Source organism: Lathyrus oleraceus, chromosome 5, assembly GCF_024323335.1.
Source record: "Lathyrus oleraceus cultivar Zhongwan6 chromosome 5, CAAS_Psat_ZW6_1.0, whole genome shotgun sequence".
NCBI classification, from domain to species: Eukaryota; Viridiplantae; Streptophyta; class Magnoliopsida; order Fabales; family Fabaceae; genus Lathyrus; species Lathyrus oleraceus.
This window is the reverse complement of record NC_066583.1, coordinates 140,007,737-140,079,825: the sequence shown is the minus strand read 5'-3', so window position 1 is coordinate 140,079,825 and position 72,089 is coordinate 140,007,737. Positions and strand designations below refer to the sequence as shown.

General features: G+C 37.6%; 2 protein-coding genes and 1 pseudogene across 5 annotated transcripts; 1 reads left to right on the top strand and 2 right to left on the bottom strand.

Moving 5' to 3' along the window:
- Positions 1-44,278: 44,278 nt before the first annotated feature.
- Positions 44,279-47,235, bottom strand: LOC127078531 (cation/H(+) antiporter 4). The gene is made up of 3 exons (XM_051018981.1): positions 46,681-47,235; positions 45,574-46,569; positions 44,279-45,481 (listed from the first exon to the last, which is right to left on the bottom strand). Exons 1-3 carry the CDS (start codon positions 46,975-46,977, stop codon positions 44,381-44,383), a joined length of 2,394 nt encoding a protein of 797 aa, XP_050874938.1. The 5' UTR covers positions 46,978-47,235; the 3' UTR covers positions 44,279-44,380.
- A 363-nt stretch (positions 47,236-47,598) lies between these two features.
- On the top strand, positions 47,599-55,665 carry LOC127078526 (chaperone protein ClpC, chloroplastic). 4 transcript variants are annotated; one of them, NM_001426860.1, is made up of 11 exons: positions 47,599-47,813; positions 48,767-49,336; positions 49,892-50,007; positions 50,112-50,234; positions 50,325-50,510; positions 51,323-51,538; positions 52,068-52,285; positions 52,954-53,029; positions 53,107-53,196; positions 53,517-54,699; positions 54,823-55,665. In NM_001426860.1, exons 2-10 carry the CDS (start codon positions 48,772-48,774, stop codon positions 54,693-54,695), a joined length of 2,769 nt encoding a protein of 922 aa, NP_001413789.1. In that variant the 5' UTR covers positions 47,599-47,813; positions 48,767-48,771; the 3' UTR covers positions 54,696-54,699; positions 54,823-55,665. The 4 variants fall into 4 exon arrangements, with proteins under 4 accessions (NP_001413789.1, NP_001413788.1, NP_001413787.1 ...); NM_001426859.1 differs by having other exon boundaries at positions 54,820-55,665; NM_001426858.1 differs by having other exon boundaries at positions 54,798-55,665.
- A 5,507-nt stretch (positions 55,666-61,172) lies between these two features.
- On the bottom strand, positions 61,173-66,130 carry LOC127078528 (dual specificity protein phosphatase PHS1-like; annotated as a pseudogene).
- Positions 66,131-72,089: the final 5,959 nt, after the last annotated feature.

Here is a 72,089-nt window from a genome sequence, read left to right as displayed (position 1 = left end):
GAATGGTGTCAGAGCAGGTATGATCAATTCAATCTGATTGAAGAAAAGAGGATGACAACTTTATGCCATGAACAGTTGTATCAACAAAGAATGAAGAAATATTTTGACAAAAAGGTACAACCTCGCGTATTCAGAGAAGGGGACCTCGTGCTTAAGAAGATCCAATATTTCATTTCTAATTCTAGGGGCAAGTGGACTCCTAATTATAATGGCTCATATGTTGTCAAGAAAGCCTTTTCTGGTGGTGCATTAATTCTTGCGACTATGGATGGTGAGGAGCTCCCTCGTCCTATAAATGTTGATGCAGTCAAGAAATACTTCGCCTAACAAAAAAAAGAACAACTCACTAAGTTGAAAACCTGAAAGGGTGGCTTAGGTAAAAAAATATGAGCGTCTTAGTGGGCTGAAAATCCGAAACGGCGGTCCAGACAAAAATTAGAGACATAAACAGAAATAATCATCCCGGTAGATTGAAAACCTGAAAGGGAAATCTAGGAAAAAGTTTGGGATAATGGCAAGTAATTGCATCAAACCAGATTGGATCATCTAAGGTGACCTCATCCATTAAGAGTTCCCAATCAAATGGCTCTGAGTCGGAAGCTCAAGAATTTTTGGAATTCAAAAGTTGTTAGAGAGAATAATGGTCGTCGTATTTTAATGTAGCTTTTTCCCTTTAATTACCACTTTCTAAATTTTGTAAATGATCTATGGAATCACTCCATTTGATGATTACCATTCCTTCAAAAAAAATTGAGACTTTATCCATTTATTTGCAATTCTTATTTTGTTCTATCTTGCAGGATATCATTTTCACTTTTTATAGCAAGTCTTGAAACAAAAGCTTTTGTTTTTAATAGAAATGTGTGTGCTTTCTTTGATTTATTAATATAAGAAGGAATATCGACAGTTTCTCCAAGAACTGATAAACCTTAAAATGTAGAACTACGTGTTTTTGTGATCTGCCTTGCAAGTATCCCCGAATGATGGATATTTACTTCAAATTTGCTATGACATGTTGAGGTGTATGGCTCGATATCCCCTAGTTGATGTATTTGGGACTTAACGTTCCCTAGTGAAGTACTAAACCTAATTCCTCAACCAACCTTTGATTCAGGTTCCTCCAGCTAAGTATGGGTTTCTTCCCCAGCAGAATACAAAATTTACTTCATCCCCAGTTGAATCCAGAGCCTGGAACCCCCAACTGAAATGGAGTTCATGTGGTTGTCCTTTTTGATTATACAAAGATTGTTTGGATTTATCCTTGGTGTTGTTTATCTCCGGTGATGGCTAGCCGAATATTCAGTTATATTGTGATGTTTATTTCATCACCAGTTTAACTGTTGCGTCTGTTTTGTCAGCATAAATATAACACACATACATGCATACATAGATCATGCATAGATAAATTCATAGTCATATTCAGTTCTCATTTTCTTGATGTGATTACTTCACCTTTGTTGTGTTTGTTTCCAAGTGATACTTTTATTTTCTCTAATAGAGTTGTCAACCTTAAGCAGAAAGTGTATATCCAATCTATTTCCTCAAGCAAATAAAGCAAATCAAGAAAATCAAGAAAATCAAGAAAAAGTTCAAGAATGTCAAATCTAGGGTTTTCAAATTTTCTCTAAGTTATGAAATTGCATGTTCATGAAGCTCACTTTACAAGTTTGTAACTTCTTCCTCAAGCCATCATTTTTCATGCTCAAAGGATGTACTTATAGATGATGTTCCATACTTCAACTTTTTAGAAAGAATAAACCAAATATATCATAAGGATTAGAATACATGAAATGATGAAGATGAGATCTCAAAGTTGTAAAATTGTTCAACACTCGAATTTTTTTCCAAGTGTTTAGCAGTTAAGATTATCAAAGTTGATGGCCAATTATCTCTATGGTCCAAGTTGAACATCTTCAAATTTCAAACATTAAAATGTTGGGAAAATATTCCCAAAGATCCAATTGGAATGAATTTATCACATTTGAACTAGGAGTTTCGAAGAGGGAAAGTCACCATGTTAGGCCGAATTGAAAGTCACCATATCAGCATAATGAGTGTTTTACACAAACCATTGATGAATTACACAAGGGCTTGGACCATTATCCAAACAACATACCATTCATGGATCATTTTTCCATAAAGCTTCAATGCCATTTCCATAAAGATCACTTTTCTCAACCACTTTTGCTTGGACATTTGTAAATAGATCTTGCTTTAATCTTACTCTATCTAAAACCAAAAGCAAAATCACTTTTTGTACTTTTCACATTTTTTTTAGATTTGATCTAAAGTCCATCAAACAATACCAATAACCACTGCACCAAATCTGAATTCACTCACTATAAAAGGAGGCCTCGTTGCAATGCTCCAAGACACACAAAAAAAACATCCATTATCAAGCAAGAAAGAACATTGAATCATTCTTGCACTCTTTCCATATTTTCACTCAAGGAAGCTAGATCGATCATTATTTTTCATCTGAAAGTGTTTTGAAGGTGCAACGGACACACGCCGTTAGGTAAAAAAAGAGCTCATTTTGAACTCCCTCATAAAAGCATCACTTTCACTCATTCTTGTTACCATTATATTTGTTTTGAACATGAACTCCCTCATAAAAAGCTCATTTATTTTGTTACTTAGTTTTTAATTTTATATTAAAAAGTCCCAAAAAAACTTTATTATTTTCCTTTTATTTTTTCATTTAAGTATTCTTCGATTTAAATTTTCCCATGATTAATCTGCTCTCATTTTGATCCATATGTGTTGAACATCTTGAACCCTAATGACTTGAACCCTTAGAGGCATGAACCTTAATGACTTGAACCCTTGTATGAGGTGAACGTTTGTCATAAAATGATACTTTGATGTGCTTTGAACTTGCTCCTAAACATTGCTTTAGTCTTGATGCATGACATAATTGTTTAATATTTAACATAATTGTTTAATATTTAACATGTATTGTGATTGATATCATGATATATCTTGTTTGATGTTTTGACTTTATGAACTTTGCAAAATTATTCTTGAGGCATTTTTGCTTGTATGCTTGTATGATCAATGTGTTATGAACTATTCTCTATGCCATGCCTTTTGCTCTATTCTTTATGGATGTCCTTAATTGGTGTCTTAAGATGTTTAAGCCTGATACATGGTAGTGATTTTGTTCATGTGCTTGCTTAGTGCATATTGTTAATCCATGATATTTCTTGCACGATACTTGTGCTTATGTTTAAATCCAAGGGAAAGGGATTATAGTTAACTTATTGTCATGCGCATACTCATTGTGTGTGTTTGTAGCTTTTTTTACCCACCGTGTGCCCTTTATCCCCTTCTAAACCCTAGTCCAATCTTAGGATTTTTCAAACTTGAACTTATTTCATAAAAAACCTTGACTTTAGGTCATTGAATTTTCAAACTTTGTTTCTTCATAAATGCTTCAAAAACACTTTAAGCATATCAAACTCTTTCTATAAGACTAAAAAACACAATTTTTATTCAAAACTTTTGCCACTTGGCCTTTTCATTTTTAAACCCTTTCTCAAAAGAGACTAGACATGAATCATATTTACAATTGAGATATAAATCTCCTACCCCGTAGTAATGATTGAAATTAATGTTAATTCTTTTCCATGTGAAGGAGTTAGTGGCATACTCGTAGATGTTATATCCAAGTTGGAGCCCTTCCTTCACAATGATGCAAAGATCCATCTTCTCATTTGTGGTGATTTTGATGAGTATTCTCCTTAAGATGACAACTTCTCTCTTCTTCTAAAATCAACTAAACAAATCCTTTTGTTATTTGTACCTCGAACTATGGGATTTTGATCCTTCATTGGTACGTAGGCACAATACTTTATGTCTTTTCAAATAAAAAAAAGCAATGAAACACACTTTTGTTCTCATCTCCCCAATATTTAGCATACAACAATAACCAAACATAAATATCTCAAGAGGTTCATATAGGATACTATAGATGATTAGGATGCTAGTACCTTCTCTTTTATTCTCTTAATGTAACTTCTTTTCTCATCTCACTCCCTCGTATGTAAAATGAGTTTCTTTTATGTAATGTAATGTTATGAAGAAAGAGAAGAATACAATATCAAATGAGGACAACCTTGAAGATCTTGCTTGGAGAAGATTAGATCGTCATTAGGTTAGCTTAGGTTATCTCATTGACTTGGGAGAACAATTGCGCTAGGGGCCATAACTGTTTCATTATGTATGTTGATGCATGTGAATGTATGTTGATGCATGTGAGAGACGATTTATATGATAAATAAGTCGGTGAGATCAGAATAATTGCAAATTCCATCAAATTAAATATTAAGTTTATGCTTTCCAAGTTTTAGCACTCATCAAGACTAGTATCGAATAATGTAGGTTTCGCCTACGCGAGGTGCATATTCTATATTAGTAAGGTGCGATGGGATAATTGTAATATCCAATTGCTAAAACAATGGGTCAAACTTAACTAAACAAATTATAATAAGATTATATGTGTTTAGAAGCAAGAGTTGGAAATGATCCATGTGATGGATTGGAATAAAGAGTTATTCACCCAACTAAGATATTCGAGAGTTGTATTAGATACAATTGGAAGGAGTTCCTACCTAAATAACCTAGTTTTGTGTAATCCGCCTACGCGGACTCAAAACAAAGTGAAATGTGGATCTCGACCACTAGAAAATCTTCCAACGGGATTTTCCGAATCAAATGGTGAGGGTCATTTGTTTTGAGTAAAACAGTGGGAGCATATTTAATTAAAGGCCTAATTAAATATGTTATTGATACTTATAGTTTCATTATTTTCATGTAGATTACCATGATAACAAACACCTCTAACAACATTTTGCGATCAATCCTTGACAAGGAAAAATTGTCTAGGACAATTTTTCTGGATTGGCACCGAAGTTTGAGGATTGTCCTCAAACATGATAGAAAGTTATATGTCTTGGAGAGACATGTCCTGAAGAGGAACCTCCTAGTTCTACATCTAAGGCAGAAAGAGATGCTTATAAGAAGCATGTTGATGATGCCAATGAAACTGCTTGCCTCATGCTAGCTACCATGAACTCAGAGTTGGAAAAGCAACATGAGAATATGGCAGCGTTCGATATGATCGAACACCTGAAGATGCTCTATCAAGAGCAAGCAAGGCATGAAAGGTTTGAAGTTTTAAAAGCCCTTTTTCAAGGCAAGTTAGCTGAGGGAGCCCCTGTAGGTCCCCATGTGCTCAAGGTGATTGGTATGTGGAGAACCTTGAGAGGTTGGGTTTTCCCCTCAGAAAGGAACTTGCGACTGATTTGATCTTGCAATCGTTGCCAGATAGATTCAGTCAATTTGTCCTTAATTTCAATATGAATGATATGGAAAAATCTCTTCCTGAATAACTAACCATGTTAAGAACTGCTGAGCAGAATCTGAAGTCAAAAGGGAAGTCCATTCTGATGATCAGAAATGGAAAGAGACAGAACAAAAGACCCACCAAGCAGGGTGGTAAAGGGAAAGGCAAGGAAGTTTCCAAACCTAAACCCAATGCTCCTGCTTTGAAGCCTAGTGGAGGCATAACAAAGGAAGGCACCCGCTTCCATTGCGGTAAGATCGGACACTGAAAGAGAAACTGCCCAAAGTACCAGGAAGATAAGAAGAATGGAGTAGAGACTTCAACTTCAGGTATTTTTGTTATTGAAAATAATTTATCTACTTCTGCATCATGGGTATTAGATATTGGATGTGGTTCTCACATTTGTACCAATGTGCAGGGGCTAAAAAGGAGTAGAGATTTGGCAAAAGGTGAAGTTGACCTACGAGTTGGCAATGGAGCAAAGGTTTTTGCTTTATCCGTATTAACTTATGTATTAACTTTACCTAGTGGTTTAATAATTCAGTTAGAGAACTGTTATTATGTACCTGCAATTAGCAGGAATATTATTTCCATTTCTTGTTTAGACAAGTTTGGTTTTTTATTTATAATAAAGAACACTTGTTGCTCCATTTACTTGAATGATATATTCTATGCTACTGCACAAATGAACAATGGACTATATGTCCTTGATCTTGAAATGCCTATTTATAACATTAATACTAAAAGGATGAAACCTAATGAGTTAAATCCAACTTACCTTTGGCATTGTCGATTAGGCCACATAAATGAGAAACACATTTCCAAACTCCATAAAGATGGACTCTTGGACTCTTTTGATTATAAATCATATGAGACATGCAAATATTGTTTAATTGGAAAGATGACAAAGTCTCCATTCACAGGAAAAGGTGAAAGAGCTAATGATCTTTTGGCCCTCATACATACTGATGTATGTGGACCACTGAACATACCAGCCAGAGGAGGTTTTCAGTACTTCATCACATTTACTGATGATTTCAGTAGATATGGTTATGTGTATTTAATGAAACACAAATAAGATTCCTTTGAAAAGTTCAAGGAATTCAAGAATTAAGTACAAAACCAACTAGGTAAGAATATTAAAACTCTTCGATCAAATCGAGATGGTGAGTATTTAAGCCTAGAGTTTGATGACCATCTGAAAGAGTGTGGGATCCTATCCCAACTTACTCTTCCTGGAACACCCCAATGGAACAGTGTATCTGAGAGAAGAAATCGAACCTTGTTAGACATGGTCCGATCCATGATGAGTCACGCCGATCTTCTAAACTCCTTTTGGGGACATGCACTATTGACATCAGCTTACACACTTAACCGTGTTCCATCCAAAAAGGTTGAGAAGTCACCATATGAGATATGGAATGGTAAGAAACCACATATGTCTTACATGAAGATTTGGGGTTGCAAAGTTTATGTGAAACGACAAATTTCAACTAAGCTTGAGCCCAAATCTGACAGATGCTTATTTGTGGGATATCCTAAAGAAATAAGAGGGTATTACTTCTACAATCCTTCTGAGGGAAAAGTGTTTGTCGCTCGAACTTGAGTTTTCCTAGAAAAGGATTTTATTTCCAAAGGAATCAGTGGGAGGAAAGTAGAGATTGAAGAAATTCAAGAATCACAAAGCATTGATACACCTATGGAGGAATTAGAGCAGGAAACACAAGTAGTTATGGATGAGCAACCCGCTCAAGTAGAAAAGACCAACGTAGGTCAAGCAGGATACGTCACCTACCTGAGAGATATGGATATCTCATAACTGATCAAGGTTATGTATTACTCATGGATCAAGATGAGCCTGTGACCTACCAAGAGGCTATAATTGGTCCCGAGTCTGAGAAGTTGCTAGAAGCCATGAAATCTGAAATGGATTCCATGTACACAAACCAAGTTTGGACCTTGGTAGAGCCTCATGTAGGAGTTAACCCTATAGGATGCAAGTGGGTCTTCAAAAAGAAGATTGACATGGATGGTAAGGTACATACCTATAAGGCAAGACTGGTTGCAAAAGGATATAAACAAATTCATGGGGTTGACTATGACGAAACCTTTTCACCAGTTGCAATGCTTAAATTTGTTCGAATTTTACTTGCTATCGCTGCATATTATGATTATGAAATATGGCAGATGGATGTCAAAACTGCTTTCCTTAACGGGAATCTTCTTAAGGATGTGTACATGACACAACCTGAAGGATTTGACATACTAGAAGAAGCTCAAAAGATATGTAAGTTACAAAGATTAATCTATGGATTGAAGCAAGCTTCCAAAAGCTGGAATCTTCATTTTGATGAAACAGTAAAACAATATGGATTCATCAAGAATGAAGATGAGCCTTGTATCTACAAGAAGGTTAGTGGGAGCATGATCGTCTTCCTGGTATTATATGTAGATGACATATTACTCATTGGAAACAATGTCCCTACCCTACAACAAGTAAAGTCTTGCTTGGGGAAATGCTTTTCTATGAAGGACCTGGGTGAAGCAGCCTATATATTAGGAATCAGGATCTATAGAGATAGATCATAAAAACTGCTTGGCCTAAGTCAGAGTACATACATTGACAAAGTGATGAGGCGCTTTAATATGCATGATTCCAAGAAAGGATTCATACCTATGCAACATGGCTTGTGTCTATCAAAAACATAATTCCCTTCAACTAAGGAAGAAAGGGATCGCATGAATAAGATTCCATATGCATCTGCAATAGGATCTATCATGTATGTCATGTTATGTACTCAACTAGATGTCTTGTATGCTTTAAGTGCGTAAAGTAGGTACCAATCTGATCCCGATGATGCTCATTGGGTAGCTTCAAGAATATCCTTAAGTATTTGAGAAGGACTCAGGACTCATTCTTGATATATGGAGGTCAGGAAGAGATTGTTGTAATTGGATACACTGATGCTAGCTTCTAGGCAGATAAGGATGACTTTAGATCGCAATCTGGTTATGTGTTTTGCTTAAACGATGGTGCTGTGAGCTGGAAAAGTTCAAAGCAAGACACAGTTGCTGATTCTACAACCGAGGCCGAGTATATTGCTGCCTCAAGTGCAGCAAAGGAAGTTGTTTGGATCAAAAAGTTCATTAGTGAACTTGGTATTGTTCCTAGCATTGTGGATCCCATTGATCTCTATTGTGATAACAATGGTGCTATCGCACAAGCTAACGAGCCTAGATCTCACAAACGATCCGAACACATACTTATACGTTATCACCTCATTCGAGAGATAATAGATAGAGGAGATGTGAAAATATGCAGAGTACTTACACTTGACAATATTTCTGACCCACTGACAAAGCCTCTTGCGCAGCAGAAGCATGATGGCCATACTAGATCTATGGGCATTAGGGGTATGCCTGATTGGCTCTGGTGCTAGTGGGAGATTGTTGGTGTAAGCCCTATAGGCCAATACTTTTGGTACTTGTATCGAATTATTTTATAATAATAAAAGGATTTTTCTTTATTATGTTTGTTAATAAAGTCCCTAGAATAGCTAGTCCGTGTTGTAACACCCTTCTAAAATACCCCAAATATTAAATTAAAATAGTAATATATCAATCAGAGTAATTATGCAATTAAGGGTGTCACACAACCATTTCACACCATTCACCAAATAACTGTCATGCTCTTTTATTAATTCAAAACATAAAGCATTTGCACAATACGCAGCGGATAGAAATCAAATCAATCATGCAAAACATGTAACACATTACATGTAAAATTATTCAACAAGGTAAAACATCCCGTCCCGATGTTACATCTATCAGAGCATGACCCACTAAGGAGACTACACTAGACTCCAAGCACTAGCTTCTACTCAATCACTGCTCGTTACCTGAAAACATAGTTGTAAGGGTGAGTTCCTCAATCGATATAATAAGCATTATAAAATATCATGTAATGCTAAGTAAATAACACATTAATCACCCTAATCATATCACACATTCGGTAACGGCAACCTCCACTCAACATCATAATCATGCTCAACATAAACATCAAAACACACGTATAATATTGGAACACATCCATTCATATTATACACAAGACATACATTATGCAATGAGACTCCATGCATGCGGTACCGACTATTCGTGAACATATAGTTCACCTCACCGATCAAATCCAGATACGGCTACCAAGCCCACTAGTCCCACTCATTTGAGACCTAGTGACTCACTCACTAATTCCTCACCACGGGAATTAGCTACCACCAACTCACTAGTTCCTCACCACGGGAATTAGCTACCACTCCAAGGGCTATGCTATGCACGCTAATCACCTAGCATGCAAACATCAACAACAATCCACAATGATTTACTCACTAATTCCTCACCATGGGAATTAGCTACCACCATAAAGGCCACAATATGCATGCTAATTCACCTAGCAATGCAACATCAACAACAATCCACAATGGACATATGCTCACACTCTAGGCCATAAAACAGTCCATCCACAATTACATACATAATATATACATTCACAACATTATGCATATTTTCACACATCATCAGCATATTTATCACATAATCATATCATGTCATGCCAAATAATTTAATCACAGTATTAGCACACTCTACTAATACCTATCCTACTCAAAACAACGGGAAATAATCCCTACTATATCACACACCGATATAGGCCAATCACCAATTATGTTCACAACATTAAAATATCAATTTTTCCAATTTCCAACAGTGTTAACCGGTTAACGCCCTGGGTTAACCGGTTAACGCAACACAGAACACGCTTTCTGGCAAAACCCAACAGTGTTAACCGGTTAACGCCCTGGGTTAACCGTTAACGCAGACAGAACAACAATATTTTCACAACTCACAACAGTGTTAACCGGTTAACGCCCTGGGTTAACCGGTTAACGCAAGCAAAACAGCAATACCTCACAATTCCTAACAGTGTTAACCGGTTAACACCCTGGGTTAACCGGTTAACGCAAGACAGAAAGCTGTTCCTGCGCTAACACGAAGCAGAATGCAGAATTCTCCGCATTTTCCGCCGTTGGAGGACTTCCGGACCTCCGATTCCGATTCCGTAAAAAGCTATACGTTCGGGAAATCACAACTCACACAACTACAGATTCAATTACAGCTTTAACACAACTTATCCAACACAATTTTTCAGCATTCAACATCCCAATTAGGGTAAATTCAACGGTTTATCACTACCCATTACATGTTAACCCATAATACCCATTAAACGACGATAAACCCCCCTTACCTGAGTTAATCCGGCAATCTTTAAGCTCCAAGCTTTTCTCTTCTCCAACCTTCTTCCTCTTGCTCTGTCTCTTTGCCTTTTCCTCTTTTCAGCCGCTTCTCTGCTTTTCACGTAAAAACCCTTTTACCAAAATGGAACTCTTTTCCTTATTCCAACTTATATACTCCAATAGTAAAATCCAATAATATTATTCCAATAATAATAATAATCCAATAATATTCCAAATTATTTAATTAAATTAATAAATATAATATTAACTTAAATTAAATAATATCTTATTTTTATCGGGGTGTTACAACTCTCCCCCACTAAAAGAGTTTTCGTCCTCGAAAACATACCTCAAGCGAATAACTCCGGATAAGACTCCTTCATCTGACTCTCAAGTTCCCAAGTCACATTGCCACCTGCTGGTCCTCCCCAAGCTACTTTCACCAAAGCAATCTCTTTACCCCGCAACTGCTTCAACTCTCGATCCTCGATCCTCATAGGTGATGTTTCAACAGTCAGGTTATCTCTCACCTGTACATCATCTACTTGGACTACATGCGACGGATCAGGAATGTACCTCCTCAACTGAGACACATGAAAAACCTCATGCAAATTCGCAAGTGACGGCGGTAAAGCGATACGATAGGCTACCTCTCCTATCCTCTCCAAAATCTGATAAGGACCAATAAATCGAGGTGTCAACTTCTTCGACTTCAAAGCTCGACCAACCCCAGTTATCGGAGTAACACGAAGAAACACATGATCTCCCTCTTGGAACTCAAGTGCCTTCCTTCTCTTGTCGTGATAACTCTTCTGACGACTCTGAGCAATTCTCATCTTCTCCTGAATCATCTTAATCTTTTCCGTAGTCTGTTGGACAATCTCCGGTCCAACCACAGCACTCTCACCGGACTCATACCAACATAAAGGCGTCCGACATCTCCTACCATACAAAGCTTCAAACGGTGCCATACCAATGCTCGAATGAAAACTATTGTTGTAGGTAAACTCAATCAAAGGTAAGTAACAATCCCAAGCACCTCCCTTTTCCAAAACACAAGCCCTCAAAAGATCTTCCAATGACTGAATCGTCCTCTCAGTCTGACCATCAGTCTGCGGATGATATGCAGAACTCAATCTCAGCTTAGTTCCCAAAGCCCTCTGCAAACCTTCCCAGAACTTCGATGTAAATCTAGGATCTCTGTCCGAAACAATACTCGACGGAATACCATGCAAACTTACAATCTTCTCAATATACAACTCAGCTAATCTCTCTAATGGATAATCCATTCTGATCGGAATAAAATGAGCCGATTTTGTCAATCTGTCAACAATCACCCAATAGCTTCAAAATTCTTAATTGTCCTCGGTAAACCAGAAACAAAATCCATACTGATACTATCCCACTTCCACTCTGGAATAGCCAACGGTTGCATTAGCCCAGATGGCTTCTGATGCTCAACCTTTGACTTCTGACAAGTCAAACAAGAATAAACAAAACTCGCAATTTCTCTTTTCATTCCCGGCCACCAAAATAACTTTTTCAAATCATGATACATCTTCGTAGCCCCAAGATGAATACTCAGGCCACTACGATGTCCTTCCTCAAGAATACTCTTCTTAAGCTCGGTAACATCCGGAATACACACCCGATTACCAATTTTCAAAACACCATTCTCATCAACTCTGAATTCACCACCTTGACCTTGATTCACTAGAGTCAACTTATCAACCAAAAGCACATCGGATTTCTGACCCACTCTAATCTCATCCAGAATACCACTCGTTAACTTCAACATTCCCAATTTAACACTATTGTGAGTACTCTCTGTCGCATTACGCGAAAAACCGGCGGGAAAAGAAAGAACAACAGAGCCGCCACCGTGCGTTATTTATCCCAAAAGAGGGAAAGGAAACGCTCGAAGTAAACCTAGGAAAGAACATGGTCTCGCGACCAAAGAGGATGGGTTCGGGAGTCGGTTATGCGAAGGGAAGGTGTTAGGCACCCTACACATCCGTAGTACTCTACGGGATCCACGCACAAAAGGAAGGAATATTGGTTGCTAAACACTGCTCAAACACACACACACTGGCTGAAGGAGACAAAAGAAACTGACTGAAACCGACTCGGCAGGATATCGCATCCTGGGCCTACTTAGTCTATCAAGCATAGACATCAGAGTCGAAGTAGTTCGGACTGGGAAAACGACACATGCTCGCTAGGATATCGCATCCTATGCATACGTATCTTCTCGGACGAGAGAAGAATCAGAGCATTCGTAGCTCGGCTGACACGCACACAAACAAACAAGACACAGGCAAACGTGGAGCCTGAATGCCAATCGTTGGACTTACATCAGCATCCGAACCAGAAAACGCACACAGGAAACCAACTGCCAATCGCTGGACTTATGTCGGACTCCAACCAGAACACACACAAGGGTGGTTAAGACACAAAGGGTTGGAAAAGAAAAAGGGCGCCCGGAGAGATCAGCTCAATCTCCTGCCTACATACTTCATCTGGTATGAAGATCAGGGCGATGTAGTTCCCCTACGCAGGGACAAGGATCTAGCCTAACCAGATAACAAAGGGAGACACAACACTAGGGAGACTACGACTCGAGCCTAGATGTTGTCATGCAAAAGTCAACCCTAAGTTAAGGTTTCTAGCTAAATGGCACACGGGCCAACCTATCCTAGACAAGACTTGCACAGGAAGCAAGGGTCTCGATTGCAACTAGGGCAAGAGAAAGGGGAGGTCTCAATCACAGCAAGGGTGAGAGGAAAGAGAATCAGTGTTAGTGGTTAGTCAAACTCGGCAAGACATCGCGTCTCGTGCCTACGTATCTCATCTGAACATGAGAATCAGAGTTGCCGTAGTTCGGCCACGGAGGGAAAAAGGACTCGATTGCAACTAGGGCAAGAGCAAGGGAAAGTCTCGATCGCAACGAGGGCGAGAGAAAGGAAAAGGCTCGATCGCAACGAGGGCGAGAGAAAGGAAACGTCTCGATCGCAACGAGGGCGAGAGAAAGGATCAGGCTCGATCGCAACGAGGGCGAGAGAAAGGAAAAGGCTCGATCGCAACGAGGGCGAGAGAAAGGATCGCAACGAGGGCGAAAACAAGCACGGATTAGCTGTTAGTCGTTAGTCAAACTCGACAAGACATCGCATCTCGTGCCTACGTATCTCATCTGAATATGAGAATCAGAGTTGCCGTAGTTCGGCCACGGAGGGAGGAGGGCTCCATCGCAACGAGGGCGAGAGAAAGGAAAAGGCTCGATCGCAACGAGGGCGAGAGAAAGGAAAAGGCTCGATCGCAACGAGGGCGAGAGAAAGGAAAAGGCTCGATCGCAACGAGGGCGAGAGAAAGGAAAAGGCTCGATCGCAACGAGGGCGAGAGAAAGGATCGCAACGAAGGCGAAAGCAAACAAGGATTAGTTGTTAGTTGTTAGTCAAACTCGGCAAGACATCGCGTCTCGTGCCTACGTATCTCACCTGAACATGAGAATCAGAGTTGCCGTAGTTCGGCCAAACAACTCTAAGCATGGCTCACACAGGAAGCAAGCCACACAGACTTGACTTGCACAGGAAGCAAGTCAAGCACAACCTACCTTGCACAAGGGCAAGTCCAAACTACACCTAAAGAGGCAAAGCAAACAGGCAATCACAGGAAGCACACTCTATATGCATACAAGAGGCTCACACAAGGGTTAGGCACTAGGGCCAACTGGAATAGGGTAAGTGTGCTCTTAACCTTGCCATTGAGAGGCTAAGGTGAAGCAGATGAAATGATGAGGTGAGGATGAGACCTCACAGCTCTTATCCCTGGCCAGGGAGAGCTAATAGACAAATGAGCATGGGTCCAGAAAGTGGGAACCCTTCTATACTCGAAGACTCTGACATTGTACACTTTGTACAAGATCTTGGGTTTGTATCCCAATGCATCAACACACAGCAGTGTGAGCAGAGGGATGACACAACAAGAGTAGTGGGGGATAGATTGCATATCCCTACCTTCCACCAATTGCCTTACTTGAAGGACTTTTCCTGCTTGGGACAATTTTAAACACACACAAGCATGGCCTCTTAAGGAGGACTTCAGACAGTTTGCCCGGTCAAATAACAGACCGGGTCTCCAGACTACATGAAGTAAAAGAGATTATACCTCAAGCAAGTTGCTAAAAAGCAAAGCAAATCAAGTTCAGAGAACTTAGGCAACTAAAGTACCTACAAAACAAAGGTTAGCACATGGTGAACAATCAAGTTCAAACAAGTTTGAATGATCTTTGAGGCATTGGTGCTTAACCTGAAACAAAAACTCAATTGTGAGCTCAAAAAGACCACTAGGGCTAGCCTAGGGTCAAAGATGAAAGAAAAAGTCAAAACAGCAAAGAAAAGTCAACCAAAGTCAAGGTCAAACATTTAAGAAGCTATCTCAATTGGATTCACAATCACATCATGCATCATCATCAACTTATAAGCAAAACAAGGCAAGGCATGGCAAATGAAAGCACAAAAAAGTCAACAGAATGACTTGCATCAAAAGTCAACTCAAACAATTTCAAAAATCACCAAATAAATCACACTCAATCCTAACATCTAGCATGGCAAGCATGTCAAATTTCATGGCATTTGGATGAGAGGAAGGCAGTCAATTAAAATCATGAAGTCAACATAATTTCAAGTAAGCACAATGAAAGTCAATAAACATAGGTCAACTTCAAAAAATCATATCAATTTGAAAACAGATGAGAAATGAATGAAATTAACACCAATGCAAAGCTCAAGATGTCTAGTTATCACATATGAAATTTCATGATCATACAATATGGTATGAGAATTTCCCAAATGAAATAGCAATGTGTAGCACAAAAAGTCAACCATGGACTAGGCAGGGAAGAAAATTCACAATCAAATGGAAAACAGCACAATCGATTCCAAGAAAAATCACACATGAACTAGACATATAAAGGATGGATCATGCAAAATTTGGGGTCATTTGGATGCAAGGAAGCATGTTAACAAAAATTGGGAAAATGCACATCATTCATGTAACACCAAATGTAACACTTAACTTCAGAAAATCATATCTCTCAATCCACAAATGATAAATGCACAAACTTTATATGGAAATGAAGGGGAATGAGTCTAGTTTCATCACAAAAAATTTCAGGGGCAATGGATATGTCATGAGTATTTCACAAAAGGAATGGCACAATGTATCAATTTGGCATACATGTTAGGAAACCAATTATCATTTAAAAATCCAGCCAATGAAAAATTAATTAAAAATCACAATTAAATACTAGACACATTCATGAACATTATGGAAAAAATCTCATAATTTTTGGATGAAAATATTTTGGAAAAAAAATGATTGGTGGAAAATTGAGGATGATGGGATGCTGAGAGAGAAATTAATTTTGCAAGATGAGTGAATAATTGGATGAAACATGATCAAATAACATGAATAATGGGTCAAACAATGGTCAACGCATGGCATTTCTGTAATTAACCCATTCATTAATCCAAACGACACAGTTTAAGCAAAGGAAACGAAATGTTCCCATTGGTCCAATCCCAATGGAACAGTAGCACACAAAGCAACAACCAATCACCAAAATTTCTGGGCAAGGTTTCACGCAGCTAGGGTTTTAGGAAACAATGCAATATCAACTTCATCATTCATCATCACAGACAGCACAAGAAGCAGGAAAACAAACAACATCAAATCAATCATCCATAGCAACACAATCACATAACATCACACAAATCATGCACAGACAAACATAACCAACATCAGTAATCAACATGGCCATGCAACAACTATCATCATCTAACATCAACCAACAAAAAACACACTTAATCGTGGGAAAAATCTGGACAGGGTAGGTTTAACAACAGCATGCATTCATCATCTTTCTCAAAATCAACATGAACAAGTGCGCCCAGAAGTTAACAACACGCACATCAATAGCTTCAGCTAGCCAAACACAAACACAATCCACCATCTATATTCATTAATTCGAGCACATCACAGAGAAATCCACACAAACAAGTTTGAGCATAGAACTTCAAAACCATATTTCTCTTAACACAGTGGATCATTTTCGATGGTTTAAAGTTCATTGGCATCAGCAAGTCGAGGACTACACATGACATAGCATGGATAGGAGAAAAGAGAGGGTCGAAAAACTTACTTGTTTTGAAGAACTCGATGGAACAGTGGTTATTTGATGGTATTTGCTCAAACAGTCGAAGATTCCAGCTCTAAATGATGGATGATGAAGTTGTTTCAGCTCAAACTTGCTTGGAATTCTTCAAAGCTCTAACTGCCATGGTTGGTTCCTGAAGAAAACAGAACAAAAGAGATGGTTCCAGCTAGTATTTGATGGTGAAAATGAGCTCAGAAATATGTCTAGATGAAGAAGCAATGAAGGTTTGTTCAAGGGTTTTTGGGTGTTTTGAGCAGAAAATCCCAATATGCAAAATTGCAAGAAGGAGAGAATGGAGCTTTTCTGCGTGTGGCTGCTGTGTGTTAGGGTTGGAATCTGGCAGAAAAATGTCTTTATGTAGTCTGTTTAAGCTCCACTAATGAAATGCTAAACCAATTTTAACTTAATGACCAAAAATGCAAATTGCTAAATGTTGGCATAAGTGGAAATGGAGGGGTATGCTGCCACGAATTGGGCCTGCTACAGGCTGCAAATGACTATTGTGTTTGCTGTTTTTGGTCTGCACATGACTTGCTTACTTTGTTTTGTTCAAATGAAGCTTTTTGCCAAGTTATCAAGTTATGCAATTTTGGTCCAAAATGATGGTGTAATGGTGGTATGAACATGATTTAGGGCTTGGAACAAATTTCAAATACCATTTAGAATGAATCCCCATTGGCCAATTGTGTAAAAAGTCAAAGAATCAAAAAGTCAAAGTTTGGTCAAACTTTGATTTTTAATGGAATAGGTCAAAAATGCCATTTTGATTGGTAAGGTTTTGGAGAGTGAAATTTATATTTTTGGAAAGAGGATGAAAAATGTGGTTTTTAGGAAAAAACCCCACCAAATTTGGCCTTATGGTTTGAGAGATATGCCTCTTTGAAGTTCACAAATTTTTGAAATTGAATTGATCATATCTTGACAACCATACATAGGATTTGGGAGTTCTTGGACTTTTTGAAAATGGGAGAACAAGACCTTCAACTTTCATGTTGGGCAAAAATTCATTTGAAGCTTGTATCATGATGTAAGTTGAGGATCAAGAAGTTTCCATTTTTGGCAGTTGAAATTACAGGTCCAGTTTCTATTTTGGGAAATTTTCTGATTGGCTTCAAATTCTTCAATGATGAGGTTTGGCATGATATATGAGGCTTGTGTGAGCATGAATGAACTCCTTCAAATCAATTCCATCCATCAAAACTAAAGAATCAACCACAGTTGACCAACTTTGACTTATCTAGGGTTTTGGATGACTGAAGCACGTCTGATGAATTCCAAACCCTAGTTCCTTGAGACCTTGACTTCAAATGATGTCCCAAGTTGTATGGACTCTTGATGATTGATCATGGTGCCCAAGTTCTGCAAGAATGGCCACCATCCACTGCAATGACTGACTGTTGACTGTCTAGGGTTTTTGCCTGACTGTGCATGAACTGATGGCTTTTGAGCCTTCAACCCTTGACTTGAACACTTCAAATGGGCCTCCAAGTCATGTGAACTTGATGGACAATCCCTAGGGCTTTTGCTCCTTGAGAAACAACCTTGCTTGATTGGTTGACTGATCTCCTGATCAGTTTGACCTAATTCTTGATTTGCTTGCTCTTGAGGCAAATGGGGACAATGCAATGCTATGCAATGTATCATGATATGTTATGACCTATTATGAGATGGTATGTACAATGATAGGTGCAAATTTGAGGTGCTACAGCTGCCCCTATTCAATCAGTTGGGAACCCGAACGGATGATAGCAATGGCTGTCAGACTTTCAGGGTAAACAGGGATTGAATACAAAAGAACCGTAGAAATTTGCACCGACTGGATATAATACAAGAATGCCTGTCAGGATCGGCAAAGAAACAGTCTTGAAAGGACAATCCGTCTGGAACGGAAAAGAAATCGGCCTGAATACCGAAACAGAAACGTCGACCTGGATACCAAAATAAATGGCAACACAGGGATAACCAATGCCTGAGCGTCGTAAGTACATCGACCTGATCGTCGGAAACTTCTTCGGTCTGAACACCGGAAAAAAACATAAGTACATCGACCTGATCGTCGGAAACTTCTTCGGTCTGAACACCGGAAAAAACATAAGTACATCGACCTGATCGTCGGAAACTTCTTCGGTCTGAATACCGAAAAAAACATAAGTACATCGACCTGATCGTCGGAAACTTCTTCGGTCTGAATACCGGAAAAACATAAGTACATCGACCTGATCGTCGGAAACTTCTTCGGTCTGAATACCGGAAAAACATAAGTACATCGACCTGATCGTCGGAAACTTCTTCGGTCTGAATACCGGAAAAACATAAGTACATCGACCTGATCGTCGGAAACTTCTTCGGTCTGAATACCGGAAAGACATAAGTACATCGACCTGATCGTCGGAAACTTCTTCGGTCTGAATACCGGAAAATTGGCCTGAGTGCCATGAGTACGTCGACCTGATCGTCGGAAACTCCTTCGGTCTGAATACCGGAAAAAAAACATGAGACATATTATCTATAGCCGTCAAAACGTAGATAATACACTCGCATGGAAGATTATCCATAACCGGGTTGTAGGTTGTTAAATGAATAATCGACCGACAAGAAAGGCATCAGGGTACCAGGCTAGGTATGCAAAAGATGACCAATCAAAAGAGGATAGAGTTGCTAACTCGGAGCAAATATCCAAAAAGAAAGGGCAGACCCAATGGGGACAATACTGCTTGATCAAGGCAAGTATCCAAAGGGGAAAAGAGTATCAAAACCACAGAGAGGGGATTACATCTACCGGTTTGTAGGCAGACAACCACAGAAAAGTAACCAGTCATCATCGGGATGAGCACAAAGGGTTAACTCCACCAAGGGGAGGAATGTGGGATTTTACAACTACCAGCTAGTGGGTAGAAAACCACAAAGATAGGACTTACAACTACCGGTTTGTAGGTAGAGGCCAACAAACAAACTCCGCCATGGGATGAAAGTGGGATTTTACAACTACCAGCTTGTGGGTAGAAACCACAAAGATAGGACTTACAACTACCGGTTTGTAGGTAGAGGCCAATGGAAAAGTAACCAGTCATCATCGGGATGAGCACAAAGGGTTAACTCTACCAAGGGGAGAATGTGGGATTTTACAACTACCAGCTAGTGGGTAGAAAACCACAAAGATAGGACTTACAGCTACCGGTTTGTAGGTAGAGGCCAACAAACAAACTCCGCCATGGGATGAAAGTGGGATTTTACAATTACCAGCTTGTAGGTAGAAAACCACAAAGATAGGACTTACAGCTACCGGTTTGTAGGTAGAGGCCAAAAACGGTCTGCTGAGAGACAGAGTGAGAAAAAGGGATTTACAACTACCGGGTAGTAGGTAGAAGACCATAAAGAAAGGACTTACAGCTACCGGTTCGTAGGTAGAAGCCAACAAACAGAATGAACCACAAAGGTTACCTCTGCTAGGGGGTGAAAGTGGGATTTTACAACTACCGGTTTGTAGGTAGAAAACCACAAAGATAGGACTTACAACTACCGGTTTGTAGGTAGAGGCCCAAAATTCCGCTGAGGATAAGATGAATGAGTGCCGGTTAGAGAGCGACTATTCATTTATGCCCCAGGGAAGAACAGGAGACAATAGAAAGCCAATTTAGGATTGATCCAAAAAGGCAGACTGAACAAGACTCATCCTAATGAGGAAAGAACTCAATAGGGAAAACCCATCCCATGTAGGGAGGGAACGGAAGCAACCGTCATCCACGAGGATGTATCTCAGTGGGGAGTGCAGAAGGAAATGGTAGACACTTTCTGCTTAAGGGGTAGACTCTACATGGAGAGATCAGACATACCCATATTTGCTTAAGGAAAATCTACTGGAGAGATTTGTATTACCAAATAACAGGAGGTAACAATCAACAGATACCGGCAACAGCTGCAACATGAGTATCCAAATGCTATGATTATGCATGTATGCATTATGCATGATGAATGTATGATGAATGTTGACAAACAGACATGTTCAACACGCGGGTCCGGGAATCAACCGTCCGGAGAGAAAACCAAAGCCACCAGAGAGCAAAGAAAATCCACTGGGGACTGGGATATCAGGGAACACTTATCCTGCAGGGGAGGAAGGCCACCGGAGGCTTCCGGAGGGATCGTCAGTCACAACGGAGAACAGAGTTCAACATACAGGCGGATGCGCCACAACAACTTGTGCTGGAAATCAGGGATACCAAGAAGCAACCAGATCTCTGATGAGGATACATAGGCATTGATAAGGCTCCTTACGCGAACAACTCCACTGAGGGATCCATCTGAGGGAATGCCGGATTACGGGGATGTCGATCCACCAAATACTGAATCTTCAAAGAAAAACAACCATGCTGGGGAGAAAGGAAGACTGCTCTACTGGAGAGAGGAAAGTTGAAGTCTTCAGTAAACGCTCTGCTTGGGGAACTGCCCCACAATAATGTCCGAAACAGCAAACTTGGTGGGGATGCCCCACGATAGGGCTCAAACAGCACTCTACTGGGGATGCCCCACAATAGAGCTAACAGGGACTTGGAGGAAGAATCTGTACTGCCGGGAACATGAAGATGAACAACTTCAACCAACACTGCATCGGGCAAAATCACTGAGGAGAAACCATACGAGGTTCTGCAGGACAAAGATACAGTCATGCTCGAGATACGAACAATTGTCTTACCTGTTGGTAATCATACCACCCCTGGGAGAGCACTGTGGGTCTCCTAAGTATTCTTCCATCATTGTGAATGTTCACTTTGTTTAAGAACAATTTTGTGAAAAATTTGTTTATTTTGAAAAACAATGATACTTTATCAATTAAAACATGCAAAACGTTTGTTGAGTTGAAACAAATAAGAGTGCAAATAATTGGATAAAAGCTCAAATAGATGTGATGGAATGGTAGTCTGCAAAGGGCGAGACTCCATAGATCTGTACAAGTTTGAAATCGGTGATATATATTGGAGAGGGCTACATTGAACATAATGACCTTTCCTCTACCATTCTGGATTTTCGATGTATTCAAAGCTTCAGTCGACGACGAATCGAGAATCCCTGACGGATGACAGATGTACAGCACAGTTTTGTCAAGATGCAGTTACTTGCCAAATCCCTAATTTTTGCCTAGATTGCCCCAGTGTGAGGTGATCAATCTAGCGGGATGCAAATTCTTTTTTTTTCAGTGTCTCTAACTTTTGCCTGGATCGCCCTTTCGGGTTTTCAATCCACCGAGACGCTCCTTTTTGCCTAAGTCGCCCTTTGGGGTGTTCGACTTAGCGAGCTGTTGTTTTTTTTTGTTTAGGCGAAGTATTTCTTGACTGCATCGGAATTCACAGGACGAGTGAACTTCTTCATCCATTGCTGTAAGTGTCAAAGCACTGCCTGAAGAGGCTCTTTTGAAAACATATGGACGTTCATAGCTTGGAGTTCACTTGCCCCTGGAATCGGGCACGAAAGACAAGACTTTCTTGAGCACAGGGTCCCTCGGAACACACGAGGCTTGACCTTCTTAACGAATGCTTTTCCACTCTCTGCTGATATGACTGACCATGACACATGGCAGTTGATCTTTTCTTCTTGATCGAATTCAGCATCAGCCAACTTGGGACTTTGAGGGTGCTATCTTTCTTTTGTTTGTTTTTTTTCTTTTGATTTTGCTTTCTTTTGATTTCTTTTGATTTTGCACCCTCCTCCTTTTTTTTTTCTTTTACTTTCTTTGATAATGCCCCAGTTGGCTGTTCTGCTGATTCTCGAGATGCAGCTGAGTGTGATCTTCTTTTCTTGCTCAAGAAGTCGGGAAATCTCGTCAGGAATCCCTTCAACATCATCTTCTTCCGCTTCGAATACAGGGAATTCAAAATTGGGAGATGACGTCCGATCATTATGTTCAATGGGTTTGAGAAACAACCTGCATAATGATTTAGAGATGAAAAGCTTTTTGAAAAACAAACAAGACAATCGTTATGCAGATGAAAAGATTGCTTTTATTCTTGTTTTTTTGGTTCTTTTGTGATCACCAATTTCATGCAAAAAGCGAAAAGGGAAAACAATGGAAAAACAAATGTTTTAACATGAATTATTTGAATGAAAATATCATTGCACAAAATGTTGCCAACAATGTCATCACTTCTCCTTTTGGCATGGGAGAAGGGTTTTTAAACAAAGTGATTATTACAAAGACTTATGAACAACTGTAGGAAAGCCCACAGTGACCCAATTGTGGTAGACCCCACCAGGGATGACAACTGTCAATATCTTTTGCATCAGCAGCTTCTGCTTTCTGAACAACCCTCTTTATTGAAGACCTCAGAAGAAAAGTCAATGCCGGCCCGGGATCGGTTAACCAGGAATAAATCCATCAACAACACTAAGTCTGGCAAAATATCTCTCTGAGTTCACACTTCTCTTGCTCAGGATGATCCATCAATCTGGCAGAGATGGCTCTGGTATAATGCTGGCAAAGTGCGTCTTCAAAATAAATGAAGATCGCAGGGTCAGACCACAGGACGGGAGACCGGAACAAAACCTGTTGATGCAAATGATGCATGAAGTGTTTATGCATATGCTTGTTTTTATTTCAAAGGAACTCGAGGGTTTTATTTGCAAACTTTGAAATATTTAGCATTTTGATCATATATGAGAACATCTCATCAGATATATCAGGTGAAAAAATTTTCCCGGTTTTTTCATGTTTTGAAATTTTTTGCAGATAAACTCCTGTGAGTTCCTTGAAAATTTTCTTTTTTTTTCTGATGATATGGATGCAGATGAATGCATGAATACATGAATGCAACAAACACACTCAAGGATCAAACAAAGCACGCCAAACAAAGGTCGTGGGAAAGTTCATTGTATCCCTAATATCAATCATCCATTTTGGTGGATTTAGGTTTTCACCTTATCGACACCCAAGTTCCATTGATATTAACGGTACATGAACCGGCTCTAACATCCTTAATATCAACCAGCCGCTTTGGTGGATTTAGGTTTTACACCTGATCCGGGATCCATTGATATTAACAATGTTTGAACGACTCAACCACGAATCATGGGTTTGTTGAGAGTCACGAGCATGGAGTCTCGGTTAAGAACCACCCAAAGGGAGTGTACTAGGGTTTAAACGTGCCAGACATGTTCTATCAGAGGTTCCCATAATCATCGTTCCATCTTTCGAATATTATCGGAGGAACGAATACTCGTATTCCAAAAATATTCTCAAGAGAAACTCTTATGAGTGTAGTATCGCGTAACAATCGTATCAGAACTGACATCTGAACGACCTCCGCACTACGGTCCTAAAAATAGGCCAAGATGGGTTTGGTAAACTAAGGTCCTTGGCTTCTGCGGAACATGATTGAAAGAATAACGCCTAACCACAAATAACTTGTGTGACATTATTAGTTCAACATGACCTCCACCAAGTGAATGGTCTCGCAAGTCAACTGGCTAAGGAATACTCCACACCAGTCAACAAGACTATGCCATTCTCCTATCCTAGAGTACACTCGAGTTCGGGTATAGAACTCATCTCACAAAGGAAAACAGACAACCAGCCAGGCAGAAAGAATAATGAATATGAATGCAAACATTAATGCACACAATCAATGCAATCAATAAATGTACATATATACAATGAATGCAATAAAATACAACAAGCAGAAAGCAACCAAAACCCTAACCTAGAGAGCGCTAGGAGAGACTCGCTCAGGGAAGATGGACCAGCATAGGTCAACTTCTCTACATCCCCAGCAGAGTCGCCAGCTGTCGCATTACGCGAAAAACCGGCGGGAAAAGAAAGAACAACAGAGCCGCCACCGTGCGTTATTTATCCCAAAAGAGGGAAAGGAAACGCTCGAAGTAAACCTAGGAAAGAACATGGTCTCGCGACCAAAGAGGATGGGTTCGGGAGTCGGTTATGCGAAGGGAAGGTGTTAGGCACCCTACGCATCCGTAGTACTCTACGGGATCCACGCACAAAAGGAAGGAATATTGGTTGCTAAACACTGCTCAAACACACACACACTGGCTGAAGGAGACAAAAGAAACTGACTGAAACCGACTCGGCAGGATATCGCATCCTGGGCCTACTTAGTCTATCAAGCATAGACATCAGAGTCGAAGTAGTTCGGACTGGGAAAACGACACATGCTCGCTAGGATATCGCATCCTATGCATACGTATCTTCTCGGACGAGAGAAGAATCAGAGCATTCGTAGCTCGGCTGACACGCACACAAACAAACAAGACACAGGCAAACGTGGAGCCTGAATGCCAATCGTTGGACTTACATCAGCATCCGAACCAGAAAACGCACACAGGAAACCAACTGCCAATCGCTGGACTTATGTCGGACTCCAACCAGAACACACACAAGGGTGGTTAAGACACAAAGGGTTGGAAAAGAAAAAGGGCGCCCGGAGAGATCAGCTCAATCTCCTGCCTACATACTTCATCTGGTATGAAGATCAGGGCGATGTAGTTCCCCTACGCAGGGACAAGGATCTAGCCTAACCAGATAACAAAGGGAGACACAACACTAGGGAGACTACGACTCGAGCCTAGATGTTGTCATGCAAAAGTCAACCCTAAGTTAAGGTTTCTAGCTAAATGGCACACGGGCCAACCTATCCTAGACAAGACTTGCACAGGAAGCAAGGGTCTCGATTGCAACTAGGGCAAGAGAAAGGGGAGGTCTCAATCACAGCAAGGGTGAGAGGAAAGAGAATCAGTGTTAGTGGTTAGTCAAACTCGGCAAGACATCGCGTCTCGTGCCTACGTATCTCATCTGAACATGAGAATCAGAGTTGCCGTAGTTCGGCCACGGAGGGAAAAAGGACTCGATTGCAACTAGGGCAAGAGCAAGGGAAAGTCTCGATCGCAACGAGGGCGAGAGAAAGGAAAAGGCTCGATCGCAACGAGGGCGAGAGAAAGGAAACGTCTCGATCGCAACGAGGGCGAGAGAAAGGATCAGGCTCGATCGCAACGAGGGCGAGAGAAAGGAAAAGGCTCGATCGCAACGAGGGCGAGAGAAAGGATCGCAACGAGGGCGAAAACAAGCACGGATTAGCTGTTAGTCGTTAGTCAAACTCGACAAGACATCGCATCTCGTGCCTACGTATCTCATCTGAATATGAGAATCAGAGTTGCCGTAGTTCGGCCACGGAGGGAGGAGGGCTCCATCGCAACGAGGGCGAGAGAAAGGAAAAGGCTCGATCGCAACGAGGGCGAGAGAAAGGAAAAGGCTCGATCGCAACGAGGGCGAGAGAAAGGAAAAGGCTCGATCGCAACGAGGGCGAGAGAAAGGAAAAGGCTCGATCGCAACGAGGGCGAGAGAAAGGATCGCAACGAAGGCGAAAGCAAACAAGGATTAGTTGTTAGTTGTTAGTCAAACTCGGCAAGACATCGCGTCTCGTGCCTACGTATCTCACCTGAACATGAGAATCAGAGTTGCCGTAGTTCGGCCAAACAACTCTAAGCATGGCTCACACAGGAAGCAAGCCACACAGACTTGACTTGCACAGGAAGCAAGTCAAGCACAACCTACCTTGCACAAGGGCAAGTCCAAACTACACCTAAAGAGGCAAAGCAAACAGGCAATCACAGGAAGCACACTCTATATGCATACAAGAGGCTCACACAAGGGTTAGGCACTAGGGCCAACTGGAATAGGGTAAGTGTGCTCTTAACCTTGCCATTGAGAGGCTAAGGTGAAGCAGATGAAATGATGAGGTGAGGATGAGACCTCACAGCTCTTATCCCTGGCCAGGGAGAGCTAATAGACAAATGAGCATGGGTCCAGAAAGTGGGAACCCTTCTATACTCGAAGACTCTGACATTGTACACTTTGTACAAGATCTTGGGTTTGTATCCCAATGCATCAACACACAGCAGTGTGAGCAGAGGGATGACACAACAAGAGTAGTGGGGGATAGATTGCATATCCCTACCTTCCACCAATTGCCTTACTTGAAGGACTTTTCCTGCTTGGGACAATTTTAAACACACACAAGCATGGCCTCTTAAGGAGGACTTCAGACAGTTTGCCCGGTCAAATAACAGACCGGGTCTCCAGACTACATGAAGTAAAAGAGATTATACCTCAAGCAAGTTGCTAAAAAGCAAAGCAAATCAAGTTCAGAGAACTTAGGCAACTAAAGTACCTACAAAACAAAGGTTAGCACATGGTGAACAATCAAGTTCAAACAAGTTTGAATGATCTTTGAGGCATTGGTGCTTAACCTGAAACAAAAACTCAATTGTGAGCTCAAAAAGACCACTAGGGCTAGCCTAGGGTCAAAGATGAAAGAAAAAGTCAAAACAGCAAAGAAAAGTCAACCAAAGTCAAGGTCAAACATTTAAGAAGCTATCTCAATTGGATTCACAATCACATCATGCATCATCATCAACTTATAAGCAAAAGAAGGCAAGGCATGGCAAATGAAAGCACAAAAAAGTCAACAGAATGACTTGCATCAAAAGTCAACTCAAACAATTTCAAAAATCACCAAATAAATCACACTCAATCCTAACATCTAGCATGGCAAGCATGTCAAATTTCATGGCATTTGGATGAGAGGAAGGCAGTCAATTAAAATCATGAAGTCAACATAATTTCAAGTAAGCACAATGAAAGTCAATAAACATAGGTCAACTTCAAAAAATCATATCAATTTGAAAACAGATGAGAAATGAATGAAATTAACACCAATGCAAAGCTCAAGATGTCTAGTTATCACATATGAAATTTCATGATCATACAATATGGTATGAGAATTTCCCAAATGAAATAGCAATGTGTAGCACAAAAAGTCAACCATGGACTAGGCAGGGAAGAAAATTCACAATCAAATGGAAAACAGCACAATCGATTCCAAGAAAAATCACACATGAACTAGACATATAAAGGATGGATCATGCAAAATTTGGGGTCATTTGGATGCAAGGAAGCATGTTAACAAAAATTGGGAAAATGCACATCATTCATGTAACACCAAATGTAACACTTAACTTCAGAAAATCATATCTCTCAATCCACAAATGATAAATGCACAAACTTTATATGGAAATGAAGGGGAATGAGTCTAGTTTCATCACAAAAAATTTCAGGGGCAATGGATATGTCATGAGTATTTCACAAAAGGAATGGCACAATGTATCAATTTGGCATACATGTTAGGAAACCAATTATCATTTAAAAATCCAGCCAATGAAAAATTAATTAAAAATCACAATTAAATACTAGACACATTCATGAACATTATGGAAAAAATCTCATAATTTTTGGATGAAAATTGAGAGAGAAATTAATTTTGCAAGATGAGTGAATAATTGGATGAAACATGATCAAATAACATGAATAATGGGTCAAACAATGGTCAACGCATGGCATTTCTGTAATTAACCCATTCATTAATCCAAACGACACAGTTTAAGCAAAGGAAACGAAATGTTCCCATTGGTCCAATCCCAATGGAACAGTAGCACACAAAGCAACAACCAATCACCAAAATTTCTGGGCAAGGTTTCACGCAGCTAGGGTTTTAGGAAACAATGCAATATCAACTTCATCATTCATCATCAATCATGCACAGACAAACATAACCAACATCAGTAATCAACATGGCCATGCAACAACTATCATCATCTAACATCAACCAACAACAAAACACACTTAATCGTGGGAAAAATCTGGACAGGGTAGGTTTAACAACAGCATGCATTCATCATCTTTCTCAAAATCAACATGAACAAGTGCGCCCAGAAGTTAACAACACGCACATCAATAGCTTCAGCTAGCCAAACACAAACACAATCCACCATCTATATTCATTAATTCGAGCACATCACAGAGAAATCCACACAAACAAGTTTGAGCATAGAACTTCAAAACCATATTTCTCTTAACACAGTGGATCATTTTCGATGGTTTAAAGTTCATTGGCATCAGCAAGTCGAGGACTACACATGACATAGCATGGATAGGAGAAAAGAGAGGGTCGAAAAACTTACTTGTTTTGAAGAACTCGATGGAACAGTGGTTATTTGATGGTATTTGCTCAAACAGTCGAAGATTCCAGCTCTAAATGATGGATGATGAAGTTGTTTCAGCTCAAACTTGCTTGGAATTCTTCAAAGCTCTAACTGCCATGGTTGGTTCCTGAAGAAAACAGAACAAAAGAGATGGTTCCAGCTAGTATTTGATGGTGAAAATGAGCTCAGAAATATGTCTAGATGAAGAAGCAATGAAGGTTTGTTCAAGGGTTTTTGGGTGTTTTGAGCAGAAAATCCCAATATGCAAAATTGCAAGAAGGAGAGAATGGAGCTTTTCTGCGTGTGGCTGCTGTGTGTTAGGGTTGGAATCTGGCAGAAAAATGTCTTTATGTAGTCTGTTTAAGCTCCACTAATGAAATGCTAAACCAATTTTAACTTAATGACCAAAAATGCAAATTGCTAAATGTTGGCATAAGTGGAAATGGAGGGGTATGCTGCCACGAATTGGGCCTGCTACAGGCTGCAAATGACTATTGTGTTTGCTGTTTTTGGTCTGCACATGACTTGCTTACTTTGTTTTGTTCAAATGAAGCTTTTTGCCAAGTTATCAAGTTATGCAATTTTGGTCCAAAATGATGGTGTAATGGTGGTATGAACATGATTTAGGGCTTGGAACAAATTTCAAATACCATTTAGAATGAATCCCCATTGGCCAATTGTGTAAAAAGTCAAAGAATCAAAAAGTCAAAGTTTGGTCAAACTTTGATTTTTAATGGAATAGGTCAAAAAATGCCATTTTGATTGGTAAGGTTTTGGAGAGTGAAATTTATATTTTTGGAAAGAGGATGAAAAATGTGGTTTTTAGGAAAAAACCCCACCAAATTTGGCCTTATGGTTTGAGAGATATGCCTCTTTGAAGTTCACAAATTTTTGAAATTGAATTGATCATATCTTGACAACCATACATAGGATTTGGGAGTTCTTGGACTTTTTGAAAATGGGAGAACAAGACCTTCAACTTTCATGTTGGGCAAAAATTCATTTGAAGCTTGTATCATGATGTAAGTTGAGGATCAAGAAGTTTCCATTTTTGGCAGTTGAAATTACAGGTCCAGTTTCTATTTTGGGAAATTTTCTGATTGGCTTCAAATTCTTCAATGATGAGGTTTGGCATGATATATGAGGCTTGTGTGAGCATGAATGAACTCCTTCAAATCAATTCCATCCATCAAAACCAAAGAATCAACCACAGTTGACCAACTTTGACTTATCTAGGGTTTTGGATGACTGAAGCACGTCTGATGAATTCCAAACCCTAGTTCCTTGAGACCTTGACTTCAAATGATGTCCCAAGTTGTATGGACTCTTGATGATTGATCATGGTGCCCAAGTTCTGCAAGAATGGCCACCATCCACTGCAATGACTGACTGTTGACTGTCTAGGGTTTTTGCCTGACTGTGCATGAACTGATGGCTTTTGAGCCTTCAACCCTTGACTTGAACACTTCAAATGGGCCTCCAAGTCATGTGAACTTGATGGACAATCCCTAGGGCTTTTGCTCCTTGAGAAACAACCTTGCTTGATTGGTTGACTGATCTCCTGATCAGTTTGACCTAATTCTTGATTTGCTTGCTCTTGAGGCAAATGGGGACAATGCAATGCTATGCAATGTATCATGATATGTTATGACCTATTATGAGATGGTATGTACAATGATAGGTGCAAATTTGAGGTGCTACACTCTCACACACCAAACTCAAGTCTCTAAACTGCTCAATTAAATCCAATTCTTTAACCATTAACATAGACATATGCAATGATTTCCGACTCAATGCATCAGCCACTACGTTTGCTTTACCCGGATGGTAATTCAAACCAAAGTCATAATCCTTCAGAAACTCTAACCATCTTCTCTGTCTCATATTCAGCTCTTTCTGATCAAACAAATACTTTAAACTTTTATGGTCACTGAAAACCTCAAATCTTGACCCGTACAAGTAATGCCTCCATAACTTCAGAACAAATACCACGGCTGCCAACTCTAAATCGTGTGTCGGATAGTTCCTCTCATGAACCCTCAGTTGTCTCGAAGCATAAGCTATAACCTGCTTGTTCTGCATCAACACACCACCCAAACCCAACAATGAAGCATCACAGTAAACCTCAAATGATTCCGACGAACTCGGTAATATCAGAATAGGAGCAGTAGTCAACCTTCTCTTTAACTCTTGGAAACCTTCTTCACATTTTGAGTCCCAAACAAACGCTTGCCCCTTTCTAGTCAACATCGTCAACGGTAACGCCAACTTAGAAAATCCCTCAATGAACTTCCTATAATATCCTGCAAGTCCAAGAAAACTCCTTATCTCAGAAACTGACTTCGGAGCTTCCCACTTAGATACAGCTTCTATCTTAGAAGGATCAACAGCAACACCATCTCTTGAAATCACATGACCAAGAAAACTAACCTCTTCTAACCAAAATTCACACTTTGACAGTTTAGCAAATAGCTTCTTTTCTCGTAGAACTCCTAAAACCAATCTCAAATGCTCAACATGTTCTTCTTCAGATTTCGAATACACCAAAATATCGTCAATAAACACCACAACAAACTGATCTAGGTACGGATGGAAAATCCTATTCATATACTCCATAAACACTCCAGGCGCATTAGTCACACCAAAAGGCATTACAGAATACTCATAATGTCCATACCTCGTTCTGAAAGCAGTCTTCTGAATATCCTCAGTTTTCACACGTATCTGATGATAACCCGATCTCAAATCTATTTTACTGAACACACTCGCACCAACCAACTGATCCATCAAATCATCAATCCTCGGCAAAGGATACCGATTCTTGATCGTCACTTTATTCAGTTGCCTGTAGTCCACACACAACCTCATAGTACCTTCTTTCTTCTTAACCAATAACACTGGTGCACCCCACGGTGACACACTCGGACGAATAAATTTCTTATCCAACAGATCTTCCAACTGACTCTTCAATTCAGTTAACTCAACAGCAGACATACGGTACGGAGCCATCGACATCGGCCTAGTACCAGGTACCAAATCAATCGAGAATTCAACTTCACGCTCTGGCGATAATTCATTCACTTCTTCAGGAAACACATCAGGAAAATCACACACCACGGCTAGATCGCAAATCACCAGTTTATCTTTAGCCTCCAAAGTCGCTAACAGCATAAACAACTCTGCCCCATCTGCTACTGCCTCATTCACCTGCCTTGCTGATAGAAACAAACTCTTTCCTTCCTCAATCTCAGGAAAGATCACAGTCTTATCAAAACAGTTGATATAGACTCGGTTAAACACCAACCAGTTCATACCCAGGATAACATCAATCTGCACTAGTGGAAGACACACAAGGTCCATCCCAAAGTCTCTACCAAAAATACTCAAAGGACAATTTAAACAAACTGAAGTAGTAGTCACTGAACCCTTCGCAGGAGTATCAATCACCATACTTCCATGCATCTCAGATATCTCTAATCTAAGTTTCACAGCACAATCCAAAGATATAAAGGAATGAGTCGCACCAGTGTCAATAATAGCTACAAGAGGAAAGCCATTAATATAACACGTACCTCGGATCAAACGATCATCTGCAGAAGTCTCAGAACCCGATAAAGCAAAGACCTTGCCTCCCGACTGGTTCTCTCTCTTCGGCTTAGGACACTGTGGGCTAATATGACCCAACTCTCCACAGTTGAAACAAGTCACAGTCTTCGACCGACACTCTGCAGCCAAATGACCACCTTTTCCACACTTGAAACACTTCCTCTCAGCACTGGTACACTCATGGACACGATGTCCAGCCTGACCACATCTGTAACACTTAGCAGGGGCACTAGAGTCTCCCCCACTAGGCCTCTTCATTCCACTCTGTCTCTGGAAACCTTTGCCAGCTGCATACGGTTTCCCACGATCATTCTGATTCTTGCCTTTCCTATCAACCCTCTGCTGATAGCTTTCCGCTCTGGCCTTGGTATCCTGTTCAAAAATCCTGCAACAGTCAACCAAATCAGAAAACACTCTAATCCGTTGATACCCAATAGCCTGCTTGATCTCGGGACGTAACCCGTTCTCAAACTTCACACATTTTGAAAATTCCCCAGTAGCCTCATCATAGGGAGTGTAATACTTCGACAGCTCTGTGAACTTAGCAACATACTCAGTAACAGACCTGTTACCCTGCTTCAATTCTAAGAACTCTATCTCTTTCTTTCCTCTGACATCCTCTGGAAAATACTTCCTCAGGAATCTCTCTCTGAACACAGCCCAAGTGATCTCAGCATTCCCAGCAGATTCCAACTCAGTGCGGGTAGCAACCCACCAATCATCTGCTTCTTCTGACAGCATATGCGTACCGAACCTGACCTTCTGGTTATCGGCACACTCAGTCACTCGGAAGATTCTCTCGATCTCCTTCAACCACTTCTGAGCACCATTTGGATCGTATGCTCCCTTGAACATTGGAGGATTGTTCTTCTGGAACTCACTCAGTTGACGAGCAGCTCCCATTCCCACAACATTCGGATTTCCCCCAAGTACTCCAGCCAGCATACCCAGAGCCTCAGCAATCGCAACATCGTCTCTACCTCTTCCAGCCATCTCTATTCTGAAAGCCCAACAAGCTAAAACAATAAGTACGGATAGGGTTACCCAACACCTATCCCGTACAGGGGAAACAGAATAATTACGACTCGACTCGACCGACTATGCTCTGATACCACTAATGTAACACCCTTCTAAAATACCCCAAATATTTAATTAAAATAGAAATATATCAATCAGAGTAATTATGCAATTAAGGGTGTCACACAACCATTTCACACCATTCACCAAATAACTGTCATGCTCTTTTATTAATTCAAAACATAAAGCATTTGCACAATACGCAGCGGATAGAAATCAAATCAATCATGCAAAACATGTAACACATTACATGTAAAATTATTCAACAAGGTAAAACATCCCGTCCCGATGTTACATCTATCAGAGCATGACCCACTAAGGAGACTACACTAGACTCCAAGCACTAGCTTCTACTCAATCACTGCTCGTTACCTGAAAACATAGTTGTAAGGGTGAGTTCCTCAATCGATATAATAAGCATTATAAAATATCATGTAATGCTAAGTAAATAACACATTAATCACCCTAATCATATCACACATTCGGTAACGGCAACCTCCACTCAAACATCATAATCATGCTCAACATAAACATCAAAACACACGTATAATATTGGAACACATCCATTCATATTATACACAAGACATACATTATGCAATGAGACTCCATGCACGCGGTACCGACTATTCGTGAACATATAGTTCACCTCACCGATCAAATCCAGATGCGGCTACCAAGCCCACTAGTCCCACTCATTTGAGACCTAGTGACTCACTCACTAATTCCTCACCACGGGAATTAGCTACCACCAACTCACTAGTTCCTCACCACGGGAATTAGCTACCACCCCAAGGGCTATGCTATGCACGCTAATCACCTAGCATGCAAACATCAACAACAATCCATAATGATTTACTCACTAATTCCTCACCATGGGAATTAGCTACCACCATAAAGGCCACAATATGCATGCTAATTCACCTAGCAATGCAACATCAACAACAATCCACAATGGACATATGCTCACACTCTAGGCCATAAAACAGTCCATCCACAATTACATACATAATATATACATTCACAACATTATGCATATTTTCACACATCATCAGCATATTTATCACATAATCATATCATGTCATGCCAAATAATTTAATCACAGTATTAGCACACTCTACTAATACCTATCCTACTCAAAACAACGGGAAATAATCCCTACTATATCACACACCGATATAGGCCAATCACCAATTATGTTCACAACATTAAAATATCAATTTTTTCCAATTTCCAACAGTGTTAACCGGTTAACGCCCTGGGTTAACCGGTTAACGCAACACAGAACACGCTTTCTGGCAAAACCCAACAGTGTTAACCGGTTAACGCCCTGGGTTAACCGTTAACGCAGACAGAACAACAATATTTTCACAACTCACAACAGTGTTAACCGGTTAACGCCCTGGGTTAACCGGTTAACGCAAGCAAAACAGCAATACCTCACAATTCCTAACAGTGTTAACCGGTTAACACCCTGGGTTAACCGGTTAACGCAAGACAGAAAGCTGTTCCTGCGCTAACACGAAGCAGAATGCAGAATTCTCCGCATTTTCCGCCGTTGGAGGACTTCCGGACCTCCGATTCCGATTCCGTAAAAAGCTATACGTTCGGGAAATCACAACTCACACAACTACAAATTCAATTACAGCTTTAACACAACTTATCCAACACAATTTTTCAGCATTCAACATCCCAATTAGGGTAAATTCAACGGTTTATCACTACCCATTACATGTTAACCCATAATACCCATTAAACGACGATAAACCCCCCTTACCTGAGTTAATCCGGCAATCTTTAAGCTCCAAGCTTTTCTCTTATCCAACCTTCTTCCTCTTGCTCTGTCTCTTTGCCTTTTCCTCTTTTCAGCCGCTTCTCTGCTTTTCACGTAAAAACCCTTTTACCAAAATGGAACTCTTTTCCTTATTCCAACTTATATACTCCAATAGTAAAATCCAATAATATTATTCCAATAATAATAATAATCCAATAATATTCCAAATTATTTAATTAAATTAATAAATATAATATTAACTTAAATTAAATAATTATCTTATTTTTATCGGGGTGTTACACGTTTAATGTATCAAATGTGACTTAATCATGAGATCCCATTAAACATAAGGACACTATTCTTAAAGTATCCGTAGTCGAGCTTTATGGTGAAATGTGATAACATTAAAGCATTAAGACTATTATGTATATTGACTGATAATCACATCTCATGGATCATGGATAAGGAGTTATCAAGTCTTAAACATAGGTATGAATATTAAGAGTAATATTTATACTGGATTGACCCGCTATGAGAATACTATATAGAATGTTATGCAAAGTGTCATAAGTTATTCTCATGGTAATAATGATGTATACCACCCTTCGACCTGAAACCACTATGCACCCTATATGTAGAGTTGAATGCCTTATTACTGATCAAACATTGTCCGTAACTGGATGACCATAAAGACAATTGATGGGTACTCCACGAAGCATGCTGAGGGACATGAGTGACCTAGATGGAATTTTCCCATCCTGCGTAACAGGATAAATGTCTACGGGCCTAGTATTGAACTGGACAAGGATGACGCGGTATATGCCTTGTGTTCAATATAGACATAAGGGCAAAAGGGTAATTGTACACATAAGTATTATCACAAAAGGATTTATCAGATCACATGACATTTTCATGTCTTGGGTAGCATTGATGTGTTGCTAGATATCTCTCACTGTTTATTATGTTAAATACGTGATTTAATATAATTGCCAATGCCGCGAAAACCTACAGGGTCACACACAATAGGACGGATTGATGAGAGATAGAGTAACTAAGGAACACCGTAAGGTACAATGCACTTAAGTGAATTGTAGAACATCGTAAGGTACGATGTACTTAAGTAGAATACGAAATATGGTAAGGTACCACGCGCTTAAGTGATTTTAGCATATTATAAGACATGGGCCACATACACTTAAGTGGGCTTTTTAGCTTGCAGCTCACACAAGTGGTTCTATAAATAGAACCCTTGTGCAGAAGCATTTGTGCAGTTGTAATTTCTTTCTCTCTCTCTCTCTCTCTCTCTCTCTCACTCAAAGCCTTCATTCGTAGCAGCTATCACTGAGATTGAAGGATTCCGTTCGTGTGGACTGAGTAGAGACACTCTCACAATTCAACGTTCGTGATTGCTCTGTAGATCTGGATCAAAGGTTTCAATCACCACAAGAGGTAACGATCCTATCACTGATCATGCCCATTCGTAAGGATCACTAAAGGAGAATTTTTTTTTAAATTCCGATGCGTTTTGGATCGCTCATCTCCTTCAAAATGGATATGGAATTATAGACTTGGCCATCTCAATTTCAAAGACATCATAGATTTGAAGAGAATAAGTATGGTTTCAGGATTACCAGAAATCGACATTCCAAACGAAGTGCGTGAATAATGTGTGCAAGCGAAGCAACATAAGAACAACTTCAGTAAGGATGCATGAAGCAGGTCGAAGGCAATTATTGAAGTCATATACTCTGATGTATGTGGTCCTCTTCAGGTGGATTCGATTGGAGGTAACAAATACTTTGTTATATTCATAAATGATTTCAGTAAAAAACTATGGTCTTACCTGATCAAGAAGAAAAGTGAAGTGATTGAGGTATTTGCCAAGTTTAAATCTACGATCAAAAGACAGAGCGGTCAAAAGATCAAGATTTTGAAAACTGATGGTGGTGGAGAATATGTGCCGGAATACTTCGATGTATTATATGTCAAAGAAGGGATTGTGGATGAAGTGGTGTCACCCTACACTCCACAACAAAATGGAGTCGCAGAAAGGAAGAATATAACCATTATGAATATGGTTAGAAGTATGTTAAAAGGCAAGCATTTACCTAAAGAATTATGGGGAGAAGCTGTGTCGACTGTGACATATATCATGAACAGATGTCCGACGAAGAAGCTAGAAGGAACCACGCCAGAAGAATGTTGGTCTGATGTCAAGCCTAGCTTGAGTCATCTGAGGGTGTTTGGATCTATAACACATAAACATGCGCCAGATCAGTTGAGAAGAAAACTTGATGACAAGTTGAGTCAAATGATCCAGATAGGATATCATTCGAATGAAGGATACAAGTTGTTCAACCCAGTGAATAAGCAAGTGGTGATCAGCAGGGACGTGATCATAGATGAGCTTAGAGAATGGGATTGGAATGATAATGCCAAGAAAGATTCAGTGAGGATCTTTTATGATGAACCAGCTAGTGAATTCGAAAGAGAAGTTCAACAGGAAGAAGTCAGAGGTGAAGCAGGCCTAAGCAGACCTCAAAGAACAAGACACATGCCTACAAGGTTACAAGAATGTGTGATTACATCAGATGATGTGGTCAATGAAGAAGGTGAGATGGTACATTATTCTTTTTACGCAGATGTCGAACCAGTCAACATAACTTAGGCATTGAAAGATTCGAAGTGGATGAAAGCAATGGACGAAGAGGTAAAGTCAATCGAAGTCAACAACGCTTGGTAACTTGTTGAATTGCCCCAAGACAAGAAGGCAATCGATGTGAAGTGGGTATATAAGGTAAAGTTGAATCCCAAAGGAAAAATGAATCGAATTAAGGAGAGGCTTGTGGCAAAAGGATTTCTTCAGAAAGAAAAAATCAACTTCGATGAGGTTTTTGCACCTGTTGCTAGGATCGGAATAATCAGATTGGTTATTGGTCTAGCAAACATAAACAACTGGCAGATGTGTTAGATGGATATGAATTGTGCATTCCTGAAGGACCCCTTAAAAGAAGAAGTTTATGTTGCACAACCAACTGGGTTTGTGAAACATGGCAAAGAAAGAAAGGTGTACAGGCTGCATAAAGCCCTGTGCGGACTTAAACAAGCTCCAAGAGTTTGGAACAAGAAGATAGATGGTTTTCTAAGGGAGAAGGAATTTGTGAAGTGCAAAACTGAACATGGAGTATATGTAAGAATAAACAAGAGTGAATTGCTTATACTATGCCTCTATGTCGATGACCTGTTGATAACAGGTAGCTACAAGAAGGAGATCGAAGACTTCAAAGGTGATCTCAACAAGGAATTCGAAATGTCAGATCTGAGTGACATTTCATATTTCCTTGGAATTGAATTCTACAAGAGTGGTAGAGGTTTGATGATACACCAAAGAAGGTATGCAGGTGAAATACTCAAGAGATTTGAGATGCAAGATTGCAACCCAACTTCGACTCCAGCTGAGCCCAGATTACAATTGTCAAAAGATTCAGAAGAAGATGATGTCGACCCAACCCAATATATAAGACTTATTGAGTCACTTCGATACCTTTGTCATACAAGGCCTGACTTAGCATACAATGTAGGTATGATGAGTAGATTCATGCAGAAGCCAAAATTATCACATCTAGCAGCGACGAAGAGGATACTAAGGTATCTGAAAGGAACTCTCAACTATGACATTTTGTTTCCTGCAGCCGATGAAGGAAAAAATGCAAACTAGTGGGATACACTGACTTAAGTTGGTGTAGTGATACGATGATCGAAAATCCACACCTGGCTATGTGTTTATGCTAGGTGGTGCACCAGTTGCTTGAAGTTCGAGAAAAGAGCCAGTAGTGGTATTATCATCGTGCAAAGCAGAATATATAGTTGTTTCCCTTTGTGCATGTCAAGCAATGTAGATGGTGAATCTGGTCGAAGAGATAATAGTAAAGAGTCATGAAGCAATTACCATGAAGATCGACATCATGTCAGCTATCAATCTGGCGAAGAATCCGATAGCACATGGTTGAAGAAAGCACATCGAAATGAGGTTCCATTATCTTTGAGAGCAGGTAGCAGATGGGAAGATGAATGTGGAACACTGCAAAACTGAGAATTAAATTGCAGACATCATGACGAAGGGAGTGCAGGTCGAAATGTTCAGAAGACTAAGAGCTATGATGAATGTAGATAACTTAGACACAATGAATTAGGTGGTGTGTTAAATTGTAATTCCTTGTGTCAAAGCAGATTATTCGATAAAATCAAGGAAGTGTCGAACCACCTAGTATGTTGAGTTGCGTTAGTGTGTCGAAGTGTCGAAGTATGTTGCTTCACACATGATTTTGACTTATGCCTATTTTAGTAGTGTTAGCTATTTTGAGCTTTTATAGTTTTGGGCTTTGACTTGGGTCAAAGTTAACCTAAATCTATAAATAGAGGGAGTAACCCTTATTATTGTAATGAAGTGAATAAAGTATTCATAACATTTTATTCACAGTATTTTGTAGTTGCAAAGTGAATAACAAGTTTTCCACAGTTTGTGGGCAGAGAGAAACTCTGCATAATTTTAACTCTTCTTCTCCTTCATCGTTCTTTACTTTCTTTCTTTCTTCATTGTTCTTTTCTTTTATTATCATTGTGTGAGTGATAATAATCTTGTTCATCAAGATTGATTGAAATTCTCCATAGATTTTGGTGGATTTCCAACAGTTAGTTGTGTTCTTTAATTTGTTATGTTCTTCAATTTATTCTTGCTTGTAGATAGTTTTCAATTTTTTCTGTAAAAAACATTTGATTAAAGAATTTGCAGAAAATAAAAAAAGACAAAAAAAGAAGAAGAAGGAAAACATATTTAATACCTTATTAATTGTGTTCTTCAAAAGAATAAAAAATTAATGGTTAAAAAAATATAGACAAAAATGAGAAGTTGAGAAAATATGAAGTAAAACTAAGAAAACAATGAGGGATAGAAGATACAAAAGGGAAAGTATAAGAAATTTGAAATTTGAAATTAATGCAGGGAGGGAAAAATACTTCAATGATGTAGACAAAACAATTAATCAAAGTATATTTAAACGATTTTAGAAAATTTAAATAAAAAAGAAAGGAAAAATAAATTTGATTATCACCTTGTTAGTTGTGTTCTTCAATTTGTTATGTTCTTCAATTTATTCTTGCTTGTAGATAGTTTTCAACTTTTTTTTTGTAAAAAACAGTTGATTAAAGAGTTTGCAAACAATTGAAAAAAAATAGACAAAAAAAACAAAGAATAAGAAGGAAAACAGATTTAATACCTTATTAATTGTGTTTTTCAAAAGAATAAAAAAATATAGATTAAAAAAATATAGACAAAAATAAGAAGTTGAGAGAATATGAAATAAAACTAAGAAAACAATGAGGGATAAAAGATACAAAAGGGAAAGTGTAAGAAATTTGAAATTTGAAATTTGAAATTTGAAATTAATGTAGAGATGAAAAAATATTTCAATGATGTAGATAAATGAGTTAAGGAGGAATGAGTGAGAGAAGGAAAGAGATGGAAGAAAAGGACGCGAGGGAAATGACAGGGAGAATGAAAGATAAATTGATTTAGTGATGTAACATGTCAACTTAGGATTGATTGAAGAGTGTGAAAATATACATGTGGCATGTTGTAATAGGAGATGGATATGAGTAAATATTAATATTAGTTGATTACCAAAATGCCCTTTTAGTAGTGTAAATTTTATGAAGTGAAAGAGCATTATAGGCAAAATATGAGAGAGAGAGAGAGAGAGAGAGAGAGAGAGCTCACTATCTTTTAGGTGTGAAATACCTGTTGGATGCACACAAGACATAAATCTCCAATAGCAAAGTATAGGATAATCCTACGGTATATAGAATATTCTAGTAACTTGATTGTGTAGCTATTTAAAAGGCTTTAGGCCGAAACATGTGATCAGTATATTTTGATACACATTCTGCTACTATTATACTTAGGCAACTCTATAGTTTATTATATTATTTTTACCTTTTTACTGTATTTTTATATTTATTTTTGCCTTTATTTTATTTTCATACTTTATTTTCAGCTTAAATAGTTATCCGATACCTTGTCACCGTACAGACTGTAACTTGAGCTTCGAGAATTAGATTGATGCGTTCTAATATGAGTTGGAAAGCTACGAGAAAGAGCTACAAGTTTTTTGTTGAAGTCAAAAGCTAATTCGGAGCGAACGAGGGTCAAATAATTCTTTGAAGTTCCAGACTTAATTAAAACAATTAGTTTGGACTGATTTTTATAATTTTCGGATCGGATCCCATAAGGGCCTGAATTTCTCTTTTGTTTTATAAGGATCTTCACTGTTACAGTAATCATATTCTGAATTTTCACAATACAATATTGCTTAGACGATTTCATGGAAAAATGAAGTTCACAAGATTAATATGTTGTAATCGGTTTCCGCCAATACTTTGAGGTTTCTTAATTTTCAATCAAATGTCTTTTGTCTTTCAATATTTTGTTCTATATCATGTATGCTTTATTCAAGTTCTATAGAATATGTATTGATTAATTTCGATTGATATATATTCCATAATCGTGTTTGCTTAATTCGCGTGTGTTTAACCTGTTTGCTTAATTCAGAATCTGTTTGCTTAATTCAGAAATTAGGAACACATATAATATATTAGTATTAATGCGTTTGCTATTGTTTCCGTAATCGAAAAGAGATTAGAATCCGCTTATGGCATAAAAATTATATTAACTGATGATAAGTTAGGAAACCAAATCAGTAGATTAACTTATTTTATAATCACTTTTTATAATTACTTATTCTTAATCGAATTGAACCCCCATATTTCATTTTTTTATTTGGTTAATTTTCCAAGAGTCCTTGTGATTAATTTCGATTGATATATATTCCATAATCGCGTTTGCTTAATTCGCGTGTGTTTAACCTGTTTGCTTAATTCAGAATCTGTTTGCTTAATTCAGAATCTTTTCATACTCGAGTGTCGCTTCCCTAGACTACCGTTCTTAATTACTCATTTTTGACCCGTGTGCGACAGCGGATCAACATGTTATCTCAAGGTGGTCAGTCTAAAACGAAAATGACTGACCCATAACACAATCAAAATATTTAAGTGATTCAAGTGATTGAAGAACCAATGTTTAAGTCAAGACTCATAGCAAAAATATTTACTCAAGTATTCTAGGGATTTTTTTAGTTGTGGTGAAAATTGTTCTATAAGGGTACTTATGCCAATTGAAAATAATATATAATCTTAATTTGAAATATTTACGTCAAAACAACTTTCTTACATGAAAACCTTGAAGATATAGCTACATGGAGAAACTTGAAGGTTTTGTAAAGTACAACTCTAAGGTATATTTGCTGAAGAAATATTTGTATGGGTTGAAACATAGTCTAAGACAATAACATTGCCAGTTTGATGAATTTCTTCTTAAACTTGGTTTTGTGAGAAGTAGTACTAACAATCGTGTGTACATATTGAAAAGCAATGAGAAATTTATTCTTTACCATATTTTATATGTTGATGATATCTTGATGAAAAACTCTAGAAAGGAAGAGATCTATATGCTCAATGAGGTTTTAAATGGTGAATCTGAAATTAAATTTCTTGGTGAAGTTAAGAGAAGTGAATTGCTTTTATCTAAATCTGGTTACTTGAAGAAAGTGGTGGAGCGTTTTATATTGCAGGATTCTAAAACCCTCATCTTTTGAGTTATCACACAAAGCTTTTAGTTATACAATATCCTCAAACTGAAGAAGAAAAGATGATGGAGAGTACTACCTATGCCCGTGGGGTTGGAAGCATCATGTTGTAGCAAATTAGACTTAACATATGTAGTTAGCAAGTTAGCATAGTAAGTCAGTTTATGGTCAATCCTAGTCAAGTTTATTGAGAAGCTTTGAAGTGGGTGTTGAGGTATTTGATCGGCTCATCAAAGGATGACTTGAAATACACATAGGTGGCTCAAGAGGAAGATGATTTAAAAGGTTCTGTGGATGCAAACTATGAGGAAAATTTGAACACTAAAAAATCCTTATCGAAATTTATGTTTACGGTATTTGAAACAACTACAATTTGAAAGGTAAGTCAACAACCAATGGTTGCATTATCTATTACTCAAGCGAACTATATTTCCCTTGTTGAAAGGGGGGTTAAGGAAGCCATACGATTGAGAGACATGATTGGAAAGTTAGAGATCCTCAATAATGTATGAAGATACATTGTGATAGTCAAAATGTTATTCCCTTGGTCAATCATCAAATGTATCATGAGAGGACAAATCAGATTGACATTCATTTGCACTTCATAAAAGACATGATCGAGTCAAGGAAGATTGTAGTTCATAAGATGGCTTCGAAAGAGAGTTTGGAGCATTTGTTCACCAAATCATTATCTAGATCAAGGTTCAAGTGGTGCATATGTTCAAACTTATATATCTATTTTTATACAATATGCTTTCTTATATAAAAATATAGTTAATAATATATATTTTCTGTTAAATGTTTTTATGATATTAAATTCTTTTGAAAAAAATAAGAATAGTTTAAAGTTTTTATATTTTTAATTATAAAAATTTATATTTTTTTGATAGAAAAAATTTATATGTTATATTTTTAACATTTTAAATATATAATAATTATTGCCCCCACTCTTAAGTTTTTTTTGCCTTGTCCCTATTTCTTTAAACAAATTTTGAATAATAGTAAATCTTAGAATTGATCTCTTTTTTAAATAGATCAGTTTGATCGAATTAAAAAAATAAAATTTATATTTACTCTTCATTTATTTTCTCTTCTTCTCCTTAAAATTTTATTTATACTTTTGCCTGATTAATTTTTGCTGAAGAGCATTTATTATTTATTTTAAATGTCACTACATATAATGACACTACATATTTCTCAATCATAAAATATACTATATTGTTAGAAGAGAAATTAAAATATGCAAAGACTTTATCTCACTATTTTAACAGCAAAACATGGAATATGCAATAATAACCAACAAAATTTGACAATTTGATTTATATATATCTACAACTATAGGCATATTTGTTGTTGCACCACTAAAACTGATGCTTTGCAATCAAGATCTGAGGAAGCCAAATAATCTCCAACAGGACCCAACTCAGGAAACTCACTCCAATCTTGAAGCCCAGAAGTCTGATGAGAATCGAGTCCATGTCTTCTCCCAACTATAATAAAATCATGTTCATCTACCATTTGACGAAGAACATCAAGTGTTTGTGATCCACCCTCCACTTCTATTCCTCTTAATTTTACATTTCCCACTCTAGATTGTTCTACCTGAACATCTTTTAACATTGCTATATCAAGCATTGTATCCAAATTCTGCCTTTCCTTTCCACTTTTGTTCTTGTCTACAATGTGATATATCACAAGCTCAATGCTAGTGTCTCGTGCCGCCCGGTTCGCCAAACATAAAGCCTCTCTATCATCTCTTCCACCAAAAAACACCAAGGCTAATCGAAGCGACGAATCTGCTGGATGAACTACGCGGCTCACTAAGATTCCAACTGAGCATGGAGATTTTTCCAACACATTACAGTTTATAGTCCTTATGTTTATATCATCATATTCAACTTTGCCATCACTTGACCATTTTTTATGAAAAGGAAGGATCATAATTGATGAAACCTTGTCCAATGCTAGGTGACAAATATCTTCATGCATCAAGTTAACAGGAGATATTGCAGTGTAAGGGTTTATAATTGCTGCACCTTGTTTATCATGTTCATATAGTTTGAGACTAAGAACAACACTATCAGAATAAGAGTCATACATGTTTAAAGCAACAACTTTCTTCTTCTTGTGAGAAATGAAAATTGGCGAGGACCTTCCCGCTAATTCGATTAAATGTAAGGCGTCTACGGTGACAGGATCTTCTACTATAGGGTAACATAAATCAATAAATCTTGTGATAGAAGTTACATGGTGTTGTTTATGAATGCAAACTAGCATCTTCAGTTCTGAGTTGAGTTTCATATTAAACAGGTTCCTTTTTTGATAGCCAGCATATTTCCTTGAAGGATCATACAAACGTTTTACCAACAAGGGAGTCACGCAGATTGAAATCATGATGAATATCATAACTATACAAAATGTTTTCAAACGAATATCCTGCATTCACAGACAAGTATACATTATGCTTTGGTGTAAAAAAAACATAGTAGAAGAAAAAGGAAGAGTTTCTGATAAGTTTAAGTACTTACAGTTCTGTCCAATGCAGTAGAGTACATGGTTACTTCCACAACACCTTTGCAGTTCAAAAGTAGGGCAAGAGCGATACCGTCTTTTAAAGGCATTTTGAAAAAGACTGAAGCTAGATAGCATGTAACCATTTTGACAAAATAACCACTAAAGAAAACAAACAAGATAATATCAAGTGTGGGAGATGTTGTTAAATTCCAGAAGCCATATTCCATCTTCATTGTACTAGTAGTCATGAAAATTGGCAAAAGCAATTTTATGCCCAACAAATGAACCCTTTTAATCAAGGTGGATCCTAATGGAGGTCCTGCAGGCGTAGCCAATCCGAAAATAAAAGGTAAAAAAACAGGACCTCTTTCTATTTGTCCTGAAATCCAACACAAGAAAAAGAGAATCCCAATTACAATGTTGACGTAAATGTCCTTAACTTCTTTCCCTTCCGGTGTATGTTCAACAATCCAAGACATGGCAGGACGGTAGATAAACAAAATGAAGATAACCACGACAAATAAACATACAAACCTCAGGCTAATTGGAATAGCCTGATTGTGACTAATCATAGTAGATGAAATAGTTACAATAATGTTACTGAATATGTCGCCAACCAAAGCGACAGATAATGCTAATCTCCCAAGTTCAGAGTTTAGAAGTTTAAGGTCATTCAAAAGAGAAACAATCACTGCAAATGAAGTTGTATTGTGTCCTACCATTACTACATCTCCTTCAAGAGGACTATTTTCATATTCACCCCTAATCGCAAAATGACGGGTACACAAACCAATTACCATAGGAGCTATTACCCCGAAAAGCGAAATCGCCCATCCTTTTCTTCCCGTTTTTACAATCATGCTGAAATCCATTTTTACACCGGTTTCGAATAAGAAGAACACATAACCGAGTGCTGATATTGTTGCTAGTGTATCTTGACTTCCATAGGGAAACACTAATTTTTTATACTCCTCAAATACCGGCACCATTGGTCCTAAAATTATCCCGGTCTACAAAAAAAAAAAGAAAAACATAAATAATCACACAAATTAATTTCGCATGCTCATGCATGATCCTATAGGGTCGTGCAAAAAGTTTTGATTATGAATGAAATTTCTTACCATCATTTGTGAAAGGAGGACTGGTAAACCAAGTTTCTTGAGAGGGAAATTTAAAGCTCTTGTTATGGTGTACATTAGAATCATTTGAAGAAGGAATACCGGGAAAGAAGATTTTAACGGACTTTTTCCGATTTTGTGATCTCCCCATATGCCGTCAGAGAGAATATTAGGAGGAGCAGCAATGCAAACATGATAGCGTCGACTATAATGAGCATTTGGGGAAGAGGTTGAGTCATTCAAGAATGTCATTATTTCAAATAAAGTTTCGTTTACATTTATTCTATCCATTCTATCCATGGCGAAACTCAATCCTCGCGACAAAAAAATGAATTGTTAATGAGAAAGATGCATGGATTAAGTGTATGTAATTAACAATTAAATATGTAATTAAAATGTTTAACTTAGCTTATAGCTTCGCTGTGAAGGTTGTGTTTTCGCGTGATTGGGAACTAATAATACGCTAATTTGGGTACGACAGCGGAGAACCAAAGTTAGCAAAATTCAACTTGGGGCGAACTGGCTAATGTCGAGGTTACCCTTGCAGAAGGATCAAAATGCAAAATAGACAAAAATTAGGATTAGAAATAAATAAGGCAGCGTGTGATATCGCATTTTGACTATTTGTTGAGAAGTAGACCATAAAACGACGCAAAGATGCGTCTACGACTTCACTACAGCGATGAATGAATATAAAAATTATGAATCTGGAGCCGGCTACGTGTCACGTATACAGACACTACCTCGAATCAATCGACGTATCATATTTAATGATTCAGTGGGAGAGGGTACACAGGAAGTTTCGATAGACCATCAAATTATTATTATTATTATTATTATGAAGATAATAAAAATATCTAAATATAATGTTGTGTATGTGTGTTATTATTATTATTATTATTATTATTATCTAGTGACTGAGTTCATTTGCCACCACAATTTTATTCCTTCCTCCACTTTGCTTCCTCTATCATCATATATCTTATATTTTGTATTTTATTTATATATTTATTATTATATAAAACAACTTCTTCTCCCTTATCAACTCCTTCAGGTCTCTTTTTACTGAATTCTTAAATATCAATCTTTTTTTTATTTTTCTTGCTTGATTCGTTTTATCTGGGGAACTGCTTCCGGTAAGTTCTTCTTCTTCCTTTCAATTTTTCTCCCGGCGTTGCTGTTGCTGTTACTGTTACTTGTTGTTTGTTATTCTTGTATTTGCAATTACAATTGATGTTGCTGATTCCGTAATTCAACTTTTCCCCAATTACTTTTTTTTTTGTTGATTTTCGGATATTAAATTTCCTGGCTATAAGTGTGTTGTTGTTGATTTTTCATTCTAATCATGCGTTCTTACTTGAAGTTTTAAATTGTTACTATTTTTGTTTCTGAATTGAGTTCCATACTGTAAGTGGATATCACCTGTGATTTTTTATTGGTTATGTTTTACTTGAAGGAAGAATTAGGAGTTTCACAAGTTAAGGAGCAGATTATGAATGATTTTCATACACTCAATATATCTTACCTTATCTATTGTAAATTTAAACAATGCTTTAAGGGGTTATTTCAACTAACTCTTGATTCTTTTTTCAGATGCATCTATGTTAATTAATTTAGGCACTCTTCTACACATTTATTGCTTTGGAGTCATTTCAAAGCAAATTGTGATGTATTTTCTTTGGAACTTTGACTTTTGTATATTTATGATGTTCATCTTCATCGGGTTTTATGAAATTATGAATATGGAATGGAAGTGTTGCTCTGTTTCAAGACTTGTTTTGGAAAGTATTTTATTTGGCTGACAAGTTTTTAAATTTCTTTACTTTAGCCATCCTTGATTTATTGTGATCTAGTAACACTTTTGACTGAAATATATGATTTTTATTGAATATGTGTTTGATTATTTATTTATCCTTTATACTCTTATGTATTACTTGAAGTGTCATTATGGTTTTGGCTACATGGTGCTGGTTATGAGGAGTTGTTTCTTGTCTTAATGGTTTATCTCATTTGCTTATGCATTCTTTTGCTTCAAGAGTATTAATTGTTGGCTAATATGTTTTATTAATGAATGCGGCCGGATATTCAGGAATCATGGCTAGAGTTTTGGCTCAGTCACTTAGTGTTCCTGGCCTAGTGGCTGGGCACAAGCACAGTCAACATAAGGGATCGGGAAAATCTAAGAGATCAGTCAAGACGATGTGTGCTTTGCGAACAAGCGGATTAAGAATGTCAGGTTTCTCAGGACTTCGTACTTTCAATCATTTGAATACTATGATGAGACCTGGACTGGATTTTCACTCAAAGGTATCAAAGGCAGTTTCTTCACGGCGGGCAAGGGCTAAGAGATTCATTCCTAGAGCCATGTTTGAGCGTTTCACCGAGAAAGCAATCAAAGTGATAATGCTAGCTCAGGAGGAAGCAAGACGTCTTGGTCACAATTTTGTCGGAACTGAGCAGATTCTTTTGGGTCTTATTGGTGAAGGCACTGGTATCGCCGCCAAGGTTTTAAAGTCTATGGGAATCAACCTTAAAGATGCTCGTGTTGAAGTGGAGAAGATAATTGGAAGGGGTAGTGGATTTGTTGCTGTCGAGATTCCATTTACTCCCCGTGCAAAGCGTGTATTGGAACTTTCACTGGAGGAAGCTCGCCAACTTGGTATGCATTTGTTCACCTTCCTCTATTATATTTTATAGCCTAATTTATAGTGTGCAGAAAGCATTTGTTCTAACTGTGTTATTGGTCTTATTTCCAACCCCCCTATAGTACTTACTAGTTTTTGTTATGTAATTGTTGCTTGAAATAAGGTATAGATGATCTGTCTAACACAATTTAAAGAAAAATAAATAAAATAAATCGTGAATCATAATGATCGTTTACTTATCCCTTGTATTTCATCTTGAGATTTATGTTAGCGAGAAGCCCACATATTCCCTATGCAATTGGGTGCATTAAAATGATTGTTACGGGTATTTTTGGAAATATAATAATATTAACTCATTTAAATTCTTTTCTTTGGTCTTGATGATCTGGTCTTTTATTTCTTATAAAAGGACAGGAGAATGTACTATCTAGCTTTGATTGTATTTAAAAAAATTTAGCTAGCGGCTATTTGTGATTTTTTCCAGTGGTTGGCTTGTGTTTGGGAAATATTATATTCAATTGTAAGTCTTAGCTCATTAAACTCTGACTCTTACACCATGAAAATTTCAGGTCACAATTATATTGGATCAGAGCACTTGCTTCTAGGTCTTCTTCGAGAGGGTGAGGGTGTAGCAGCACGTGTTCTTGAAAACTTGGGCGCTGATCCTACTAATATTCGCACACAGGCTAGTATTATGCCTTTGTTTATATCTTTTTTTTACCACATTAATGTTTGCATTTTTTCTTCTTAATTTGCATTAATCTGATAGTTTCTTTGGAATGGGCATAGGTTATTCGCATGGTGGGTGAGAGTGCTGACAGTGTTACCGCTACTGTTGGCTCAGGAAGTAGTAACAACAAAACACCAACTTTGGAGGAGTATGGAACCAATTTGACCAAGCTAGCAGAAGAGGTAATGACAGTTCCTCGTTTTCTTCATGACAGAAGGTGGATGATACTACTTGGTGCATAAAAGCTAAAATGTTTATCATCTGTCCCTCAGGGAAAGTTGGATCCTGTTGTGGGAAGGCAGCCACAGATTGAGCGTGTCACCCAAATTTTAGGCCGCCGCACCAAAAATAATCCTTGTCTTATTGGAGAGCCTGGTGTTGGGAAGACAGCAATTGCTGAAGGTCTTGCTCAGCGGATTGCTAATGGTGATGTACCTGAAACAATCGAAGGAAAAAAGGTTAAAAGAAAGAAACATCTAGCCCTTACGTTATTAAATTGCCGACCATTTAGTTGAGTTGTTATTCTATATTCGAGTACCATTTTTTCGGATGCTTCAAGTAATTATGAAAATACCCAGTTTTTTTCTCTCTGGAATTTTACGTCTTGAAAAAACATTTTATGGCACCTGGGTGATGATAGTATTTAGGAAGTGCTATCTGGTTTCAGTCACATGGTTTCCATTAATAATTTCATTGTGTAGGATAGGTATTATAATTTTTACTTGCTGGATTTTTGGGAGTGTAATATGATTTTGGAATAATGTGAATACTTTCTTTGCTCAATTGTTTTTGACATACAATTCTGTTTTGGATATACTTTTCCTTACTCTTTAGATTATTAATCATGAACAACCAAGGGGGTATTCAGGTCTCTTTCAATTATTTTAATTATATTTTCAAATTTATGGCTATAGAACATCAATGATTAACTTCAATGCTGTTTCAAGGGGTCATATATGTTGATTAAGTATTTAACCTCTGATAACTTTTCCATTATATTTGTTGTTGACACATCCCTTTTTGAAGAGCCCTTTAGGCTTGAAGTGCATTAATGCGCTGATTAATTTTTACCATAATTTGAAATTCAAATATTATTTAGAAAAACGATGTAGTCAAGGATCAATGTCCGCGCAAGTTGGTAAGGGAGGCTTTGATGCCATGATATAATCAACTTTTCCATAATCTTAAACTGTTATTTGAAGGCATGTGATTATGAGTGATTTTATATATCCAACATATTCTTATAATATGCTTTGTTCACATGAACTAGGTTATAACCCTCGATATGGGTCTGCTTGTAGCTGGAACCAAATACCGTGGTGAGTTTGAGGAGAGGTTGAAGAAACTGATGGAAGAAATCAAACAAAGTGATGATATTATACTTTTTATCGATGAAGTGCACACTCTAATTGGAGCAGGAGCAGCTGAAGGTGCTATTGATGCTGCTAACATTCTAAAACCAGCTCTTGCAAGAGGTGAACTACAGGTAGTAATTTCCTTGAAGTGTTTAAAATGGATTTATTGCTTATTGATCATGTCTATGAAGTCATTGTGCTATATCCAAGCAGATGAAATAATTGGTTTTTAGTTGGATTAAATTAGCACCACTCTTGAATTTTTCATAGGAAAAAGTTTGGACCTTCTCTGATCATAAAACGTCTAGCAAATCCACATCTTCCAAAAAGAATATATGATATGTCTTCTGATAGTTCAGTATGGTCACAGGTTGTTGCTAACTTGCTGGCTAGTAATCAGAATTAAAGAATATATGCCTAAGTATCAAACTAATATTGGACTTTTTAATCTAAAAATTGAAGTGTTGGCATTTCCTACTGTTTCAATCTTGGTCAATAATGGATATCAAATGGTCAATTTAGGCACATTTTGAAGTGCCTAGTGCCCGCATTATTCTTACCGTCACGAGTTTCTTCTAAATTAAGCGGTTTGATGGAGTTCACACTCTGCTGTTTATTGTTAAATTGTACTATACAATGTTGACTTAAATATTACTGCAGTGTATTGGGGCCACAACATTGGACGAATACAGGAAGCATATTGAAAAAGACCCAGCTTTGGAGAGACGATTCCAGCCAGTTAAAGTACCAGAACCAACTGTAGATGAAACCATACAAATACTGAAAGGACTTAGAGAACGTTATGAGATTCACCACAAGCTCCGCTATACTGATGAGGCTCTTATAGCTGCTGCGCAACTTTCGTACCAGTATATCAGGTTTGTCATGAATTGTCTATTCGCTTTTCTATTTATTTTGCATATCATTTATGCTGGTATAGATATCACTTCGATGTTGCATGTTTAACCGGAAATTTTCTATTGAAAAGTGATGTACATGTTCGACTTCTTGAATTTAGGAGTTGTCCTCTATGTAGCTCTTTGACTTTGCCTTGTCTAGCAGTTTAACCATCTAATCTATGATAATTTAATATTTTATTTATTTTTAAAAAAATTAAAATATCTATGTAGCAGTACTCCTGGATGTTTAGCATCGCTCTTTGGTGACAATAGGATATAGTTCGATATGAGCGGTGCAAATATATCACAAATATCTTCATGTATTGAACTGGACATCTTTATTACAATTACAGATTTTTCTTTTTGCAAATTGTGATCATTGCTTTTCAATATATTTTATTAATGAGAAATGGTCAATTTCTATTGACATGTGCATCTATGTAAAATATTTTTCTTGTTAATGTATTTAGGCTGAATCATGCCTTTAAATTTCAAGAATTTCCCATATTAATGTCAATGTCATAAATATATGGACTCCTGGGGTTGTAATTCTAATATAGCTGTTTGATTAATACCTATGTTATCAAAATGCTCATCCAATCTTTTCAAAGTGATTCCTGGCGTATAATAATGTTTGTTCTCTGCAGTGATCGATTTTTGCCTGACAAAGCTATAGATTTGGTTGATGAAGCTGGTTCACGAGTCCGTCTTCAACATGCACAGGTATATTGTTTGTCTACCCTTTTACTAGCAGTTCTAGCTTCAATTATTTAGCTAATTGGGCTATTATGTGCTTCCAGTTGCCAGAAGAGGCAAAAGAACTTGACAAGGAGGTCAGGAAGATTGTTAAGGAGAAAGAGGAATATGTTCGCAACCAAGACTTTGAAAAGGTAACTTCTTTCACTGAAGAGGCAAAAGAACTTAACAAGGAGGTCAGGAAGATTTAACTTATAAAGTTCTTAACATCAAACATTTTTCAGGAAGATTGTCAATCACCTTTATACAACGAGATAATATTGTTTGTCTATGAAAAATATCCGTGCTCGAGTAAATATAAAAAGAATTCCTGAAATTTTATAGTTGGACTAGAATGACCGCTGCTTCTAGTTCATTGAGTTCAAAGAATACTTTAGTGTTACCCCAGTGCTTTGTTCCTTATTTGAATATGCAATGTTTTGGTGTGACTTGATGACACATGAATTTCTGATAGGCTGGAGAACTGCGTGATAAAGAAATGGATCTCAAGGCGCAGATCTCAGCACTTATAGAGAAAGGCAAGGAGATGAGCAAAGCAGAGACTGAGACAGCAGATGAAGGTCCCATTGTGACTGAAGTTGACATTCAACATATTGTGTCCTCCTGGACAGGCATTCCTGTTGATAAAGTCTCAGCAGATGAATCTGATCGTCTCCTCAAGATGGAAGATACTTTACACAAGCGAATCATTGGTCAGGATGAAGCAGTGCAAGCCATTAGCCGTGCTATCCGTCGAGCCCGAGTTGGATTGAAGAACCCTAATCGTCCAATTGCCAGCTTCATCTTTTCTGGTCCAACTGGTGTGGGGAAGTCTGAATTGGCCAAAGCATTGGCTGCATACTACTTTGGCTCTGAAGAAGCCATGATTCGTCTTGACATGAGTGAATTTATGGAAAGGCACACAGTCTCCAAACTTATTGGTTCACCTCCAGGATATGTTGGTTACACCGAAGGCGGTCAATTGACTGAAGCAGTTCGACGTCGTCCTTACACTGTTGTACTCTTTGATGAGATTGAGAAAGCCCATCCTGATGTATTCAACATGATGCTTCAAATCCTTGAAGATGGAAGACTAACAGACAGCAAGGGTAGAACTGTGGATTTCAAGAACACACTTCTTATAATGACATCAAATGTTGGAAGCAGTGTGATTGAGAAAGGAGGCCGCCGAATTGGATTTGATTTGGACTACGATGAGAAAGATAGCAGTTATAATAGAATCAAGAGCTTGGTGACTGAGGAGCTAAAACAATACTTCAGGCCAGAGTTTTTGAATAGGTTGGATGAAATGATTGTTTTCAGACAACTCACAAAATTGGAAGTGAAGGAGATAGCAGACATAATGCTCAAGGAGGTGTTTCAAAGACTTAAGACCAAAGAAATTGAACTTCAAGTCACAGAAAGATTTAGGGACAGGGTGGTTGATGAAGGTTATAATCCTAGTTACGGAGCTAGGCCTCTAAGAAGAGCCATAATGCGACTTTTGGAGGATAGCATGGCTGAGAAGATGCTCGCCAGAGAGATCAAAGAGGGTGATTCTGTCATAGTGGATGTTGATTCTGATGGTAAAGTGATTGTTCTCAACGGTAGCAGCGGCACTCCAGAGTCGTTACCAGAGGCTCTTTCTATATAATGTGGTTGGTTACCTTTTCTATGATATATGTACTTGATTTATTTAAAGCATAGTCATAGTCTGTTTTTCTTGTCAATAAATCTTTTAATCTATTACTGATAGGCCGAGTTACGATTTCCCTTAGCAGCCCTAGCAAATCAAGTTATAAAAGGGGTTTACATCACAGGAACAGGTGGGATAAGGGAAAACCAAAAAGGGTGTGTGAATGATGAAAAAATATTCTGTGTATGGCATGCCCTGGACATGTTCATCTTCATCCATGGCTATTTCGTCGGAAGCTGGAGTATTTTTATGTTTTCTCTGATAGACTATAACATCCCAGCTTTGTTGTATAGTATTGCTATGGCGTATTTATTGATCGACATGTAATGACAAATACTTGTATGACAACAACAAATTCAAGGTAATTAGATCTGTTGGAAATATGTAACCTAGTATACAGTGGGTTGCATGTTTTTGAGGTTCATGTCATAGGTTGTATTCTTGGTTTTATGAGTCCGACTTTGTTCCATTTATCAATCCTCTCTATTTACTGTTCATTTATGAGAGAGATGAATACATGTGATAAATTAGTGGAATCCATTTTAATAAGTGGATTCATGAATAGGTTCTACTAATTTACTACTGGTGTTTTTTTTTTTCATAAATGAACAGCACATAAAGAAAGAAATGCGATCCCCAAATAATATTTTTACAGCCGTTCTATATGAACACAAATGTTTCCACGCCAAATGTAATTAGAGACCAAATTGGTGTTACACGGAAACTAAGGTATGGTAAAAGTTGTTAAAAAGTAAAAATGCATGACGTAGGTGTATGGATATACTATGTAGTGTTAGCTTTTTGTGTTCATAAATCTATCTTGTGATCTTTTTAGTATGAGCAATGATAATTGAAAATAAAAATCTTATCTATCTTATAGATACTCTTATAGAGACTACATATAAATAGTCAAAATAAGTGTTTATTTGTAGCCGAGAGAAAAATGTAAGACTTGTACTAAAGATATTATTAAGAAATTTAATATAGAAATAGTCTTAAAAACTGTGGATTCATTAAAACATCAATTTTTTTTAAATACAAGACTACTATTTTTAGATTTCTTAAAATGTGTCTTTAAAATACAAGTCAAGTGGAGCTATGGCTTTGAAAAAAAAAAGTGGAAGGAGTTGAAGAATTTGAAAGGGTGGTTTTTGAAATTTAACAACTGAGTTTCATAATCTAACAATTGAGTTTGCAATGAAATTTACTAATCCTACTTGTCTGCAGAACAAGTCGGTGACTCCATACAGTTAGCAAACTCGAAGGCGTTCGATTCTGAATCCAACCGCTCAAATTTCAATATTTAAAGTAAAATTTATTTTAAAATTTCAACCACTGGTTTCAGCTACCTGCATGCAGTTGTGACTGCACTAATAAATTCACATATAATTTATCAATAAAGTAACTCTAGAACCAAATTTAAGTCACAGCCAATGCCAAGGGAAAATTTTGAAAGGAATTCCTCTTTAGTTGGAGAGAGAAAGAAGGAGAAACATTAACAATTATAGAAAATAGAATTGAAAGTACTAGAGTATTTTTTGGTGAACTTATGGATGGAAGAAAGAGAAATTTTCTCTTGATATTATAGCCAACCATTGTAGCATGCATATTCATTATAAATACTTCATTTTATTTCATTTTCTAAGATCAGAGAGTGAAAAGCCTTTTTTGAGATACATATCCAAAAGAGAGTTTATCCACCATATTTGTTGGTGAGAGTTGTAATAATCATTGTGTTATTATTCATTTTAAACAGGAGATATACTTGTTGTTCCATTGTTATTGTTATATAGTTATTATAGTGGGAAAGTTTGATCCAGGGATAATCATTTATCCGCCGACCTTGTTTTAGGCGTTTGTTTTTGTGTTACCTTTCCCAACAAGTGGTATCAGAGCTTCGGCTCACCACACATTTTAACTTTTATTATTACAATGGACGAGTCAACCTCTGTGGGATCATCAACAATGATCAAGTTAACTTCTTCAAATTACTCCATTTGGAAACCCAGAATGGAAGACATACTCTATTGCAAAGAGTTGTATCAACCTTTGCAAAATGAGGGGACGAAGCCTACCGGAAAGTCTGATGAAGACTGGAATATCATGAACAGGAAAACTGTCGGACAAATTCGACAATGGATCGATCAAAGCGTTTTTCATCATGTTGCGCAAGAAACAGTTGCGTACACATTATGGAAGAAACTAGAAGCTTTGTACGAGAGAAAGACAGCCCAGAATAAAGCCTCTACTATTCGAAGATTGGTGAACCTCAAGTATAGAGAAACTAGGAGTGTTTCTGAACACTTGAGCGATTTTCAAAGATTGATAAATCAACTCACCAATATGAAGATGGTGCTTGAAGATGAATTGCAAGCATTATTATTACTAAGTTCCTTGCCTGATAGTTGGGATACGCTTGTGGTTTCATTGAGTAACTCAGCACCACAAGGTGTTCTAACATTGGACATAGTAAAAGATAGCATGTTCAATGAAGAATCTAGAAGGAAGGAACAAGGATTGACGACTGAGTCTGAGGCGCTTGTTACTGAGTATCGTGGAAGAAGTATCCACAAGAAGTTCAATACTAGAGACAAGTCAAGGGGAAATTCTGGAGATAAGTTCAGGGGTAGGTCGTGGACAAGAAAAGACATAGAATGTTTTTATTGTCACGAGAAAGGTCACATGAAGAAAGAATGTAGAAAGCTCAAAAGAGAGCAACAAGAAAATGGTGATGCGAGTAACAGAGCCGCTACCATCTTTCAAGGCAATGAGGTAATCTTTGTTGGTGATGACGGTCATGTTAATTTGACATCACAAGATACATGTTGGATTGTGGATTCTGGTGCATCATTCCATGTAACCTCACAAAGGGATTTCTTTTATTCCTATACAAGCGGTGATTTTGGCTGTGTGAAGATGGGGAATGATGATAAATCCAAGATTGTGGGCAAAGGTGATGTTTGCCTAGAAACAAACAGCGGTTTTCGCGTAACGTTGAAAGATGTGAGACATGTTCCTGACATGCGTCTCAATCTAATATCAACCGGACTTCTAGACGAAGAAGGTTATACTAGTGTGTTCGGAGATAGGAAATGGAAGTTGTCAAAAAGTTCCTTGGTAATAGCCCGAGGCAAGAAAGAAAACACCCTTTATGTGAAAGAAGCCAAAGTCAATAATGGGTGTGTTAATGCTCTCAAAGAAGACTCCTCGGTCGAGCTATGGCATAAACGGCTCGGACATATGAGTGAGAAGGGACTTCAAATCCTAGCCAAAAGAGGTATTTTGGCCGGTATGAAAGGATTGGAAATGTCGCTTAAGCCATGTACACATTGTTTGGCTGGAAAGCAACATAGAGCTTCATTTCAATATAAGGCTCCACAAAGAAGACCAAATGTTTTAGATTTGGTGCATTCTGATGTTTGTGGTCCAATGAGCACTAGTACTCATGGAGGTGCAAGGTATTTTGTTACCTTTATTGATGACCACTCCAGGAAGGTTTGGGTGTATCCACTCAAAACAAAAGATCAGGTGTTTGTAGTATTCAAACAGTTTCATGCTAGCGTTGAGCGAGAAACTGGAAAGAAGTTAAAATGTGTTCGCACTGACAATGGAGGAGAGTTTATGGGAGATTTCAAACATTATTGTATTAGTAATGGAATTCGGCATGAAAGATCTGTCCCGAAGACGCCTCAGCACAATGGAGTGGCTGAGAGAATGAACAGGACTATTGTTGAAAGAGTGAGAACAATGTTATCTCATGCTAAGTTACCCAAGAGTTTTTGGGGTGAGGCTCTGATGACTGCAGTTGATTTAATCAACCTATCCCCTTCAGCTCCATTGAACGGTGATGTTCCAAATAGTTTTTGGACATGTAAAGATGTATCCTACAACCATTTGAAGGTGTTCGGTTGTAGAGCGTTTGTTCATATTCCAAAAGATGAGAGATCGAAACTCGACTCGAAGTCGAAGGAATGCATCTTCTTGGGATATGGTAATGAAGCATTCGGGTACAGGTTATGGGATCCTGTAGAGAAAAAGATTATCAGAAGCAGAGATGTTATCTTCTTAGAAGACCAGAATATTGAAGATATTCAGAAGGGAGTTAAGCCTGTTATTTCTGAAGAACATCCAATCAACTTAGATATGACTCCTCCTTTGGAAGATTACGAGGGAGAAGAAATAGAAGATATTGGAGATGCAGAGAATGAACCTCCAGTTGATAATGATCCAGCTGAAGAAATAGCAGTTGATGATGAAAATGAAGATATGGTTGAAGAGCCCCAATTAAGAAGGTCATCCAGGATTCCAAAACCGCAAACCAAATATCCTGAAACAGAATTTGTGTTACTTACTGATGGGGGAGAACCAGAGTCTTATGAAGAAGCCATGATGGATAACCACAAAGGAGAGTGGTTGAAAGCCATGCAGGAAGAAATGCAATCCTTGCATGAGAACATGACTTATAAGTTGGTAGATTTACCGAAAGGTAAAAGGGCACTCAAAAATAAATGGGTGTACAAGTTAAAGTCTGATGAGAATAACTCACGACCTAGATACAAGGCGAGGTTAGTCGTGAAAGGATTTAGTCAAAAGAAAGGCATTGACTTTGAAGAGATTTTTTCACCCGTGGTTAAGATGTCATCAATCCGGGTAGTGCTTGGTTTGGCTGCTAGTCTTAATCTAGAAGTGGAACAACTAGATGTGAAGACTGCATTTCTTCATGGTGATTTAGAAGAAGAAATTTACATGGAGCAGCCAGAGGGATTCAAAGTCAAAGGTAAAGAAAACTTGGTATGTCAGCTGAAAAAGAGTTTATACGGACTTAAGCAGGCACCACGTCAATGGTACAAGAAGTTTGATGCATTCATGATTGATCATGGATACCGAAGAACTAATTCTGATCATTGTGTGTTTGTGAAGAGATTTGATGATGGTGAGTTCATCATATTACTCTTGTATGTTGATGATATGTTGATCGTAGGACAAAATAGTGAGAAGATAAGCACATTGAAGAATGAAATGAAGAAGTATTTTTCAATGAAAGACTTGGGACCTGCAAAATATATTCTTGGTATGTCCATCCGTCGTGATCGGAAGGAACGGAAGTTGTGGCTATCACAAGAAAAATATATCGAGAAGGTGTTGGAGCGGTTCCACATGGAAAAGGCAAATCCAGTTGCTACTCCACTTGCTAGTCATTTTTGTCTTAGTTCAAAGCAGAGTCCGTTAAATGAAATTGAAAGGCGGGATATGAGAAAAGTGCCATATGCCTCAGCTGTTGGAAGCTTGATGTATGCAATGGTATGTACACGAGCAGATATAACACACGCGGTTGGTGTTGTTAGTAGATTCTTGGCAAATCCAGGAAAGGAGCATTGGAATGCTGTGAAGTGGATCTTGCGATATCTAAGAGGAACTTCCAAAATGAGTTTGTGTTTTGGAAGTAGAGAACCTGAACTAATTGGCTATACAGATGCAGATATGGCGGGAGATATTGATTCTAGGAAATCAACTTCTGGATTCTTGATTACATTTTCAGGGAGAGCTGTATCATGGCAGTCAAAGCTACAAAAGTGTGTTGCTTTGTCTACCACAGAGGCAGAGTTCATTGCAACAACAGAAGCTTGCAAGGAAATGTTATGGATGAAGCAGTTCTTGCATGAATTAGGACAAGAACAACAGAAGTATGTCGTGCATTGTGATAGTCAGAGCGCAATCCACTTAAGCAAGAATTCAAGTTTTCACTCAAGGTCAAAGCATATTGATGTGAGATATCACTGGATACGTGATATGTTAGATTCCAAGCAACTGCAGCTTGAGAAAATCCATACTGATGACAATTGCTCAGATATGATGACCAAGTCCTTACCCAAGGACAAGTACGAGTTCTGCAGGAGAGCTGCTGGATTGATGGAGCCCTTCACCTAAATCGGAAGGGGGAGATTGAAAGGAATTCCTCTTTAGTTGGAGAGAGAAAGAAGGAGAAACATTAACAATTATAGAAAATAGAATTGAAAGTACGTGAGTATTTTTTGGTGAACTTATGGATGGAAGAAAGAGAAATTTTCTCTTGATATTATAGCCAACCATTGTAGCATGCATATTCATTATAAATACTTCATTTTATTTCATTTTCTAAGATCAGAGAGTGAAAAGCCTTTTTTGAGATACATATCCAAAAGAGAGTTTATCCACCATATTTGTTGGTGAGAGTTGTAATAATCATTGTGTTATTATTCATTTTAAACAGGAGATATACTTGTTGTTCCATTGTTATTGTTATATAGTTATTATAGTGGGAAAGTTTGATCCAGGGATAATCATTTATCCGCCGACCTTGTTTTAGGCGTTTGTTTTTGTGTTACCTTTCCCAACAAATTTGATCAATAATAAAAAAATAAAATATCACTAGTACGGTATCTATCGGTGCCGGATACGAATCCGGTACATGTATTTCAGCATTTAATAATTACTCAAGCTCTAGAGTTTGCAAAAGAAGAGAAATATTTTAATCTGTCACTGAATGAGATTGTCTGTGTGTGGGGCTTACATTCCCACCATGGCTGATATTCAAAGTGGTTAATGCCTTTTGGATTTCCATTGTCATGGCACTATCTACACTCCCTGATGATAGTCTATTATGTGATTTCTGAAGTGAGCTGCTGCTCAGTCCAACATTCTTGCAACATATTGGACAAACTTTCAATGTTGGTCTCTGTCGCCGCCGCCACTCCATTGAAACCTTCTCGTGCAGTTTTTGATCAAGTTCCTGTAAGATCTTTCCAAAACCATCATTTGGCTGTGCTCGACGGTGAACTTTTTTCACAACATTCCATGCTTCTAATAATGTGAAATTCCTGCATCACATCCCAAATGTAGCTTGCATTGGTACTCTTAACTATTAACTATCAAGGAAGATAAACTTAAGATTGCCAAATATTACACATAGTGAAAGATATAATAAGATTGCTCTGTTACCTAACAATGAAAATAACCTATCTGATAGCATAATTTGTCATTAAGATTAAACTATTTAGTTATAATTGCAACATTAATTTGGTTATGGAGGTTTGACTCCCCAAAACATTAGTTTCAACTTTAGGCAATATTGTATTCATATGTTTACTCACTTTCTTAGCATCAGGTAAGCAAGGACTACAGTGACACTTCTGCTTTTCCCTTCAAAACAATGAACTAGAATTCTCTGACCCGCTCTCTCAACATCTTCTATAAAATCACAAGCTTCTTCAAATAAGATGCTGATGTTAGAATTCTCAGTGTCACATACCTGTTCAAACAGAAGAGTGAAAAGAAATATGAAGATTTATTCCTCAGCAGAATTTAAGGAGACAGAAAATATTTGTATTGATATACGCAATAAAAAGCATAAGGGCTTGTTTTTTAAAGCTTTTAAGAGAAGTGACTTATGTTTATGTTTAGCTACTACTCTGAAAATCACATTTTTCTTTGTTTGAGAAGCCCCTCAAAGTAGTTTTATAAAATAGTCAAAAATCTGTTTTCTTTCAAAAAAGCTTAAACAAACGCTATAGAAAAACTTTATAGTTGCTTCTGCTCAGAATGAAAGTGACTTTTGCATGGAAAAGTGAAACAAATGGGCCATAAGTCATACATATTGGATAGTAAATACATTAAAGAAAGAACCAGATAAAAGTATGTGCCCATCCTTAACAAGTAAATACTATATCAGCCATTGCACCTAACATCACAAGTATTTGGGATCATTATTGTAGACAAGGTATGATAGTCTTCATAATCAAATGATTATTTGTGAAATGAATAAAAGTCCAACTCCAATATAAAACTAGATTAATTCTATATGAAAGAGAATGAATAAATAATATAAAGACATTAAGATAGTCAACCAATTCTCATGCAAAAACCTTTGCAAATACATAAGTAGAATAATCCGAGGGCAGTTAAAACATAGAAATATGATAAGAAGACTTACAAATAAATTTTTGTAAGTGAATAGATCAGGAAGTTGAGAATCTGATTGTCCAATTTCGTCAGTACACAGACACAAAATATGAGTGATTGCTAAGTGTTGCATTGTGCATATAGATCTTGCAGATAGTACTCCACCGATGAACAAATAATTTGTAATAGTAGACGGTCTCTCTGTATTTGCAGCCTCAGATATCAATGCAATCCTTTCAAGGATATGCTCTAGTCTGATCTGAAAGTTAATGAAGTAAATAATTAATTTAAATATGCATCTTCTATGAATGAATTCACTTAAAAAATTATGCTTAATAGTTTAAATTCAGATACCTTCAATTCATATGCATCAACAACAGTGTTGTTATCACTTCCTTCCAAAAATCCTGAATTGAAATTGTTCTCCTGGCACAACTTGATAGCATCATTTTTGAGCATTTCACTCCAATGTTCTAATTCTTTATAAGATTCTGCATCAACCTAGAAAGTATGATAGAGTATAAGACAAGAGAAAAAAAATATAAAATGCATAGTAAAATAATTTCCTAGAGTTCATGCTTTCATTCAGAAAAGCAAAAGCCAACAAAGAGAACATCTCATCCACTGTCCAAAATAGTTAAAATGGTTGACACAGAATTGTCATAGGAAGGCATTGTACTAGTATACAACATGTGCTACCTAGAGACCAACCTTGGCAAATTTATGGAAATCACGGAGCTTAGATGTAAAATGGGAATCATGCCACGGCTCCACACTCCCTTTGGAGGATTTTCCATGGCAACCTTCTCTTGACATAGGAGAAGTAGAGTCACAAAAATTTCTATTGCCAGAGGATAGCAATGCCCTTGGAACTGATCTCTGAGAATATGAATTACCAAAATCTCGATGGCTATCATTAGAAAATCTATCCTTTCGTGTTGGAGAGAGACAACTACTACTAACAGGTGAAGGTGAATCTTCCTTTTCAGACTCTCTAAGTGATATTTTGCTTATAGTATTATCAAATGATCGTAACAAGTTATCAAGTTTTGGGTGAAGTGTAAGTAAGAATACATGAAATCCTTGCAAATCCCTAAGAGCAGCACGGAAGCCACTACGGAACTCGTGAACTATTGATTGTACGTCAAAGGTTAATGTTATATCTTCTAAGGGAGGTCTTCCTAATTTTCCTCCGGTTATATCATGTAACAGGAAAGAAGAAAACTCAGAGCTATTTAGTACCAACTCAACCAACTTAGGATAGGTGACCTGATCATCTGCACGTTTTACAGCAGGAGGTCGACGTGGAACACCAGAGTCAATAGACACAATGTTGGAGCGATATCGATTCATTGTTAAATTAAAGGTTTCTCCTATTGTATCTAAATTTGAAGGGATTGCTTTTTCAGCCAATAACAAATTGGCAGGGTTCCCACGCCATCTAAGTTGACGGCATGAAAGCCTATCTTCATTTCTGATAACAAGATCTAACATCATTACTCTGCCAAGGGCTGCAGACGTTCTTTTTGCAGAATCCCTTGATTCAAATGTGCTAGAGCTTTCAAGTAAAGGTGAGCCATGTACATAACTACAAGAAGATTATGAATCATTAGAATAAACATCAAAATTTATCATGAAAAATATATTACCTGCTTACATTTCACCGTTTTTATAAGAAACAGAAATATTAAATTTGATTTAGTTACTCACAATTAATAGTAATGCCAGAACAAAAAACATCCTAGTTTTCAAAATATCACACATGAAGAGAGCCAAAAATAGAAATTAACTTTTGGTTATTGCCAAAATATTGTGACTGTTATATTGAATGAAAATTGTTTTTCTTGAATCACTGCAGAACCTCCAATTTAGGATGATATTTACTCACACCAGATTCAAAATTGTTAGATCATGCTTCTACAATGGAGCATAATTATTCAAGTAATAAAAGAAAATCTTTAAGAAATGACAAAAGTAACAAGACAACCAAAGATATCTTAGGTTGCCATTGGAATCATGTTTGAAAGCTTACAATATGAACACTAGATTTGAGTTGTACCTCATAAACAAGAGACAACGGCTAAGCTCGAGTGCTTCCAAAAGTTCAGAGCAGGTCGTTTCACCAATTACAGCACTCTCACAAATTGCTGCATCCTTTGCTTTTTCTGCAGCTTTCTTTATTTGGAGCCATTCTAAACTGGTATTGTGAATGACTCTAGCCTGTAATTAACAAATAAAAGTAAAAAAAAAATAATATGACTAACTATAGCTTAACCTGAAAAAGTCATGGTTGAGTGAAGAAAGAGGAGAAAAACCTGTGGAGTTTGGACTCCCAACCATTTGGCGAATTCATATCCAAGTCGTTCAGACTGTGTTCCATTCTTGACGAAGATATCTTTATGACTGCTGCTGCTTCTTTTGGAGAAGCACCATCACTCCCATCGACATTGAAAAGAGCAAAGAAGACAACCCCTCCAGAATTTACTGTGATCTATGTGTACACAAATGAGAAACAAGGAGACATAGGACAAGAAAATTAAAATAGACATATTTTTCATCTGCGTAGTAATGTAAACAGTATTATGAGCATAGGAAAACACGAAACCTCAAGAGCTCTATTCATTTCATCCTCAGAATGTTCATTGCTACTGGTGTGCTCGGTATGGTATAGTGAAGAGAGCATGTCCCAAGTAAAGGAACTGGATTCAATGTCCAACATTTCTGCTTTACCAAGCCTATCCCACACGCTAATTTGAGTTTGATCAGGAAGCATATCAATTTCTGCATCCTCTACAGAATCTCCCACACTAGACACAATTTAAATCAGTTACCAAATACTTGAAAATCAAATTCAGCATCTACTACTACAATATACATTAAACTGTCAATGTAAATGATGACGATGCAGATAATAATAAGATAGTTTAGAAACAGTATGATACCAAAAGGGTATGGTAGAAGAAGAGCGAGGGAAACCGGAATTGGAAGTGCGTTTGCGAACTGATTGAAGCCACTGAGTAACGGTTAGGTTCGACTGGATTTGGTCTTTATCCTGCAATTCCAACTTGAAGATTGAGTTTGTGTTGTTAGTATTTGATTATGATAGAAAGGAATGAGAGGGAAAAGGGAAAAGAGACCTGGTTATACAAAGAGATAGTGATTGGTGATGGTGCTTCACGGCAGTGTTGTTGCTCAGGTGCTTCACGCAGGTGTTGTTGCCCGGATGCTTCACGCAGGTGTTGTTGCTCAGGTGCTTCACGCAGGTGTTGTTGCCCGAATGCTTCACGGCGGTATTGTTGCCCGGATGCTTCGCGGCGGTGTTGTTGCCCAGGTGATTCACGGCGGTGTTGTTGCCCGGATGATTCACGGCGGTGTTGTTGCCCGGATGATTCACGGCGGTGTTGTTGCTCATTTAACATTTTTAGTTTTAGTTGAAACACTAATTGGAATTGGAGGGAAGAACAAATAACGGTTATGCTGCGTTTTGGTGATCGATTTAAAATAGCTAAATATGTTTTTAATTTTTAGAAAATTATTAAATATGCAATAAATTTTAATTAACTGCTTGTATACATCAAATAAGTTGGAACTTTTAAGTTTGTGTTTTCATTCCAAAAAAAAAAAAAAAGCTTCCATCTTTCCATTTTAAAAATATAGCAATGTAAATAGATACTCATAAGTTTTTATTTCTATAAATTTACATTGTGTTGATGAATTATTTTGAATAGTTTGCATTTGTTTTAAGAAGTGGAAAGTCTTTGGTCACAAAACAATTTATAAAATGTAGTAGAACAGTCCATCAAATCGATGATTGAAGATATGGTTATCTTAACGCAACTCCGGTGATGTCATTGACGTGAGTTCTATTGGTGTCATCACAGTGGTAACACCTCATCACAATCAGGAAATACCTTATTTAACTCTGGTTGTTTAAATCGTTAATGCCAATGAACAATATGAATTATTCTTATAGTATGCTATCATATCTAAATTTTATCCTGAATTTTTCATTAGAATCAACGTACCATAATCATTTAGTTTTATCATTTATTTATCGGAGTTTAGATAGAAAGTTAATAATATTAAAAAAACACTAACAATTAATGTAGTATTACATTTCCAGACAAATTAATTAGTCTAATTTAAAGAATTATAAATAAAATAACTTCCACTAAAGAAAGTAGTATAACTCAAACACAACTAGTCTACCATTATGTAACTAGATTAATACTAACTTTTTCAATTTTGTGATGATACATGAATACTCACTTGAAAACACTGTTTGTCAAACAAAGTTATGATTCCGTCTTTGAATATGACTTAATTGCAATAATTTGTAAAAAAATGAAATATTCTTATTTAATCAAATATGCTTTTAATTATTAGAAAATTATTAAACATGCAATAAATTTTAATTAGGTCTTTTTTCAATCAAATAAGTTTGAATTATTAAATTTGTGTATTCATTCCAAAAAAAAAAAAAACTTCAATCTTTCCCTTTCTTTTAAATATAGCATTAATTGTGAAAAAAATCAATTAAACTTTACTGTATATTTGATAATTTTCTAATAAACTAAAAGCATAATTTTCTATTTTTGATCGATTTATCATCACAATTAATGCCATATTCAATTTCTATTTTGTTTAAAGGTGTTTTTAAAATTCAAATTATTATTTTTTCACGAGTCATTTTGTTAATTTATTGTTTGTGAATATTTTTTTAAAATAATCAAGTATTTCAATTTAATTTCTAAAATAATCACTATTTCAAATTATTTACTGATATAACCATGTAAACCTCTAAAGCATGCGTCAGTTGGACTGACACATGCATGCAGTGAAGTCAATGCAATTTGCTCATATTTGCTATATATAAGTGTATGCGTCCATTGCGTGTGGTGCATGTTATATATATATATATATATATATATATATAAATAGGTAAAAATGAATAATAATTATTAATATTATGATATAAAGTTAAAATGCATAACAATTGACAAGAAAATCAATGACCTGCCCGATTGAAACGTCCCATGTTCCACATCCTGATGCGTTAGCCTGCCTTCGAGATCTCCCACGATTTTCCTGAGGTGTTTGGGGTCTTTGAGTGCTAATATGATGCAATGGTGGATGGTGTGAAGGTTCGGTGGAAGGTCCAACGATATTTGATAAATTTGTCATTATTTCTCCCTAATAGTTAGGGGTGTTGCCGCCAATGGCACTGCCGTAATTGAGTTTGATGTCCATGTTGTCGTAGTTGAGTCGTTGTGGTTGAGTTGTTTGTGGACGGTATGGTTGCCCGAATTGAGACATTAGTGTTGGTGTAAGCCCTAGAGGCCAATACTTTTGGTACTTGTATCGAATTATTTATTAATTATAAAAGGCATTTTCTTTATTGTGGTTGATTAATAAAGTCCCTGGAATAGATAGTCCGTTTAATGTATTAAGTGTGACTTAATAATGAGAACACATTAAACATAAGGACACTATTCTTAAAGTATCCGTAGTCGAGCTTTAGTGTGAAGTGGGATAACATTAAAGCATTAAGACTATTATGTTTGTAGACTGATGATCACATCTCATGGATCATGGATAAAGAGTTATCAAGTCTTAAACATAGGTATGAATATTAGGAGTAATATTTATACCGGATTGATCCGCTATGAGAATACTATATAGAAAGTTATGCAATGTGTCATAAGTTATTCTCATGGTGATAATAGTGTATACCACTCTTCGACCTGAAACCACTATGGATCCTAGATGTAGAGTCGAGTGTTTTATTGCTGATCCAACGTTGTCCGTAACTGGATAACCATAAAGACAGTTGATGGGTACTCCACAAAGCATGCTGAGGGACATGAGTGTCCTAGATGGAATTTGCCAATCCTGCGTAACAAGATAAATGTCTATGGGCCCAATATTGAACTGGACAAGGGTGACACGGTCTATACCTTGTGTTCAATATAGACATATGGGCAAAGGGGTAATTATACACATAATTATTATCACAGGAGGTTTTGTCAGATCACATGACATTTTCGTGACTTGGGTAGCAGTAATGTGTTGCTAGATACCGCTCACTGTTTATTATGTTAAATGCGTGATTTAATATAATTGCCAACGCCGCGAAAACCTATAGGGTCACACACAAAGGACGAATTGATGAGAGATAGAATAATTAAGGAACATCGTAAGGTACGGTGTACTTAAGTAGAATACGAAATATGGTAAGGTACCAAATACTTAAGTGATTTTGGCATATTATGAGATATGGGCCAAAATGCACTTAAGTGGGCTTTTTGGCTTGAAGCCCACACAAGTGGTTCTATAAATAGAACCCCTTGGGTAGAAGCATTGTAACTCACTGAGACAGAGAACACAACTGAAGAGTTGGAATTTCGTATCTCTCTCTCTCACTCAAAGCCTTCATTCATAACAGCTAGCACTGCGATTGAAGGAATCCGTTCGTGTGGACTGAGTAGAGACGTTGTCATCGTTCAACGTTCGTGATCGCCCCGTGGATCTGTATCAAAGGTTTTGATCATTATCAGAAATATGCACCAAAGGTTTGAATCGCCACAAGAGGTAACGATTCTATCACTGATCATGCCCATTCGTAAGGATCACTAAATGGAGAAAATTTTAAATTCCGCTGCGCCTTGGATGGCCATTCTCCTTCAATTAGATCGTTTTAGAAACGAAGCAATGGTTCCTATGGTGTAATAAAGTCAAACAATGGTTGGGTGTTATGGCGGTGGGATGTTTGAATGTTCATAACTGGGGGGCTATGATGGCATGAGGTTGAATCGTATGAATCATCCGAGCTATAGACAGATGTGGTGGCTGCGTATGGTTGTTGGTGGTTAGGGTTTGGTTCATGGTTTTAAGTTTAGGTGTGTGGCATGAATTGGTTGTGAGGTTGAGTGTTTGGTGTTTGAGTGTATATGGTAGGGTGATGGTGTGAGGTTGGTCGTTGAGTTTGGATGGATTGGCATTGTTCTTGGGCAGGGATTTGTTGTTGGGCGTTTGATGACGAAGCTCATTGGTGTTGATCAATTAAATACCTTGGCTCAGACACAAACTGTGACGTTGTAACCAAAAGGATGATAAATATCAGTATTTATAAATGTGAAAGTAAGTTGAGTGTAAGGTTGAGGGCAAGTTGCATTCACGTGAAAGTTTATTTTGCATGTGATGTTTGTGAACACGCACCATTGGTAAGGACACATGAATGTCTTTTTAGGGCACGCGTCATTGGTAATGACGCATGTGTTTTTCCTTTTAGGGCAAGGGGAATCATGCATGGTGCATGCATTGTCTTGTTATGGTGCATGCATTGTTTTCTAAGACCATGCGCCATTGGTAAAGGCGTATATGTTGGATAGTGAAAATGGAATCATGCAGGGAATCGTGGCAGAGATTCTTGTAGTCTGAACCCTAGGTTTATGCCTGAAGATTCTTCATACAAGCCATTGCATAATGTGCCTAAGTTAAAACCATATAGCATTCGCCAGTCTCTTTGGCGCATACCTTGATTTATGGATATTCACCATTTACCCTATTTAACTGCATGTTAGTACGTGATTAATGCACTTATCACTAAACACTAAACTTGTATCTTACAAAAATGTCTTCATCACCACATTACATGATCAATGCTCATACCGATGGTGAAATATTTGAGTGTGAATTATTCGATTTTTGTTTTCGTAACACAGAAGTAACTCGGTTTACAATGAATAGACGATCAAAATTTTCACATTTGAAACAAAGAATAGAAAAGAAATTGCAGTGTAGTCAGGTGGGACAAATCATCTACAAAAATCCGGTGTTTTTTGCAGACAACCAAGTTAAGTTTTATCAGTTGAAGATTCGAGATGATGACGATGTTCACCATATGTTTCTCAGTCATGAACAATCTGGACTTGTGTTAGTGGTAATGACATATTCCACCGACTCTTCTGGGCGTACCAACCATGCATCAAAGGTTTTGCTTATTGTAAACTTATTATACAAATTGATGGTACATGGCTGTACAAGAAATATAAAGGAATGCTACTGATGGCAGTGGCACAAGATGACAACAATAACATTTTTCAATCGCCTTTGCACTAGTTGAAGGGGATACTGCTAGGGGATGTAGTTTTTTCGTAAAAAATCTTTGATTGCACGTTGCTCCTCAGTCTAACTTATGTTTGATCTCAGACAAACACCCTTCAATTGTGAGTGCCTATAAAAACATTGATAATGGATGACAAGATCCTCCTTCGATGCATGTCTACTGCATTAGACATATCGCTCAAAATTTGATGCGGGAGATCAAAGACAAAACATTGCGGAAGAAGGTTGTCAATGCAAAGTATGCATTAACAGAACCTTCTTTTAAACACTACCGCGAAGAAATCAGATTGTCAAACGCATATGCAGTAAGGTGGAACGACAATATTCCATTGGAGAAGTGGACTAGGGCATACAACAACAGTCAACGATGGGGCCACATGACAACAAATATCGTGGAATCAATGAACTTTGTCTTCAAAGGCATTTGAAAATTACCGATAACCTCTTTAGTGCAAGCAACCTATTTTAGGCTAGAGGCATTGTTTGAGATCAGACATTCCAAATGGAGTTCAGTGCTACAATCTGAGTAGTTGTTCAGTGATACTTCAATGAAATTCATTAAAGAGGAAGCTGTCAAAGCTAACACACATATGGTCACGGTGTTTGGCCGTACTAAAGGTTTGTACATTGTTTTTGAGTCAATGGATCACAATGAAGGCATGTCAAGGGGACATTATCGAGTGAAACTAGATAGAGGTTGGTGCGACTGTGGAAAGTTCCAAACCTTTCGTATGCCTTGCTCCCATGTCATAGCGGCATGTTCAAAGGTTCAACTGGATCCTTCCAACTTACTATCCGACGTTTACAAAGTCAAAAACCTTTGTAATATTTACAAAATTAACTTTTCAGTGGTAGCAAAAGAGAATTACTGGCCAGCATATCAAGGGGACATTCTTTACCACAATGAAATAATGCGAAGAAAGAAAAAGGATCGCCCAAACATCACCCGTATTCGAACCAAAATGAATACGGCGAACAAAATGGTTAGATTATGTAGTTCATGTCGCCAACTCGTCAAATCGTACAAACTGTCCCAGTGTTGGACCAAACACAACAACATAATTTTAATTGTAACTCTTTTGCTTTATATTAAAAATAACATTCATTTCATATGATAAACAGAACAAATACAATAATTAAACAACAACACAACCAACTACAACAAATAAAATAACATCACAAACAAATACAACACATAAACAACATAACTATGTGATTATAATCATCAAAACAATTTTGTGAAAAATATACATCATCGTGTGAACGTCTCTGTCAGTTTTAACATTG

Excerpts from the sequence above, each read along its gene's own strand:
- LOC127078531 (XM_051018981.1), bottom strand. The coding sequence starts at position 46,977 with ATGGATAGAATGGATAGAATAAATGTAAACGAAACTTTATTTGAAATA. Across the intron at positions 46,570-46,680 it reads TCCTCCTTTCACAAATGATG|ACCGGGATAATTTTAGGACC; the intron begins GTAAGAAATTTC and ends TTTTTTTTGTAG. Across the intron at positions 45,482-45,573 it reads CTACTGCATTGGACAGAACT|GATATTCGTTTGAAAACATT; the intron begins GTAAGTACTTAA and ends CTGTGAATGCAG.
- LOC127078526 (NM_001426860.1), top strand. The coding sequence starts at position 48,772 with ATGGCTAGAGTTTTGGCTCAGTCACTTAGTGTTCCTGGCCTAGTGGCT. Across the intron at positions 52,286-52,953 it reads CTTTCGTACCAGTATATCAG|TGATCGATTTTTGCCTGACA; the intron begins GTTTGTCATGAA and ends TGTTCTCTGCAG. Across the intron at positions 53,030-53,106 it reads TCCGTCTTCAACATGCACAG|TTGCCAGAAGAGGCAAAAGA; the intron begins GTATATTGTTTG and ends ATGTGCTTCCAG.